Source organism: Drosophila ficusphila, unplaced genomic scaffold, assembly GCF_018152265.1.
Source record: "Drosophila ficusphila isolate 14025-0441.05 unplaced genomic scaffold, ASM1815226v1 contig_412, whole genome shotgun sequence".
Classification (NCBI taxonomy): Eukaryota; Metazoa; Arthropoda; class Insecta; order Diptera; family Drosophilidae; genus Drosophila; species Drosophila ficusphila.
In genome coordinates, this window is record NW_025064326.1 from 4,091,483 (window position 1) to 4,159,015 (window position 67,533).

The 67,533-nt window shown below is 43.1% G+C and overlaps 2 protein-coding genes across 2 annotated transcripts; one reads left to right on the forward strand and one right to left on the reverse strand.

The window, feature by feature from the left end:
• Nucleotides 1-5,189: 5,189 nt before the first annotated feature.
• On the reverse strand, nt 5,190-5,391 carry LOC122320027. Its single transcript, XM_043207969.1, is given in 2 exon segments — nt 5,190-5,348; nt 5,350-5,391. Coding segments are annotated over 2 exon segments (201 nt in total).
• An 8,715-nt stretch (nt 5,392-14,106) lies between these two features.
• LOC108095179 (protein sax-3) lies at nt 14,107-53,679 on the forward strand. Its single transcript, XM_043207976.1, has 14 exons — nt 14,107-14,615; nt 37,773-37,963; nt 39,080-39,182; nt 40,276-40,560; nt 40,708-40,848; nt 42,199-42,330; nt 42,539-43,476; nt 43,550-43,669; nt 43,755-44,163; nt 47,579-47,674; nt 47,773-48,019; nt 48,116-48,279; nt 49,997-50,282; nt 52,532-53,679. The coding sequence occupies exons 1-14, from the start codon at nt 14,354-14,356 to the stop codon at nt 53,580-53,582; spliced, it is 4,425 nt and encodes a 1,474-aa protein (XP_043063911.1). The 5' UTR covers nt 14,107-14,353; the 3' UTR covers nt 53,583-53,679.
• The last annotated feature ends 13,854 nt before the right edge of the window (nt 53,680-67,533 follow it).

Below are 67,533 nucleotides of genomic sequence, written 5' to 3' on the forward strand. Positions count from 1 at the left end.
CTTATGCTAAAAGAACAACAGACTTTCCTTCATTAGTTTTCCTAAAACATACATTCAAACTTAGTATCCAACTTTTGATGACCAGTTTTTTGTTCTGTGGACTATCCCCAACACTCTTTTGCATCCCAACCCATAGATCTGTCAGCACTTGGCGCATCGGAGAGGGCAAAACGGGAATGGAGCAGTGAAAGAGGGCGAAATAGTGGGGTCCACATGACATCTTGGCATTGTCCATTCGCCAACGCCCCATCATTTGTCAATATTAACTTTAATTAGCAAAATTTTCGGTTCTTGTGGCTTCGTTTCGTATTCTGTGCCCCGATTAACTTGACATAGTCAGCAGTGACTGCGCTTCCCTTTTAATATTCTAATGAATCACAATTTGTTTTATTCGATTGGGCACCATTTATTTCATTGCCCAAGTTGTACAGATCGTTTATATTCATTGTCATGTGGAAGTTCGTTTTTTGTGGGTGGGAAAGTTTGTTTTTTATGGGTACCCTCACCGTTGTTAATTGGCTAGCTTGTACTTAAATTACAATAATGAATTGAAGAACTAATATGGAAGTTGCATTAGCATGGAAGTTGTAATCAGTATTGCGATGCTAGTTTAGCGCTAATTGCATTGAAATTAATATATACATTTCCACCTTTTTCCCACACACTCTAGCAAACTAAATAGACATCAACTGATGATTTTTTAATACAACATGGAGAGAAATGCCTTTTACTTGTTGAACAGCGAACCTTTAACGGATTTCCCTGTTCGAATTTTTCGTTCGTTTTTGTGAAAGCAAATCAAATGTGTAACCAAAACAGGAGAAACGGCAGCCGCGGCCGAAGAACGTGCGAAATCTGAAATGAATTGGTAATTTATTATGCAATGTCATGGCTTTCATGTGGGCAAGAGCGAGAATCCGGAGGAGGAAGGAGCTGGAGCCGGAGCTGGAGCTGGTGGGCTAATTAATGACCAAATGGATCTGGTCATGTCAGCGCTTATCGTCGGCGTCCGGTATCGACAACATTTGCCAAATTAATGCAAATCATGCAAACACCAGAAGATCCAACCGCCGACCAGGAGGAAGATGATGGCGATGATGTCGATGATGATGATGATGATAATGATGATGATGCAGTGGGCCCGGCATCAATACCCGCCTAATGAGTCAAGTGCCCGAAAAGGATTTTCGGTGGGTGCGGATGCGGTTTTGTATCTTCGCATCTCCACATCTCTCTGTCTGTCTGTCTGGCCGAGAACCCATGCCAATGTCTAAATCCCCCAAGCCAGATAAATTGTGTTTTGAGGGCATTACTGTGGCAAACGAATGAATCACATGCCTCGGCATCCGCACAACCACACAATAACAATATGTTGACAATAAGTTTGGGGTCAAGACGGGGCCAAGATAAGACGGTACCTGCTTTCCATATCGCAGATGAGTGGACCGCACAATAGCCACCAACAAATACACAATTTCGCCATTTGCCTTTATCAATTCATCCATCATTCATTCAGGCGGTCATTCATTAAGTCACGGCTAAAAGGGCGTGGCCCCCGCTCCAAAAGGTATATATCTCCCGTCGGCATTAATCATGTGACAATTGCGCCGATAGGCGAAGTGAGATGCACCTTTCATCAGAGGATGGGCTTTCGCCGTCTGAATCGTTCTTTAATTGATCGATTCAAGGAACTGCTTTGAATTTGTGTTATTTCGGGACATGAAGGATTTACCTTTGCTTCGAAATTGTTCGCAGTTTCACAGTAAATAACCTTTTTGTGACTTTTTTGCTTGATAAAGCCTTGCTCAAATTTAGGTCATGGAAAAACTTTCTGCAAACCAAATTGCAGCTTGTTCAAGTCACAAGATAAGACAACATGCAACACACTATCTCAGGACAATATAAAACTGCAACCGTAATATATTTTGCGTACCCTGTGATGCCCAGAAAACAACTAAAGCCAAAGCTACCAGAGGCGGACCCACTAGGGAAATAAAAAATTATTCGATTTTAAAGAACTTATTCATTGAAATTGCATCTAAAGTTTTCCACTCGAGGTAGATCGTTATTGTGACCCCTTCTCATGTCAGGTAACTTTGAGTTTCCTGGATGCGCCACTGGTCGCTGCCAAACACAATCCATTCATAAACCCAACACCAGAAGATAATGGCAGGGAAGTGAGGTGCCAGAAAGATTTGCCCTTTTGTGAAAGTGTGAAATATCTGCGAGAGATGCCCAATGAATATCTTTTCGCATTGCGGGTTATTTTCGTCTTTTGTATTTTTGTGTTGCCTGGCTTTCTGGTGAAATGGCCTGACACTTGACGTGGCCGAACATGAGACATCGGGCGAAAAGGGACGGGTTGGGAATCGTTGAGTTACGCGCATCCAATGGCCATAAATAAATGCGAAATGCATTAAATGCCGCGCACACAACGGCCAACAACCAACAACCAACAGCAGGCAACAACAGTCATCAGCCACAACAACGACAATCGGCAACAACTTCAGCGATTCCCGCATCGCACGTCTCAGTAATTAATTAAAGCATTAAGTGCTAATTTTACGACAACTCGATTTGTGCGTTGGCCCCCTTGCAATTCGCAATTTGCATGCTGCCATCTCACCATCGCCATCTCTCGACATCTCGCCATCGGAATTTGGCAGCCGCTGAAAAAAATATTTGAGGAGGAAGCAAAAGTTTCGTCTGCGAGTCGCTGGGAATGGGAGCGTGACTCACGGTAGAAATTGATTGGCATATCGAAAGGATAAATTAGACAGGTGATTAATGGCTATTCCTACTTAACTATTTATAAAATTCAGTAAGCTTAAACTTTAAACTACTGTTTCGGATGATAACAAGTTGGTTTTGAAAGCATTTGTAGGATTTTATTTTATGAATTATGTTATAAGGATTTTTCCCAAAACATATAGTTTGTATTTCATTACAAATCTCACGCTCTCATCCCCAGCAATACCCTGCACTTTGGCTCTTCCCCCTGAGGTTTCCTGGACAGTGTCGACTGTCAAACGTCAAACGTGGAGTCGCCTGTCAGCCAGACAGTCGTCAGATGAAGATGAAGACCAAGATGCGGCTGAAACAAGTTGGCCCATGCCAATGAGACGATCTCCCCAAAGGCAATAATAACACAAACAACAACCAGGACAACAGCAACAAAAAGAAACAACAGCAACAACAACAACTGTTCAACTTTTCAACTGTCGCCAAGATTTTCATCAGAGTCTTGGGTTTTCCACCGCCACTTCCCAATTTTCCCTCTCGACTTGTGCATCCCCAAATCGCTTGCAGTTTGCAGTTCATATTTTCACTAGCCTTTGTTTGCTTTGATGTTATTTTTAAGAAGGGCCATGGACGGGGAAGTCAAGGGGCTGGGACAACATAAAAATGCTCATTTGTTGTTGCTGTCACAAGCGGAGACTCCCTTGTAATTAATCATATGCATTTGCTTTCATTAGCAAGTCAACAAGAAAAGATACTCTTCGGCGCATCTTACAGATGCGTTGATGGCTAATCGAAGAAAAGACCAACTTCGGATATGGGATGTAGGTTAAACAATACTCAACAAAAATATGTGGGAAGGCAAGACTAATTCCCTTTCCAAATTCAATTTTTATGATACAACAACAATTCCTATTAGCCATTACTTAATTTTAAATCATCAAAATCCTGAATCATATCCTTTTGGCCTGAGAAATTCACTTGAGTTATATCTATACAACGTGTAATCTTTTTTCTCGAAGTTTATTTTGGATAGAGACGTCTTTCAATAAAGCATCGTTTTATTTTCGTTCCTTATTTAGCTGCCACAACAAATGCGAGCTGTTAGTCATCGGCTAACACAATGGATTAAGCGTAGAGAGAGGAAATAATGAGCGGAAATTTATCAGTTGGCCCCTAAGCTTTATGCATTTATAGTTGGCCATTAAAGGATTACAAACGCTGAGCGCTTCTCTGGCCAAAGTTCCTCAATCTTCTCGTTTACCATATAGCCCAAGTTGATCTGGGGTATGATTTCCGTGGACTGGAGGGTGGGAAAGATCGGAATCATTTGCTTGAATGATCACCGGTCGGACAAAACCACAAAATCGGAAAAAGATTCCACAAAGGTGCCGTGCCATAAATTTTGCATTTTGCATACGCAATTCAGGTAGAGAAGCCATTATATTTGTAGCACATTTGTTGGCGAAAATGTCTGTAATTACGGCAATGGCCATGGAAACTGTGAAAGGGGGTTGCACTCGCATCCTTGACTGCGTTTCCGATTGTTCAGGATGTTCTGGGACATGAGAGTGTTGGTAAATAATTGGTTATGGCTCTCCGAACGGTGCGAAAAATGCAGGCGATGCCGGAAAAATCCGAAAAACAAACGAAATAAAATACTCCCGACGAGGAAGGGGAAACTCGGGAGTGGTTCGCTTTGATTTCTCAGTAGTTATCTACGCATTTCTATATTCTGACGTCTGTCAGCCGCATTTCATATGGCCATTCAAATAGCGATGTGTGTGCGTGAGAGTTTTGTTCAATTAATGCTTGTAAATTTTGCCTAGAAATCACATAAATCCTGCTCTTGAAATAGAAACTCGCCTGAGTTATGAATTCAATAAATAATAAATGAAATGCATTTTCGATAGCTTCGCTTACCAAGAATAAATATGTTGAAAAATTAAGGTGCAATAAATAATTATATCAAGTTTTGGGGTTTTCGTATAATTTTATTTTTGGGGAAATGTACTGAAATATGAACGCTGAATACTAATATGTTATGGGCTAATATATTTATTAGGAAATCAATGGAAGTTTCTCCGGTGTTTCAATATTTAAATGTGCAATGCTTTTTATGAAGGAAAGTAATGGCTTTTAAATATTTTTAAATATTTTTACATCTTTGTGGTTTTTGCTTAAATAAAATAACAATCCATCACCAGTTGAACTTTGTTCCTTTCCCGTATAACATCATCATCTCGACACTTCCTTCTTCTCAATTCGTCTCAATTGACGGTTGTGCAGTTCCTTATGCAAATGAGGCTGATTTTCATCGCAGATCATTAATATTAATTCCGGATATGCCACACAAAATCTTTGTAAGTATAATTAACCGCAAATGCACTCGAAGCCAGCCAATCCCAAAAACCATCGCACAATCAATTCCCAGTGACATCGACAACGAGCTACTTACTTGGATGCGTTCTACTTAAGCCTGTTTGTGCAACATATAATACTACTATATATACTCGTATGTACGTTCCGCAAGACATTTTTGGCTGCAAAGGAATGTTAATGCCACAAATACAACAAAACATATTCCGAGTCATTAGGAGGAGTCCCCCCGACGTTTAAGGAGGGTTGGCAAACATGGCAGAAGGTGAACATCAATTTTGAAACATTTTCCCCAACGCACGCAGCAGTCCAAATCGATGTCGATGGGCCCGCCCCCACAGGGGAGATACACTGACAGAAAATAAAAATGGGGTAATCTGATTAAATAATCCATAAAAATATACAACTAATCCTTAAGCATTTCTTTGAATGTATCTATGCAATTCGATTGCAGTTTTAAAGATTAAAATTTCTTTGATTAAATTATTGTATTTATTGAAATGTTTTCCTCAGTGTAGCAATACAAATCCAGTCTGTTGCTGATTTGTAGGTGTTGTCGTCTTCATCTCGCCCGTTTAGCTGGTCTTTCCGATTTACGCTGTGGCCACACAATTATGCTCATCAACATCCGTCAGTCGAAGTGGAAGTCGTCGTCTTCTCGTCGGTGGAAAAGTGTTAAGTAATGAGTTAATCTGCAACAAGACTCGCATGATTAAGTGCTCTGGGCCTGTTCGCACTCAGGAGGAGGTGGCTGTTGGATGTCGGGGTCGAAATGGAAGTGGATGTGAATTCCGAATCGGAAAGGAAAGGAGGTGGGCCAGTCAAATGGGAGGTGGTTAAGTGGGTCCTAAAATAGATTCGTTCAGTCCACGCTTTGAATTCTCTGTGGTTCGTAATCCCTCTTAGAGTTGAACTCTTAACTTAAATTAAAATTTGTATTAGAAAGTAAAATAAAGAGTCCCCCAAAAAAATTTTCTTAAATTTAATTGGTTTACAGAGAATATAAATACCTTGCACAGATATTAGTTTTTGTACTTATTAAACTACTTTTTTGTCTTTCCTGCCATTTTAGCCCACTGTGCGATGGGTAAAACTGATAAATTATGATTGGAGCTGTGCAAATCGCCTCGCTCGAATGCCGGGGCGCACATTTGTTGAGCTGCGCTTATTATTTATCACGCAAATTGAGTTAATGTGGCCGAGATTAAGGACTAGCAGCGATCACAGGGCAGCCATTGATCATTCCACCTCCAGACATCGCGGAGACGCTATCTGCGCCGCCTCTCACGGGCCTTATCATTTTGATAAATTACGATATTGATATAATGGGGCCCCAGTATCTATTTGGGTGAGAGTTACCAACCAGGGGGAGGGGGAGGAGGAGGGAGGCGAATGTGGTCAACGGAAAAGTGTGGTGGCAATAGCCCATAACTGTGATTGACATAATTGGGCGCACCATAAACGCACACCGTACACTGAAACTCATAGTTTATGATCGCCACAGACAATGATCAATTACAATGAGCAATCTGAATCATAAATATTGTCAGTTCGACGGCAGCGAAAAAAATGAAATAAAACGAAAAAATAAACAGAAAACAACTCAATGCGTTGATTTCCCTTTGTGCCGAAACTCCAATTAAAATTGTGATTATGATGAAGCACTGTGAAGTCGAAAGAAGAGCAACAAAACGCAATCAAATAAATAAGGGGAAATAAACGAAGAAAAAGTGAACTGCATCCAGACTTAGTTGGAGTATTTTTGAAGAAGGTGAACCCACAGCGAGCCATAAATTATAATTATCGACGAGATTAACTCTTTGCCGCGCCACTTAACTGCGATGACACACGCTCCCCAGACGTCTCGCAAGTGCGACAGAGAGGGGCATAGCGGGGAAGACTGCAACGGGGAGAGAGGTGGATCAGGCGGAAGACGAGTCTTCTGCTGAAAGAAAGCCACCGCAGATAAGCAACAAAGACGACACTAAATCGTGTGCGATAGCAGCAGAAAAGATGGAACACATAAAATGGGGTAGACACAAAAATGACCTATAGTTTATTTATATATACTTTATAATATATAAAATCATACGAGTATATATATTTATATAGTGCAACAAAATCATTACTTTTGTTTGCACTAACTCCAAATAAATTAAGGTAAAATATTTTGGAAATAACTTTAAGAACAATTTTTAATCAAGGGATCAACAACTTTTGTTTGTTATTTTAAGTCACCACTTTACCCCAAGTTGTCATGTCATTACCCCCTTCACAAATACCCTTCACCGATAACTCCTCTCTTACATGACACATACCAATATAAAAAACAAGGAGAGATCTGAAAAAAGGTACCAGAAACAAAAAAAGAGTTATATTGAAATAAAGAACAGAACTTGTATCTCCCTGTGGAACATTCTTTATTTTTTGGCGATAACTTTGACTGGTTCGCCGGCGGCTACTTCAATTGATACTTCGGGCAAACAAAACGCAAGAAGCTCGAAAAATTTATGACCCCCTGCGGTTTTATCGACGCCTCTGCGACAGAACCCCGATTCGGTTCTCCGCTCCTGCGACGATTGAAATGCGAACGAAAGACACGGGAATCCGGCGATGTCACAGCTAAACAAAAACTATAATCGTAATGGGGAGGAAGAGAACATTGTTTTTTGTGTCTTTTAGCTCGAATTTGCCATGGCGATGAGCCGGGATCTGGGATTCTGGGATCTGGGGGAGTCTGTTTCCCAGACCCATTTCATTCAGTACGCATTTCATTCATGGCTGCGATTCGGGATGCTCTCGGGCCAGCAGAAGTATCTGTATCTGTGCATCTGTATCTCTATCTGAGCTCCCTGTGTCTGCCGATCTCGTTGCGTTGGTAATTTTCAATTTTTATAGGCGTCTTGGGTCGCCAACGCTCTTGACCTGCCGCTGGGTGCAAAGATAATGACTGGTTACCCCTTCCCCAACCCACATACGTATACATTCCTCCCCGATTTATGACACACCACAAAAGCTAATGCTTAATTATGGCAAATTGCAAATCGGGGCCGTAAAAAAATTAACACGAATTTCATTTGTGTGTGCATTCCCCGCCCAGTTCCGTTGCACTGTCTCGGCTAAATATTTTAATTAGCTTCGACGATCATTAAACCCGGGCGGGGAAAACTGTGAGAGTTTTACGATCTGCCAGAAGCAACAGCTCCACTCAGTGGTGTGGTGGTGTTCCTGTGTCGAAAGAGTTTGCACAATGGAACGCCCTAAAACGAAAAATCATTAAAATTTAATCATGAACTCACTCGCCTAACTGGAACATAAAGAAGGATCACGGATCAAGTTTGGTAATGAAACTCGAAACACATTCTTTCGGGCCACAAAGAGATTAGTCAACAAACTTTCGAGGTTTACAGCTTTCTGTAAGGTATTTTCGCCTCGAGAGGATTAAGTCCCACGGAGGCATTTAAAATAGTCAGCATAATCAAAAAAAGAGAAAGAACCAATATATTTTCTAGGGGATCTCTCGCTCATTGTTAGGCAATCTACAATTAAACAAATTTTGCTAATTAATTTTTCCTTTCACCTTTATTTAAACATTTTGATTATTCTTTTGTATTAATTTTTGGGATCGTGGGTGTCTTGGATAATAGATTATAAGCTTCAGATCAAGCAACCCTTTTCTGCGATCTGCCCCTGATTCAATCTTCCAAGAAAACTTAGAGATCACAATCATTATTATCATCATAATCATCATCATTATTGATTGTTGGAGCTTCCTGTCTGTGTTTGGGCTACTCAAGTCGATCAATCGCCCGAAACCCATAAGACTCCAATGTCTGAATCTCCTCTTTTTTATAAATTCTCAAATTATCAGTTTATGTCTGCTTTTAGTTTTATGAACCGATCACGTACTAACCATTCAGCCGCGATCATTTCGCCAGCGCCTCTGCGATCGCCAACGGCACTGTTGAAATCTGTCCCTCTTTTTCAGATGGCTACGGTGGGCAGTCGCTAAAAGAAATCACAAAATACAATGTAGCAAAAAAGAAAGCTGTTAATGAAGTTTCACCACTTATATATAGATAATACATCCTCATATTTTTCAATTTACCTTTTAATTCTATAAGTTAAATGTAGTTTTTCAGTGATCACGTTAATTCTATTTCTGCAATTCTTCCTCTGAGCCCCTCACTCATCCCTTTCCCCAATCTTTCTGCGTGCGAATCTTTCGCTGGCTTGGTGATGTGATCCCCTTCTCCGGGTATCTTGAACCCCCTTCCGCCGTCCCTGAACGGTTCCCTTCGTTATTGTTGTTAGCGGAGCCGTTTCGCTTAATTTTCAGCGCATTTTTATCGGCTGCACAGCTAATTAAAAGTGAAAAAGAACGTCGAAAAGGCCAAACTGCGGTTCCCGAGGGTCTTCGTGGCGCTGTTAGTTTGGCAGAAATTTAACAAATTATTTAATGATAGATGGTTCTTAAATTGACCGGCCGTCTGGAGCTTTAACCACGGGTTATTGGAGGGTATTAAGTGATTAGAAATAGCTGGGATCGAACAGGCTTGTTATGGGATTAGCTACATCTAAGGCCCGATGAACTTTTCACTCGTAACTCAATGGTACTCGAACCAATCGAAAAAAAAACGACAACATATGAAAAGGGCAAGCAGAAAAACAAACAAATGACAATTCGAACAATTTCGTAATCCCCAGTGTCGCACAATTGAAATATGTAATTAATTATGCCCATAGGCGGTGGTCGCCTGCTGTTTATTTTCTGCTACCAGAAGACAACAACAACAAAAAAATGGAAACCGAAAAGCAACAAACATTTTTTCGATAGAAATCTACAAAACTATTTGCCACACACTGAAAAAGCGGGGGATTGTTGGGTTTTTGAGGGACCGCCAGCAGCTTCAAAAGCGTCGTTGGCTTTTTGTTTTTGTTGGTGCTCATATTTCGATTTTAATGAATCCACTCTATGATTATCTTGATTACGAAACAGTTCCCCAAACAACAAAGCGCCACACAAATAAACCATTCAAATGGAATACTCACGCCCACTCAAACAAAAAGCTTGAATGCACGACTGAATGCATGAAGAGTTATCGCTATCGCTATCTCTCTCCCCTCTTGCCGTCTCGCTCGGTGGTCTTTATCGGCGGCGAACTACTGAAAATATTAATTAAAAGCCATAAAAGCAACAAAATGTTAATAAGCAGTTATCGTCCCGTGCATTTCCAGTTCCGATTTCAAATGAAAACCAAGCAAATGCAAATTTTACGAAACATTTGCGAATAAATGTGCTCTAATTTCGCATAATACAGGGTAAATGGGGTCGTTAGTTGATAGTTAGCATAGAAGTATTAAAACAAGTTTGATCTTTATAGTATGTATTAAATACATCCATTGTGCGATTTTAACTTTGTATATTTTGTACAAAATTCAGTACTGGTTATCGCAACTAATGTTTCAAATTAAATACTTTGAGAGTCCAGATTAATTACCATTCGCTTGTTTAATTTGTATTTAAACACAAAAACAATCGTTTTTTGTGTGCCATTATGCTGGCCATATCCTTATAACTCCTGCAATTGTTGTTTTGTTTTTTTTGATTTGTTTTATGGCCATTGGAAAGTAGTCATTGATTTTTATTGTTCGAGTTAGTTAAACTTTTATTGACTTTTAATTTCATTTGTTGTATTTAGTTTATGCTAATGGGATTACAGTTTTATGGGAGAGATGTGGCTTTTTCGTTTTGAGTGCCATCTGTGCATATTTTTAGGACCGACTGGATTAGAGTGTCTGTTTAATAAATGATGTGTGAAAGGGATGGATTTACACTTTCAACCCGACACCTTTGAAAGGCGTAATATTTTATATACAACTCGGGAGATTTTTTAATTACAATCATAAGTCATTGTGGAAATCATAGAACGGCACTCTCCTGCCCATAAATTTCACACTCAACTCATTTCCTGCTCATTATCATATATGCAGCAATTGTACAAAACCTCAGACACAATCTCAATGTGTTCTGGGTTGGGTTTTCAGTTTTCGGGGAGACTCAATCGTATTGATGCACTTCGAAAAAAGAACGGGTTAATAAATATTCAAAATAAAATACATTAAAAAGATACCACAGGTTTATATGAATCGAATGGTTATACTGCTTCTACTTCACCATGAAGGAGTAGAGTTATTATCAGTTTTTTCGAGTGTAGAGGATGGCAGAAGCATCCACACTAGCGGCCTGTCCAAAAAACCCACTCAATAGGGGTTTGGCTCTTCGAGTGGGCGTTTGGAGTCTTCGCATTCGGATTCGGGTACGTGCGTGTGTATCTGTATCTTTTTGCGGTGTATCTGAATCTCGGTCCTCAACTCATGTGTTTGTCCATGAGATTTGTGGCCTGGGCGGTTCCCTGTAGATGTTGGGGAAGGTAATCATGCTGTCACAGTCGCTAATTTCAATTATCTTGAGTGTGCACGTATACGTAATTTGTTTACTTTTGAGCGCGGAAATGTCCGGAGAAAAGAAGGCAGCGCATCCTTCCAATAAAGTTAAACACGAACATTAAAGTGCATTTATAAGTTTCGTGATTCCCTTTTTCCTCTCATCTTTTTCGGCTTGGGCTTGACAATCAAAATGTCATTTCATTTCGTTTTGGGAAGCTCGCAAATCCGCAATTGAGACGCAACTTACATGTCATTAACAAGACTTAAAGCGACCGACATGACAGACAAACAGTCAGTCAGTAGATTGAGCGACAGGGAGGGGTGGAGGCGGTGGGAGAGGGACAGAGATAGGGACAAACATGACAAAGGCAATGTCAACATTTCTGCCTAGATAATTCAGAATGCACTGCCGTGTTGCCAAACTTCTGAGCTTGGCCATTGACTGAGGTCATGGACTTACTCAGGCCTTCTTAGGTGTAAATATGTAGTTTATTTAGTAGAGGTTATAAGAGCTATGCTCCAGTGAATAGATCAAAAGAGGTATTACACATTAAAAATTCTGATTAAAGTGATAACTGTCTAAGTTCTCCCATTACTTTTACTAGAGTCCCTTGCTTCTATTTTGTTTTATATATTTTAATACTATTCCCTACTCACGATCCCTGCGCTGTTGCCCAACTTCAGCGGAGTGCTAATGAAGCGTGGCAACCGGGCTCGGATATCTCGCCTTTCAAGCAGAGCAACTCGCCCTGGCTGTAAATTGGCCAATTATCAGCATTTGAAATATGGTTTACCTGCCACAAATTCCCTCTCCGGCTCTACCTGCATTCTTCGCCTCTATAAAAGGTAACCGGGAACAGGGAACAGGGAATCGAGAATTGAGAACCGAGAATCGGAGACTTGAGAAGGCAGCGGGCACACAAATATAGCCAGCGACAAACGCACTTTGACCTTTCTTCCTCGCAAAGACAATGCACATTGTGAGATGCATTTGGAGATGGGGAATCCACACCTGCCCGCTCCGAAATGCACGCACAATTCCTTTATGGAAAAGATACACACCTTTATTTTACACTTCTTTCCTCGTCGAGGAGTCGGCTGGCCAGTGTATCTGTATCTTTTCTGGGCACCGGCATTAATGAACCGACTTCACACTCGACCAAAGTCGGGGGAATCACTCTACCTGGTGGAAAAGTTATTGATTATTTAACAAACGCTGGGAAATTAGGCAGCGATTTATAGAGGAAAGCCCTTTCGGATATGCACTTTGATAAATTAATACAATATCGTCTGGGCTGGCCATTCAATTGATTTCGAAATTCATTAGCGCGCCGGTAACGGAGCAAAGGCGTCCGAAATGTCGAAGATATAGGGACAGTGTCCCAGAACCGGGTCTCCACTTTGATTTCTATTCATCGCATTGTGCAACGGATCGGCTAGAACCGAGTGTCTGGCTTTATTGCAGTTTGGAAATAGATGAGCTAACAGCTGGAGAGTGAGTGCGGCACTCGAGCAGATTAGATAGCAAATGGTCGCCCCTCCGAGGCGTCTTCCACCGGAGGAGGGTTAACAATGGAGCCAAGGGGGCAATCAAATGCAACAAGTAGGGATTATCCAAGCTCGAATGTTTTCGGATTTGGATGGAAACTATCGCAGCTAAGCGGCACAAAGGTTGGCAATTTGTCGACTTGACAACCTGAAAAAGAGTTAAATGATCAAAAACCATAAAAAAGCGTTGGATGGTAAACATTTCGAAGAGAGAAATTGATGTGGCACCGCATTAAAGTCCATTTGAATGTGAATTTCTTGTGTCTTCGTAATAAATCAAACTGTTTATGGCACTAAACAATCAAATAAGCTGGCGGATTATCTGCGTTTGCTTAAGTCACATTTAAATAAATTTAAAATGACTCGCGTTGACATATCAATTATTTTTTTTAACACACAATCTTTTTATGACCCCAAGAAAAAAACAAGGTTTTTAAAGCCATCGTTATCAACATTGCAATGCAAATGTTTGAAAATATCTACGTTCATTCCCATCCATAAATTATATCAAAGGAAATACCCATTTGCTTTTGTCACTTCACATTAAGAAATTAATAACCAAAATGGGCAATTTTTCCTAGAGATAAAAAATTAAGGCGCATATTATTAAACAAGGAATTTTTTGAATTTTTATAACCGTGAATACGGTGAATTGCGTCTTGAATCGTAGCACATTGTAAACGGTAAATGATTCAGCCTTATCAACATGATGATAATGCCATTCGCACCGTTCCAATCCAAAATGTTGCCGAAAGAACCGAGGCTGCAGTAAACAAACCTCGAACGCGCTCCACAGCATGCAACAAGCGGCACAAAGTGGAGTTCGGAACACCCGAGGGCTCGCACGAAGTGGAAGCCGAAGTCGAGCCGAAGTGGCCAGCCGAGTGCAGTCGGCTGTTCTCGGCAGCTGTGTTCCGCAACATGTTCCTAAGCATGTTCCTCAACACTGCCAAGCGTTTCCGCCGGGGCGCCGGTTCAGTTTCACTTCGTTTCTCAGGCGGTTCGCATGTGCCACGGGGGATTCACACGTTCGATCGGTCGGGTTCCGCGTCGTTCCGGGCATCGGACTTAGTGGCGCCGCCATGGACTCAGATTCTAGTGAATAAAGAAAATAACTCGAAATACTGATTTTGTGAGTGCCAAAACAAAGATATAGCGAGAATATACCGCGAAATGAGTGCAAATCTATTTTGAATGGTGTGCAATTAAAGGAAGCCGAACGAGAATACTTGACAAAATGCATTTGTGCGAGATGCGTGGCATACCGCGGCATTTAGCCAGCGAAAGCAAAAGCGAAATTAAGATTAAAAATAAAAATAAAAATAAAAATGAAAATAAAAGCAGCAGCGAGATCAAACGCCGACACAGAAACAATCGAAGCGTTGGGGACCGGCTAAAAATAATCAAAGTCGATCGGAGTCGACGGGCGATATGCATATTCCCACTGATGCTGCTCCTCTCGGGATTAAATGGATTAACACAAGTTGCAGCGCTCAAGGGTAAGTGTCAACAGATGCAACTCCAAGTTGCAGATACAGAGAGTATATGAGAGACCATTTGAAGGGCAATATGACAAACAGTTTCCTCGCGGAGCCAAAATCCTTTGCGGCCGCATATGAGTTCTCCCTCGATGGCCGCACTCCCCATTTATTTATTAGCGTCATTTGTTTCCATTTACGTTTTTTCGTCGACTCCATCTTTTGGCTATTTTTGGTTGCAACACACAACAACAAAGTGAAATTAAGGCACTGCGGTTTATTTATGCCTGCAACGTTCGCTAATGGATTTTAAGGCCGCTTTATAGACAACGCGACATCGACTCTGCTCATAGACCCATTATTCATGCCTCTCTCTCTCTTCTCATTAGAGATGCACATAATGGGCAGGCATTCAGATAGATATAGCTGGATGTTTGGTCTGCTAATGCATCGAAGTCGTTACCGTATTACGGAAATCTTTAGAAGACTTTTGCAGGTTCAAAAAGGTTAGAGAGGTCTTTTAGGTCGGGGATCGCTTTATCTGAGTTCTAAATATCCCTCAAAATGTATCAAAATAATCTCACCAGCCAAAAGCAACCTCCTTTATCATCAAATTACTAAAAAAAAAAGAGAGTTTAGGCCCACTGAACCCACTTAGGGATCACATTTGGGAAAACTAAATGCAATTTCCAGAGAATAGACAGATCGAATTACACAGTGAACCCAAAAACCAAAGTGAACAAAATGCATGTGTGGAAGAGATTTGGATGAGGGTAACCCGAAACAAAAAATGTTGGCCCTAAGGGAGGATATCGGGAGAGATCACTCACCGAAAACCAAAGACCGAACTCAAGATAAATGAGTAATGAGCTTGCAGTTGGTTTCGTTCTCCACGAAAGACTAATCAACCGCGCATAGTTTTCCCCGCTCGAATCCCACAGCTGATTACAAGAAGAAAATCAAACAAAGAATCGAGTTTGTGGCTTTTGCGGTCGAGATGGGGAGTTGGGAAAGAAAACTGAGGCAAAATGGCTTTGTGGCTGGTGGGGTTAAGCAGCGCTTTTGAATTGAGCCCTTTGGCGATTTCATGGCTCGTCAAATCCGCCGATAAAACATATATCTAAATGAGCTTAAGCCGTCACACCCCTGCAACGCTGAGAATGTTGTAATCTAATGCTTATTAAACGCTTTTTAATGCCAAGCCAACGACTCCCAGTCCACCGATATCGGCGGACACACGCAACTCGGATTTGGATTCGGATTCGTACTCGGATTTTTGAATTCGGATTTCGGGACACGCAACCTGAGGCTGTGGCAGGCACTACACTCGTATGGCTGGCCAAGTATCTGTGCCCCAGTCCAAGTGACGTGGCAAGTGTTGCACGCGACGTCGCTCGTTTGATATAATAAATTGTATAAAATTATCTGCACTGGCACACGACAGGATTTCTGCTCCTCACTCAACGGTGGTGTGTGACCAGTTAGCCATCCAACCAGCCAGTCAGCCAGCAGCTTTTGGGTGGTGGGTCAATCGCAGTCGGCTTGAGAATCTGCCGGGGTCATAAAAATTATCGCCCTCGACACAATGTTGCAGGGTTGACAGCCTGGCAACCTTCTAATGCCACTCTGGGGAGCGTTTTTCCAGCTAACTGGACTCACTGCACTTTTTTATTTTTGTGACTTCGGGGGTGGCAGACTTTGTTTCGCCTTTGTCTTGGCAATTTCTGCCAGCATTTTTTGTGGGCCTGCTTGGCTGGCTGACTGGCTTTCGGCGCTTGTGCAATTTTCTCATGTGCATTATGCGAAAATTGGGCTAAGTAGCGGTCTCCGGCTTACTTTCCTTTCCCGGGCGAAAGAAACGGAGTCAAGTGCTGTGGCAGCTCCGTAGCATGTTATTTGTTCAATCACATGATTGCCCTACCAATCGCCCGGCACTCAACGAGATCTCCATTTGCTCCCAGCTGCAGGCTGGATAATGAAGGGGTCTTTCCATCTATCCACGTCTAGCACCGATATGTTTGGCACAGAGTTTGGGGCAGGGATGTGATTGAAAGTCAGTTCGATGTGGGTGGAGGTGTTGCTAGTTTGCTGCCAAAAGGTTGCAAGCCATAAATGTATTCCCAGTATCACTAGCTACCAACAGAACTATAACTCGAATTGTGAAAGTTTTGATACCCCAATTAGCTGCTTAACCAGTCATTGGAATTACGAACTCAACAGCCTGGAAAGTATTTAAGATGTGCTATTTTATCAAGCTTGATAAATAATAAATGCATTTGAATGACCTCCTAAATGTTTTCCACCTGGTACACAATTTTTCTCGAAATACCCAGATGAGCACCCATTCACCTCAAGTTCCCCAGCAAATATAGGCCCACTCCCTGGGGAAAAGCGTTTTACTACTAATTGCAACTAGCCAGGCTGCAGTTCTCCTCGCCGGGGCCATTCGATCTTGAGCAGGCTATTTGCCAACTAAACAATAATTAATTATTTAAAACAACAGTCTTGCAGGCCAGGCCAGAACAGAACAGAGAACACAGAACACAGTAATAGAACAGCAGAAACATCGGGCCGAAAGGCGAGTTGGACATGGTCAGCTGGGCAGTCGGAGCCAAGTTTTGCCTACGCAAAGATTTTTGTTATTTCTGGCTTCCTGGAGATGGCGATGGCGATGGAGATGGAGATCTGGGACCCAGCTTGACAGCCAGCCAGTCAGCCAAACAGCCAAGCAGCCAGCCAGCCAGCCAGGCTGAGTTTGGTCCAATCTGTGTGTGGTTGTTGCCGGCCGTACTTGATATAGCCGTGGGTTTTATGTACATTTTGTTGCCGTTGCACAGCTCTTTGGCTGTGATATTAAAAATAAAGGAAAATTAAGCCTGGCAGCCGCGTAAAATGCAAACTTGCATCCGAAATGTTGCAGTTATGCCAGTTGGCGTTTAAAGCCGTTGCTGTTGGCCACATTTTTGCATGCAATGCAATGCAATGCAGTGCGCCTGGAAAATGGTTATTTCGCTATTTCGTTTTTTTGAGAAGGCGTTACTGGATTTTCCGAAAAGTTTTTCTGCAGCCCGTTTATATTCGTTCGTGGTGGTTAGCTCGGAGCAAATCTGAGCTGAGCTGAGCTTGGTGAGAAAAAGGTTTGCAAATTGCATTGGAAATGCAATGTGTGCCGGGAGGAGGAAGCGGAGAACCGCGGGAGAAATGGAGAAAGGAGCCAAAGGAGGGTGTGACCGGAGGAGGATATGCAATTCTCGAGAGGTCAATCAACATGGAAATTTGATTCACAAGTTATGGGAAAAGCAGCGAGAAAAGCGCCAGCATAAAGACTTAGTTTTCGGTGTATAGATTTGTAACTCAATTGTTTTTCCAATTTAATATTTGGAAGATAGTTTAACTAACCGTTCTTAATCTGCCGGAAAAACCGTTTACAGTTAGGCAAAATGAGTTAACTGGGAAGATCAACAAGTTTCCCTCTGCTAATACGTATTTAATTACACAAATCTGAAATTTCCGGCTGGCCCCAAAAGAGGTTTGTCTTTGTCTTTGTCATTTATCCTTAAGCAAGTCGTCGGCTGAGATTTGCATATTTGCACTTGATGATGTTGCTGCTGCAAGTTGCTAGTTGCAAGTTGCTGCTGTGGCAGACATGGCCGCCAGCCATCGCCATTTGGGTTTCGTTTTGGGCCTGCATTTGCGTCTGAGTTTGAGTTTAAGTTTCAGCTGCCTACGCGCGGCGAGGAAATTATGAAAAATCTTCAAAGAATCGCCTTGAGTCATCGTTTGCAGTCAGTTGCCACAACGTTGGCGTTTCGGATTTTCCACTCGGCGGCGGCGAGTTGGGCGAAAAAGTTTTTATAATTTGTTAACAAGCCCCAAAGAGATCGGCGCCGCTGAGTCCGCAGACTGGAGTCGGAGTCCGCAATCCGGAGACCGAAGTCCCGGCAATTATGACAAGTTGACAAACGGCTTAATCTCAATCGGCGACTTGCTGTGCGATCCTCGAATCACAGAAGATGCGCGGCATTTAAATCAATAAAGCCGAGACTCTCAAGTCTCGACTCTCGATTCGATTGTCCATCGTCGTCGATCGGCGGACGTTTATCGCATTGGGGATATCTAATATCAGAAAGACATCAGGACTGCGACTGCGACTGCGACTTAAACTGGGAACTCCAAGTCCAAGAGCCGTGTTTAAAGTCTTGCCAGCGAGTGCGACACATGCAAATTGGCCAATGTTGCTAAACAAGTTTCGCGGTTGTTGCATTTGCGGCTTGTACTCACCTGCGTACGACGACAACACAAACAACACAAACAACAACAACAGAAAAGACAACGACAACGACAACAAACATGCAAAAATTGGATTGCTGACTCTGCGTGCAAATAAGGCAACAACAACCAAAGCAAGTTGGCTATAAAAAGGCGCTGCCGTTGCAGACAATCAGCCATAAATCTAAATGACTGTCAACCCAGGCGAAACCTACAATGGAGTCTTGTTCTTGCAGCAGCAACATGTTGCCAACTGGCAGCGGAACCCCCTTCCCCCTTCACCATCCCCTTTCCAGTCACTCCCCACTTCACCGCTTACTCACACTCATTTGCTGCCATCGGCGGTCGCTGATAAGACACTAAAATATGCTAAAAAGCTAAAATAAACTTGATATTGATATTGCGGTGGCATTGCCAGTGCCATAAAGCAAAAAAGCATTTAGTTAGGGATCATACCCGCGAAGGCATTCGGACGATGGACATCTTAAGTGGGATGGAGGGCCCTAAACCATTAAGAATGTCGTTGCCATAAAAAGTGGGAAAATATGCAAGAAAGTCGTTGGAGTTATAAGACGGCAATTGACAAAGACACCATTTCTTACAAACAAAGATATTTTTTCTAAAATAATAGTTAAGTAGATCTATTAAGACTTCCCACTTAAAATTCCAGTCTGCCTTTCAATACAAATTATCCAAAACTATCCCCTAAATCAGATTAAACATATCAAATATTCAACAACTTCATTTCACTCCTCGATCCATAAACCCCTCCAACAAATTACGGATAAATTTCGAGCGTCTTGTCTTGGGTAACCAAAGACTGGCCACTAAAGTTAAACACTTTTAATTCAGGTATCGCCGCATCGAATTGTGTTTTATAATTCCTTTTTTTGTTCTCCGCAGTCAGGTGAAAAAAATAAGCAGAGAGTGGGCTGCAACCTGCCCACGTCCGTCTGGAGATTTGGTAGCCTTTGCCATTCAGCGAGTTTGTCATAAAATTAATTTGGTTTTTAGTTGGTTAGTTGATGACGAGGACGGTCCACCGGGTGAGCAACCTGCTCGGTGGCTTAGGACTTTACTGGTTTTCCCTCTTGATTCGCCTTTGGTTTTTCTTCGTTTTTTCCGAGTTAATTTATTGCGCTTTTGCGACGACGGCAAATGGGGAAATGCGATATGCCAATCACTCGAGAGTGCGGCGACACTTTTCCCAATCCCCCTCCCATTTCCCGCCCCTCCTGCATTTCCCTGCGTGTGTCTCCTCTCTTCGGGGCATGCATTTAAGATAAGGCCTCACTTGTCGCCTTTCGGTATTCCGACTTCGGTCCGGGCCGATTCTTCTTTGTTTTTTAGCATTATTTACATTTTGAAGACTCTCGAAAGACATCAGGCGACCTGCATTCTGTCTCTTGGGATCGTCTCGAATTACAGAGCTCTTCCGACATTTGTGTGTGGAATTGTTTACGGTTTGGTAAACGCCGGAGAACTTGGTAAACATTGCAATCAGAACTTAGAACTGGGTTAGACGGGCGTGGCCGGGGGGTAAATATTTAATTGGCTGACGCACCTTGTGGGAAATCGAGAATTCGGCTCTGCACCATATTTCTGGGAAATATCTGCTAAAACAAAACCAGGGCCAAGTTAGCCAGAATTCATTTCCCCCTCGATTATTAACGCCTCAAGGGAGCGCAGGAATCTGGCTTTGGAAAAATTAATTAAAATTACGGCGGCAATTAATCAAGTAAAGGAGGGACATTGGAAGGGGTAGAGGGGATGGAACTGTAAGATAAAGGAATTTGCATAGACGTTCGGAGATCGGCGATCTTAAAGTGATCGCCCGACAGCTGAGTGATCTTTCTTTATCTGAGATTGATGCGCATCGCGTGCAGGGCAAAACATCCAGCCGCAGATCCGCGGAGACGAGACTATATCTCGATCGCTGGGCAGCCGCAGCATGATCATTAATAAACCGCTGTGAGCTGTCAATAGGCATCAACGTCCAGCGAGCTGCGATCTGCAATCCACGATCCGCCATCTCGGGAAGACTTTTGGGGGGAAAAGAGGAGGTATCCCCGGCAACCGGCTGAAATCAACACGAGGATCAGCGGCGAGGATTGACTGACAGTGTTTGGCACTCGGATTGGCTGCGATTCGGTTCCTGTGACAATTGCCAATTGCCTCGCCGGGTGATAACTTCATTTGATCGATCTCAACGGAAATCGTTGCGGGGGCCTCCCCAGATACCGAGACCTCCAGGTCCCCAGATCCCCAGCTTCCCAGCAGAAACGCAGCTTATAAACATTATTGCATCGCATTGTGTAAACATTCTCAGGCTCTGCAAAGTCATAATAATAATTGCCCGACAGCAGACACCCAAACATGTCGTTGTCTTATAAACAAAAATTCAATAATGCATAACAAAGAGTAAAAACCCAGGAGGAGAACATGAACATGGGAAAGAAAGGTGGAGGGCAGAGCCTTTGGGGTTGCGACTCTGCCTTCTGCAACATAAAATAATGACGATGAAAATGTTGCACATGCCGGCCTGCCAGGATGAGTCGGCTGACAATGATGAGGCATGATGACAGACCAACAAATCGAAGGTTTTGCAGGCTGCAGGCCAAAGTTGCCACCGCTGTTGGTTGTTGTTGCTGCTGTTGATGTTGATGTTGCTGCTGTCGCTTTTGGAATCGACAGCAATCGTCATCGTTACCACAACACAGTGGAGCACACTGTAAAACATCCGCACAAAAGAGCAGAGCACATGGAACGGCGGTGAACAGCAGCAATTGCAACTTAGTGAGGGTAAAAAACGCTGCCCATTGAAATGATGGGAGAATTTGCGACTGTGGAATGTGTGATAATCATGTTTATGCGTGGCATTTAAATCAGGATACCAAATATCACAGAAAACAATATAAATATTAAATTTAAAATAAAATGGCATCTGTTTCGTTGTTCCCTTTCAATTTAATGCCCATAAAACAGGCAATCCAATCTGTTCCCACATCACCAGCAAAGCCTACTCATCTCGCACTTTATCTCCATGCCATTCGTTTTTATTAGCAAATCCTTTATCAGCCAACGCATAACGCATAAACCTCATTGCAATATCCCCCTGATCCCTCGAACCGGCATCAATTTTCTGTCTGTCTGCCCCACACACAAGCACGAAAAAAAGCGAAAATCTGCCGTCGGGCAGAAATTAATTTTTCATAATTTTTTTGCGCCCTTTTCTGCTGTTGTTGTTATCGCAACTTGTTCGCCAACCGACCCCCGCTGACCCCTCCGCCACTGGCTGACTTTGGCCATGTTTTGTGAAAATATCCCGAGTCTTTCGGGCGGGTCAAGGTTGAGTGGGCAAAGGGGGCGCCGCTTTTTGTGTTATTATTAAAGTTGATTGTCAAATGCGGCCCTTAAGTGATTTTTATAGGGCTTTAATTGGGCGAGGAAAGGAGGACGACCAACCAACGACTGGTCGGTCGGCTTGCCTTTTTTGAAGCTGGCCCGAAGGGACAACGACTGGGAAAAGGCATGCGGCTTAATTACTCACAGTAGCCAGAAGGCAGGAAAATATCTTTTCCATTTTTTTCCAGCGAAGGAATTGCGATGGGGAGTATCTCATTCAAGGTGCAAACTTGCGCGCGACATTTTGTGTTGCTGCAGCTTTTGCTGTCGATGTTGCTGTTGCTGTTGGCCAACTGTTGACAGCATGACGTGACAACATGCAATGCAAATCGTGTGACACGATGCCCCAAAGGGTTAATGTATAAATTAAATTTTTGCACTCACAAGGCCAGATACCTGCGTATCTCTATTAGCCCGCCAGATACAGATACAGATACAATTCGCTTACAAGACAGGTCAAGTCTTCGCTTGGCTGGCGAACAATGCGTAGGGGAAACAATAACAAGAATTGCCAATAAAGAAGTTGCCTTAACTTGGCTTAGCGAATTTTCACGCTCTCCCACACACACACACACATATTCGTATAAGGGAAAGACTTGGAAAAGCAATAAGTAACAGAAACAAAGACCAGACGTAAAAGTTGTATAATTTCGCATTGGCAGGTCTAATCCCACCAGGTAGAAGAAACCCACACACAGAACGCACACCTAAATCCCCCCGAAAAGTATTTATGATTATATATATTTTTTGTTATTCCCTCGCCTTCGCCAAAACCAGCTGCTTTTGATGTTTTTTTCTTTTGCAACAAATTAAATTCGGTTGGGCAAAGTTTTGGCAATAAAATTTAACAATTCCCCCTCTACAATTTTTATGATTATCTCTGCCTTTCTCGAGGACTCTGCAACAATTTCCATTTACAATTTCGTTTAATGCGAGACCAAGAAGTTGCCTAATTGTGGCGGGAAAATCTATTCCAGAGCCCGCTCGCTCGGAAAATGGCCGCAGAAGCAAGGTCAAAGGCAATTCGAGCCGCTCCGAAGGAGTGGAAATCTGTTTTCTTTGGATACTGCGTAGGTAGAGAATTCCGATGGTGCAGCAGCATCACAGCTCAAAGAAAGAAAAGAAAACCGAGTCGAGCTGAGCCAAGTCAAACAATGGTGGAAAAACAAGAAACGCATTCCCCGCATGAGCAAGTCATAAATTTTCCCCGAAAAAAGAGGAAAAACAATAAAACCGAACCCAACAAAAGGAGAACACGAATCGAAGCAGCATTGAAAAGCAAATAGTCCGGGAAAACGAGGCTGAAAAGGTTCTCCGCGGCGACAGAATCAGAAGAGTAGAAGAGTAGGTAGGCGACTTCGACTTCGGGTTCGATGGATAGATAACTGCACTCGTGGGCTGGCCAAGTATCCAAAGTATCTTAAGTAGGTTTCGGCCCAGGTAGAGCAATGCAGGTGTCATTCGGCCGCAGGGACAATCGGGGCACAGTATTTACTCGGAGATTGGCTGGAAAAGTGGAAAAAGAAAACCATATGCCGGGGAAATTGGAAAGGAAACTGTATTAGGATAAGATATTCGAGGATCTCTGGATGGATGGAACCCATGCTGGCAGGGTCTATAGATCTTTTGTGGAGATGCATTCTTTGTATTGGCAACTGAAAAACCTGTATTCCTACCCAAGCAAGTGTTGAAAATAAATGTAAATGAAAATGGTTTGCATGCTACATTTACTAGTAAACCTCTCTGATCATCACATACTTCCTTTATCCAAGTTAATATCCCCTACCTATTCGAAAGCGGAGTTCAGCCGGATGGCTGATATAAACTTTGTATCCAGGCACTTAAGCGATCGCTAAACGAACGCATTCGACCAGCCCCGAATCGCATTAATTCGCATGCTCGCAAAGAGATACTTCCTCCTCGAAAGCCCAAACTCAAAGCCGAAACCCCCAGACTGCAGACTCCACTTAGCCAAAGCGATCATTCAAATTTCAGTCTTTAGTCAAATTACAGACTCTTTGGGATTTGGAGCTCGCGTTTGTTCCTTAGCTCTCGCATCCGTATCTGTGCAATTTTGAGCTACAAATTTGGCGCCCACACAGATACACACACAAATAGCCGAAAATGGCAGCTAATTGGAAGTAAATCGAGTTAAACTTTCTTTCGCTAAGCCGCAACAAACAGACGAACGAAAAAAAAACTAAACGCCGCGAATTGCACGCATGAGGCCCGAGGCATTTTGAGATACATGGTATCTTGTGTTGTGTATCTCATAGTTTGCATACTTAATTAGCCAACTTTGGCTCCGGAGTTGCCGTTGAACCGTTGCCGCCGTTCTTGTCGGTCTTTGATCATTGATCAGCTCTGGGGAGCCAAGGCTAACGAACCAAATGTATCTCGTGGAACGTTCTCACATTAGTCACGCGTTTAACATATTTTCGTTTCGTTTCGAGGTCCGTTTTAAATTTAATATATTTCGTACCTGCGGAAAAGGCGCGCGGAGTGCTGGCGAACTAACGTATGCAAATATTTTAAGCTGCAAATCCAGCGTGCGTAACCAGGGAGAGACAGCGAAATTATGCACTTCAAGAAAATTCCAGCAAAAGAGGGAAGATTGTCACCAAATCGGAAATACATTAGCCAACTTGCAATGACTTCTTTTGAAACTGTTTGGGATTGCTTAAACCAATGATCATTCTTTTGGTTGGATGCTTACTTGTTGTATACTTCTCCTTTAAATTCTATAATTTTTCCCAGTGTTTAGATGGAGCTCCAGACTCCAGACCCATCTGCATATGCTAAACACTGGGTCCAGCATTGTCTCTCCTCCGAATCCTCGACGCTTCTCCCCTTCGCGAGCACTTTTCTTGTATCTGATTTGCGACAGTCAAGTCAAGTCAAGTCGCGCTATCTGCTGCTTTACCCCTTTACCCCACTTTCCCCCTTTCCTGCTCCTGCTGAATATGGTAAAGAAGCTTTGGTAAAATGCTAGCGAATTAGGAACGCGGAATGCGATCGATACGTGCAACAGGGAGCAGGCAGCAACATGTTGCACATGCCGCAATGTTGCTGCTTCTGCTGCTGCTGCGTTTTACCTGTGGTCATCGTCGTCGTCATCCTCATCCAGCAACAGCAACTCGATTCGTTTCCCATATTGCTAATGTGAGGAGCTCGGCTCGAAAGTCGTGCTCTCGGCCACTTGGGCAGCTGGCCTGGCTTGCAACTTGGAACTTGCAACTCGGACTCCTTGGCCATGCCAAATGGAGTCTCCCAATGGCAATTAAGGAGCCCAAAACGTTCTGTGTTTTGCTGCCTGTCCGAGGCATGTCTCTTATTGTTGCTGTTGTTGCTGCTGCTGTTGGCCGTTGCCAATGTTGCTGCTCGCAATTCTTAACGGTAATTATGTTGTTCGTTTTGGCAGGCCGCATTTTGCGTAGCCCTCTGAAATGGATTGAAATTCCCCCAAGTCGCGGTTCTTGTGTTAAATTGGATTAATTTGACAGTAAAATGCAAATGAGCCAAATGCCAAATGCGCAATGCGAATTAAACTTTTAGGCTGCCACAGGAACTTTGGACATGTTGCTGGCAACAAATTATGTTGCTCCTGCCGACGCTGCTCCTGCTTTGCTGTTGCTGTTGCTGCTCCTCGAAAAGCCATTTTTCTTGCTGCCTTTTAAAATAATCAACATGTTTTTGGGGGCCGCAACTGCAGGAGGAGGCACATGTTGCTGCTGTGCAACAAGCAAAGTGCAGCAATAATTTTTAAATTGAATTTTTTTACTTCTTGCTGCTGCTCGCCGCCAAAGTGAGGCAAAAGCAAACAAATCTGCCCAAAGAGCAGACAAGTTTTCTCGGTGGTTTCTGCTTTTTTTATTTGTCTTCCTGGCTTCTAGTTGCTGGGGGGCAAGTTTTTTTGCCGCGGCTGCCCTTTGGCAACATGCATCACCGAAGTCGGCGTCGTTTTTCATATTTCTGCACTCACATGAGTCGCAGCTTTACTCATTTTTTTTTTCTTTTTCTTGTTATTTTTAATTCATTTTTCTTCCTTTTTTTTGTAAAGCCGGAGATTGCTTAATCGATTTGCCATGACTCGGGCGCCAGCAGCACTGATAAATTGTTTTGCCATGTGTTTATTAATTATAGCGAAAATGGAATGTCAGAACTTGGAGGGAGAACTCTCGAGGGGGAGAACGCTCTAAGAACTCTATCAGTGGCTCCTCCAGGTGGTCCCCATGTTGGATCCCGAAAAAAAGAGGCAGACAACAAGTTTGTTCGCTGCTCATTTTGGTCATTTACAAATGGAAATTGCATTGATTTGATGTTGCTGCCGGGGGTTGTATCGCTAGTTGCTGCTGCTGTTGCTGTTGCTGCAGCAACATCGCCGATGATCCGTCGACTATCCACTTTGATGATATATTGCCGCCCAAGTAACATTCTTTTCCCCCTCGACTGGCCATATTTGATGCCCAGTTACAAGTTACATGACGTTGTCGTTGTCTCCGTCTCCGTGCCTCATGTTGCCTCTGTTGTTGTCTCTGCGATGTTGCTGCTTGCTGCTTACTGCTTATAGTTGCTGCTGCAGCGAGTTGGGTTTTTTGTTTGCATTTATTAGCATTTTGCCCTTTGCTTGCTGCTGTCGCCTGTCAGATGTTGCTGTTGCTCCCGTGTGTGGCAACATTTTCAATTCAATTATATTTCATGTTCATGTTGCATCGATTTACATTATAATTCGTGTCTGTGGCGGAAGTCATTTGTGAGAAAGAAAAAATTGCAGCACAAACTGGCAATCAGAGCAGAGAGCGGGCCTAAGATGCAGGGGCAAAGCCTTTTAGATATGGGGGATATATGCTGCCCATTAAATCCTCTTTATTCCATTCCGAAATCATCCACGCTGTTTAGATTATGAGAGCCCACATCTTAATCAAGCTCTCATTCTTGGAAGATTTCCCTGCCCACCACAATATCACTCATTAGACTCGATAGATTTCTGTAACGAATAGTCTCATAATTTTTTGATTAGTCAGGCCGGAGTAAGTAGCATTTTCCAGCATCGTTTCCCCTTCGTGCGCATTTCCCAGCCAATCGCGAAGTGTCGCTTTCATTAAGCGCATCGAATTTCCCCTCGCGATGACAGCTGCTCCAAAAATATTCAACAAAAATACACCGAAAAAAGCTGGAAATATTTCAGCAAGTCAAATAAATATTTCATCTCTGTTTATTTAAAAAGAAAAACTTCTTCGACACCTTTGACTTTGGCATATGGCCAGTCAATCACTTGATTTGCCCCATCAATCAATCAATTAGAGCAGTTTCTTTGGGGGAAAACTAAGTTAAAGTGCGTTAAAGTCTTGGCCTGGCATTCAGCGCCGGACTCTTAATGTTTATCGTAATAAGCTGAGCAAACAGTTGCTCCCGAGACTAATGAGGGACCAGAGTGGGAGTGATGGGCTGGCAGACCTTCATGATCTAATGTTATGACAGCTCATCAAGTGTCAGCGCAGAATGGCGTCGGCGGAAAAGGAGAGATGCCTTCTTTGCCCGCTCTCTAATGACATTTACTTTTAACGCTTATTAAATGTTGTGTGTGCGAAAGAAGCTTAAATCAGTTTGCCAGGGGCAAGGGCTCGGGACTGGACATTAGTTGAGGATAATAAGGGTTCGTTTTAATGGCTTTCTGCGCCCCAAAAGCCGCTCAAGGGTGGAAGAGTTTTTGGTTTCTGTTGGCCAACTGGTTGGAATTTCTTCAAGTATTCTGTTGTGCATATACAATTTTTGAAGTCTTGGGGTTTTTCTAAAATATTAACCTGTAATTATTGGTAACTTCCTTATAACATTATCTTTCCTTGGTGCTTGTAAGCAATTAGCTAAGTACTACTAAATCCTTTGAACCAATTTCCAATGCGTCTCTCTTTTTTACACCCCGATCTCCCCTCAAAGTATCTCGTTTCATTTAAAAAGTATCTTCCTCCTGCATCATTTTGTATCTCCCTCCACTTTAATAACAGCAATTTGTATCATCATCAAGTCTGCTCTCTTGACTCCAATAATAACACTTAGAATCTGTTGATTCGCTTCTGCTTATTTTATTTCGTTGGTGTTTTCCTCGCTTTTTGTGGTCTCCTCGCTGTTTTCTCTTTCAATGCGATTTCATGGCTCTTGATTAGCGTTGTTTCGTTTTCGTTTTGTGGTTTTGTGTCTCCTAAGCTGCTGGTACTCGAGTTTTCGGACAATGGGCCAGTGCCAAAAAGCCTATTAGCTTTTTGATTTCCTTTCTTCACGGCTTGCGGCTCCGACTCGGAGGTTCAGTGAACGATTCTTGTCCGCTCGGCCCGCCTTATAATTATGCGCTTTTGGCAATTAAACGACAGTGGCCCCGCCTCCTGTACTTCTTTTCCACCAGCTCGGCGGAATGACTGGCTCCAAATATGGCTAGTGTCATAATTCTTGTCAAAAGCCAACCCCCAAGCGACTGAAGTCCGCAGACGACGACAGAAAAAAGCGGCGAGGGGCAAAAAACTGCATAAACATTGCTGATTGAAATCAACTTTGGCATGAAATCAATCATCGCAAGAGACGGCAACCCTTCTTTCTTCTCCTGCTGCTATATATATTTTTTGTTGTATATATATTTTAGTTCAAGTCTCGCCGTTGTCCTGCCTTTTGCTTATCCGACTTGAAAATCTTGCCCAGGGCCGATGAGGCTGTTTATTATTTCGCTCTCCGTTGAATGGCTAAATGGATACCCTTAAAAATAAATGGAATTGCGAAATATAGTATTTCATTCGATCGATTATTTAATACATTAGAAATTAATCTAATAAAGTTGTCGCACAACAAGACATTAGTTTATTGCCTCTAAAAATACTTTCTTTTGTTCACTACAAAACCATTCAGTTGGAAATCACAGCACACAATCCATTTAAAATTTCCACACTCCTACAAAGGGCATTTCCACTTCGACTCCATCCATCCACATTGTTATCCTCCATCTTTCCCAATCCCCTTGGTCAGTGTTGAGTTTCGCGCTTCGAGTGGCCCTGGATTCCTTCGTCTGGCTGCAGGACATGCAACATGTGACATTGAGAGCTCCAGTCCGCTTTTATTAGTGGCCACTCAAGTCGGAAGGTCGGAACGGAACCCTCGCTCGGATCACTTTGTTTTATTTATGATCATAGTCGGACGGTCGTTTATGCTGCCGTTTTTCAGCTCATTTATTCATATTTACATTTAACATGCGTTTTTCTCTAACGAAGTCGGCGTAAATCGATATTCAATAAACGACATCTGTGAGCATTTTTTCCGACTCGCATTCAGTGCGTTTTTGTGTTGCTCCAAGTCGACCCTTACCCTGCTCGATAATGATCTCTTTGTTGGCTTCAAAGGCAGGAGGATGGCGGACGGAGAACTGAGGTCTGAGCACTGAGGATGGAGGATTGAGTATTGAGAGGCAGGCAGCTGGCTATCCGAACTCGGATCCGGGGGTTATAACATAGATGCATATCTGTCAGGGATGTCAAAACGACAAAACATAATTTATGCTGCACATGCGACAGTCCGTCCCATAAACGAGGTTTATGTGCAATTGTTTTATGGGCCTGGTTTGAGTCTGGTTTTCAGTTTTCAGTTTTAGTTTCGTGGGCTACCGTTTCTCTCGCTCTCAAGATTTCCCCGAAATCGCCAGGGCTTCCTCATTTTCCATGCGCCACATGATTCACTAATAAATTTTCTTTCTTTCCTCTCTTTCTAGGTAAGCGAAAATCAAAAAAAATCCAAACGATCTGGCGGAGAGATCTTTCTGGCCTACGAATACCATTATCAAAAAATGTGGAGCATTGCGGAGCGTTTTTGGAAACTGTGTCGCAGTCATAAATCAGACAAGCCATTGACACATTTTCTAGAGCTTTAAAGCATTTGGTTGCCTCGGTTGTATTTTTTAACAGTTCCAACATCTATCAAAAATAATTAATAGAAAACTTGTCGAAATGTCAATGGGCATGACAAATGTAATTAATTTGGAGCCACAAGAAAAATTGACAAATTATGAACTTTGGCGCTTTTACATCATCGAAACGAATTTTATTCTGGTTTTTGATCCGGTTTCGGGTTTCTTTTGCCGCACAATGCGAACTGTGAAATTGTTCAAATCGGCTTATGAAATAGGCAAATTAAAATCTAAATAAAATACAATTAAGAGATTAGGCCGAATGATTAATTGGATTTGGGCTGAAACTTTTTCCCTCCGCGCTGCCATTTTTCCATCTATTATTTAGTTGTCACAATACATACTCTATTTAAGTTGAGCGTAAGGCATATTGGTTTCGATATGAAACGAAACTTTGGCAGGTGATAATGACAGACTTGACGGGATTATTTTTAATTTTTTCGAGGGTGGGATGACTTGCAGTTTTCTGGGGTTGCATTAAATATAAGTGAGGGTTCGAAACATGAAAACATATTTTGAGAAGTGAGGGAGTGGCCATTTATCCGCTTATTTCTTATTAAAGTGAACTCCAAAATTTGTTTAGAAACAGATGTGGAAAGAAAATACATAAGTAATTAAAACCAGCAAACATTTGATCATCAATTATATAAAATTAATTAAGAAGAATCCACTTAAATGTGTTACTAATACTGTAAAGCCTGAGTTACATCTTCCATTCAAAATTAGATTGTCTTTACCATCTGTAGAGTACCTAAAACCCCACTTCCTACCATTCTCACCTTCATTATGCACAGTATTCACCATACATCATCTCTATCACTTCATCTTTTGACAAATGATCTCGCATTATAATGCAGATTTCGGGTTAGCATAGCTCTTAGCTGACTTCATAAAAGACTTTATGAGTTGGATAAGCTCGAGCTGGATTTTTGGTTACATCATAACTTGGGCAAAGGTTCTCTTGGCCAATGCAATTTCTCAATAAAGCGAACGGCTGCCCACTCAGACCCTTTTCCATCCGCATAAATGGAGCCAAAAAGGAAGGCGAGATAGAAAACAAAGATATAAACTATAAAAGAGTTGATAAAAAAGCTGTGTAAAAAATATGACATTGATAGTCCCCTCTTTTCCCAGGCATGTGAGTCCCTTTTTTGCGTGCACCTCTCATATATATTTATGACTGGGGACTGGATTGTAAATATGCTGGTGGAACCTTTAAAAGGATTTCAGTGTTTTTTCATTTATGAAATTATTGATAAGAGCCGAGGCGAACTGGCGACGTTTTTGTGCCGGCTTCCTTTTAGCAGAAATGCATATTTCGCTGCTGATAAGCGAAGTGAGTGAGAGGAAACTTGGATCCCAAATTCCCTTTGGCGGAAAGTGGTTTTCCTCCTGCCCCTCCTCCTCCTCCTCCTCCTCCCAAAAAAAAACCCACACATACACATGAGACCTGAATGTCGAATTTAATTAACAGCGCAAAAGTCGCACAAAAATGGAGCAGAGAACGCCAGCCAGAAAACCCCTTCAGACAATGGAAAAGTTGTTCTAGCGAAAAGGGGAATCGGGGTCGGTGGTCTGGGAATTTCGTACCCTGTGGCGCCAAATTAACAATATGCGTACAATGTGCGAAAAAAAATCTCCAGAGCCAAGACCAAATCCAAGATGGAAGAGACAGAAAGACCGACTGTCTGAGTCTGGAGCATTTTCCCTGGCACCTTCGGGCGATTTGGCTCATTAGCGACTCCGCCAGACTCGAGTTGGCGTGCTCTGGCATAAATTTGACATTGAAAATGCGAGATGAAAATGCTCCAGACTAGACAAACGGCTCCAGGAACTGTGGTTTAGATGGGGAATTGAAAAAAAACGATCTGCACAGTGAATTAAAAATGGTTTCTTAAAAAATGTACAGCTTTGAAAATATTTAAGAATTATTTTATACTCACAAACTCAATGGCATTTTTTCTTGAATCTTTCATATTATTTATATGATCATGTAAACCTTTTAGAGTGCAGTTTTCTAGTATTTATCCCACTGTGCTCGCCTTTTTTCAAGAGTTCCCAGCAGGGAAGGCGCCTGCGGTTTCCATCCTCTTGTTTTGCCTAATCAAATGCTCCGCCCAACGGGATTGACTCCAGATGGGAAGGGACACAAAGGTTCTTGAGGGTTCATCTGGGCCCTCGGATATAGCAATATGTTTCTCTTCTATTAATATGCGTGTATACCCCAAACAACATTTTGAATAATTTATTTGATTTTTTGATTTCTTGTGCATTTTTTGCTGTCGCCGTAATAACGAAAACAATAAAAGCCAAAGTCATCGAAGGGGGAAGGGGGTGAAGAAGGGATACCGTATGAGTTTCCCGGAGCTTGTTGAAAATCCTCACATTATGGACCATAATCCCTGTTGGTTTATTGCGGTTTTTATTGCTGCCCTCGGGTTCCATTTTGGGCAAATATTTGGCTGCTCTTCTGGCTGTCGGTGCTGGATTTCTTTGCCACCCGAAATCTCCTTTCTGCGAGTGTTCTTGGCCCGTTGTGCATATTACATAAATGTGATAATGATTTATGCTGGCAGAAGTCGGCTTTCGAGAACCAGCGAACCATTCTCCTTTCTTTTCCGTGAGTTGGCCCACATCCGCCGTGTTGGTAGGTAAATACCAGCATTTAAATAATTGGCAACCGGGCGGCTTCCGCTCCAGGATGTTGTTGTTCTGAATCCCCTTAGCCTTATTTCCCCCTCTTGTTTTTCCTCCCGACCGTCTAAGCAAACAGAAAACAACAATAACCAGAAGGCGAAGATGCAGAAGAGCAAACACAAGGCGCGCAAATACAAAAGCAAACAAATAAAAACAAAAAACAATGCGTAAAAAATTTCCTGAAACACTGCCTTGTGAAAATAATACTAAATGTGCCGACTTGGAAATTCTCTAGATTTCGTTAAAGAAAATTAATATCTGGCAGTAAGTCAAACCCATCCTTCAATTGAAGTGTAGAAGTTGAACCTGACTTTAGTAAATTTCTTTCCTTTATGCAAAAAAGCGTGTGTTAAATTATAATCCTCTTTGCTTATTTGGCTTTACAAAAAACAAGTCGGCAAACAGAAATCAGAAGCACTCACATGCGGAAATATACGAACACCAACTCTTGTTCCCCATTTACTTGCACAAAAGCTTAAGTGGCAAAAGTTGTGCAAAAGGCTTACGAACTCCTCAAGCTTTTAGAAGCCCCAACGAAAAGGATACCCCATTCCGTTTGGGTTGCCCGGCGAGTTGCATGCCCATTAAAAATTAAACATTTCAGCATAAATAAATAAATGGTAGCAAAAAGTTGAAGCAGCAACAACACAGCCAACCTCCATCAGCTGGCGGCAAATCAAAAACTTTGCTTTTGCTATTGTTGTTGCCTGAGAAGTCGCGTTGCACTAAAAGCTTATAAATTATTGTTCAGTTTGTTGCTGAGCCAATGCAAAAACAATAAAGAAACGACAACAATATTGGAAAAGAAAGGTACACCGAAAAAATTGAAGTCATTTGAAATTTCTATTGAACAGCAGACAGATTCTCACATTTAAGTTTTCTCTTACCACTTGCAAATTTCTTGATAAAAATTAAGCCAAAAAAATATATTTCTTAATCATTACTCAAAGTGAAAAAACAATCCACTATTTTTATTTTTGGTGTATATACGGGACAGCGAACAACGAAATCAAAATGGCACTAAAACAGGAACAAGTCTAGCTGTAGCTCAGTTAATTTTTTAACAGACCCTCCTCGCCTGACGTCACAGTTCGCATCAAGGACTTTCCAACCTGTCGCTTTTTCCCATTTTTAAAATGTGCTAAAATAGAAATGGAAAGAGAAAAAACGAAAATGGTTGCAGTACTCAAGCTGCCACGGTTTGACATTCTGTGATTTGTGAGACCAGCAGCGAAAAAAAAACTTTTACTTTCGGCAGAGGGATAAATAAAGTTCAGAGAATCAAACAATTTAAATAATAGAAATTTTAAATTTCAAGGAGATAAAAATGCATATAAATAAAGCTGTTTAAGGATCTATTTTTGGCTTTTAAAATAAACTTTATTAACTACTTAAAACAGTAGTACAAGCTTAAATGTACGCTCGTCTTCAATTACCTAACACATGTACAAATGTAGCTAAGATGATGGTTTTCCGGCAGGCTGCTCCCAACAACTTCACCTGTTTTCTGGCCACCTCGCCTCCCTAATTTTGCGGCTATTCCCTGTTTGATTAAAAGTCTGTCTTGTGGGCGAAAAAGAGGATGGGAAATGGCTGGCCAGGTTATTTGCATATGCATTTTGAGCAGCTGCCTGTATACACGTTTAATGTTGCCGTCAGTTGGGAAAGTTGTGATTTTTGTTGTCATCTTGTGTGTGTGTGTTTGCGTTTATGTTGTTGACATGCTAATAATGATGCATATTGGCATAAGATGCTTGAGAACCCCCGGAGTCTGGAGTCTCTTTTAGCACCTACTGGCCGAAAGTCAAACAACGGGGCAACAGCAAATTAGCAGAAATGCAACAGCATCAAACAGCAGCTCAAGATGTAGTTGCAGTTGTAAATGCTTCTTGTGTTTTGATACCCTGCAGGAGGGGGATATTATTTCTATTAACAATGTTTCTTTATAATAGCTTTTGACTCATAAGAGCAGATTTGAGTTAGGTACACCTTGAAGGCTTGAAGATATCAACAAGATTTTTGGGATGCACTCTCCTAAAACCTTAATCTACCCACCTTCCAAATTTGATCAAGATACAAAAAGATTTCTTGCGAAATCAAGGGCCGTGAACTAAGTAAATCTCAGTCGAGTGATAGCTACTCATGTCCTCATGTTGCTCCCGGGCTACACAATTTCTTTTATGCTTATGTTGGACAAACAGACAAAAACGGCAGCAAACAAAAACAACATCGGGGAGAACAACAACATAAGCTAAGATAACATACTATACTCCCCAGCAGCCAGGCGATTTCTTAACAGCGACTATACGAAATGCATTTCCTGTTATTATTGTTGGTGTTTGCGGCAGCAGCCCGCAAAACTCCCCAACACGTTAGTGGCGCATTATGCGTTCTCCAGACCCCCTATCGCTGTCTCTCTCTCTCTCTCTCCCCCGGACTACCTATCTCTTTCTACGGCAGGGCGACTGTCTCTTTCTGGCCCCCAAATGCGAACGCGATTGTTTGCTTAGGTGCATGCTTGCATGATTTCATCGCCGGCAGCACTTTTTGCCTCTGTTCCTGTTGCTGTTGCTGTTTATTTACCCAAAACTTCTTTTACATTTCTCTCCGGAGTTCTTTGCTCACGGTGTATGCATGCATAAATTTCCATGCCACCCACACAAACACACACACTTTCACCCGCACACACACACACACCAAACAAATGGAGAGCATATATGCCAAATGAGCGTAATTAAGTGCCGAGGAGAAATGGGAAAATGTGCGGTGCAAGCTGGGAAATTGAAGCGAATTTGGTTGCACAGATTTTTGGGAAATATTTAAAACACATTTTAACGGGTGAAATTAAATAATAATATTAAAATCAACTAAATAACGAAATGAATAAATGAAGAATGTATTAGAATCAAATCACCTTACTTAGCGTCATATAACCAGAGTGGATAATTCAAACTGCATCCCACTTATAGTTCTTTAGGGCTGTCAAAGTTTTTCTGCTGCCATTTTTTCTCGGTTTTCACATTTTTACATATTGTTATGAAAAACTTCAACTCTTTATTTAACAACTGCCGCAGAGTTTGTGCGTGTGGAAAATTCCTGCTGGAAAGCTTATACATTTTACCTGATTTTTCCTTTTGGCTTTTTCTTCTGGCTAGCTTATCGAAGCACTGTCTCCCTTTCGCTTTGCTCTTCTGTGTGGTTTCGTTTGCTTTCGGTGGGATAACAAAAAATAATGAAATATTTATTCACCAGCAGCAGATTTTTGCTTAATTAAATATTTCGTTTGTCGGCAAAGATTCTTCTGGCAGGTGTTTTCAGCGGAGAAAGCAAAAAACATGTGGACTGTGCGGTGCGTTTTTAATAAGCAGTGGCAGTGCGTTGGCATGACAGAACTATTCGGGTATATTTCATCATTTAAATTAGCACACACAGGAGTGTAGCCATGGCAACACGGGTTCAGGGAAACAAAGGGCCAGGCACAATGCCTTCGGACATGGCCAAAATCAGACAATGGCTCAAAGCTCACTACCCCCTTTGTTCCGCCCCCTTTGCAAATACAACAAAAGGCTGCTGTTCTGGTGGCAATCACAAGAGTAGCAACAACTACAACGAGAGCAACATCAAAAGGCAAGTACAACAGTACAACAGTACAACAGCAATTGACAAATGTCCAAGGTGCAGTCCTTCTATTTCCCCTTCTTTTTTGCCGAAACACATTTGACAAATGCCATCGTTCATCTGCTGCTGGCTCGAAATAGAAATAGAAATCACTGGATGCTGATTCAGTGATTTCTCAGGGTGATAACGGTGTCACGATGGTCTTCGATTTGCATATTGGCGCTGCCGAAGGTTCAAAGGTCACGCCTCGGGTGTCGAATTGCGAGCAGATCTTGTTACTTTTGAAGGGCTTAATGAAATAGGAGATGGAATAGGATTAGAACAGAAAGGTTTTCGGTTTAGGTAGGGAAGTACATTAGATATTCATTTTGTTGAGTTGAAATGTTCACCAATATACCCACATGCTACCCTCGAAATTCGGACTCCCTGCATCCTGTGATTTATTCCCGATTTTGCAACAGTGATACCCGACCATCTCTATTCGTATTTGCTCTGGTTTTCCCGCACCTCTGCTGCGCTGCAAGCTCTCATTACTATCCGCTTTCAATAAATCTGGAAAACTTAATTTCCGGCTGAATGATGTTACCAACCAAAGGCATTCCACCTCTGTCCAGGGATTTACATCGCCCTTCTGGCTTCTTTCTCCCCGCCCCTCCCCTCACTTTTCCGCAAACACACACATTTTTCACCTTTAAGCGCTTTTCGTAATTACATTTCAGCTGTTTCCCAACTGTTCGTTCGGTCGGTGCCAACTGTATTCTGCGCTGCTTTTAATAAAGTTTATCTAGCGATGTCCTTTGTCTCATCCTTATCGACATGCACAAATTTATGTTTAGTCGGTGGGTCCTTTGTGCGCGAGGCCGTGGGCGGGCAAATATTTTCATGAAGTTAATTGAATTCGAGAGGAGCGCAGCAGCCTCAAGTGAAATTTCGTTGCTGCTTAACGTAACTTAATTTCAGCCTGGATTTCCCTACCAAGGGGGTCCCGCCAGTCCGCTTAATGGCCTCTTAATTGCCGCTGCATTAAGTGACAAAACTTGTTTAGCCGTCAAAGATGAGTTTCTTTCGGGGGAAGTCCCCAGAGATGATCTCTGCAATGTTGTGTTCGTGGGTTGGGAAGATCCTTAACCTCCGCTCAAAATGAAATACAACACGCACTCAAGTGGCCTCCGCAGTTTAGGGTTACACATCTCCCACAAAAAAGGAACAAAAGAAATAATACAATCCTCGCCTTTTTTCCGTTCCAGGTGAAAATCCACGAATCATCGAGCATCCCATGGACACGACGGTGCCAAAAAATGATCCATTCACGTTTAATTGCCAGGCCGAGGGCAATCCAACACCAACCATCCAGTGGTTTAAGGACGGCCGCGAACTGAAGACGGATACGGGTTCGCATCGCATAATGCTGCCCGCCGGTGGTTTATTCTTTCTCAAGGTACACATCATAACCAATCAACTCATTTCGAATCGGCTCTATCATTATCATGGCTTTTACAGCTGTCGATGAGGAGGAGGAACGAAGGGGTTGTACCTTTATTTGGGTTCTCAGGCTGAGTTTTCTACTCTACTCCTTTTGGCCTCATGTGAAACGCAACATTTGTGCATAAGCAACTCTTCTGTTCCTCGTCTTCCTTTTTTTTTCGGCGTGCCCATATTATTTTATGGGCTTCCGTCTGGTTGCATTTTAGTTGATAGGGAAAACAACCTGATGAACAAACAAAAGATGTCGTTCGTTGGGGTTAGAGCCCCAAGTTACAACCCCTATATCATTTCGTGCGTGCACATTGCGCAATTTCAGCTAACGAGACTCCTCGAAATCCCCAAACTCGTCGGTCGTCTGTCTGTCGCTCCCATCAGACATTGCAATTTCCTCGGACTCTGTTTATATTAAATTCCTACTCTTTTTTCCCCTTTTCGCCCAGTTATTTTCATTAAATGCAACAAATTCACTGCGTTGTTATTGTTTTTCCGCAGATTATTAATGGCTCAGTGGGTCTTAAATTTCGGTTAAGTTTAAATTCAAATATTAAAAAAACAAATGCGCAAAAGCAGCGTGGATGTATTATCTAGTGCCGACAGCCAGACACTCTCGAATGATTCCACACAAATTTTCAAGTTGAGCCTCGCGGCAAAGCTCAAGTTCAACAATTTACTTTTATTATTGTCCATAACAATTTCTCCAGCAATTTGTAATTTTTTTTTGGGGTAAGTCCAACCTCATCCGAAGGGAGATTCGGTTTGTTGCCAATTAAAATTGAAGTGGCCGAGTGATTAAGGCCCAACAGACTCGACTCAACTCGTGGGGAGGATGCTACCCCTTGGGCAGAATGTATTTTTTAATTAAATTAAATTGCGTATACGCAGACTGGACAACATCGAGCAGAAGAGAGGGACAATGGGCCACGGCACGTTTCACTTTTATTTGATTTCGGATGAGCGGATCTGAGACTTTTTGATCTGACACGTGACCCGGCCTAAGCTGCCCCAAAACTACTTAAATCTCCTAACCCGGTCGTCTAATAATCTCTGTTTTCCCCTGGTTTTCCCGCAGGTCATCCACTCACGGAGGGAGAGCGATGCGGGCACTTACTGGTGCCAGGCCAAAAACGAGTTTGGTGTGGCCCGCTCCCGGAATGCAACGTTGCAAGTGGCATGTAAGTAAAAATGCGCCAATTTCGGTTACACTAATCGCTTGAATATTTGATCAGCGCGTAACTGAAAACATCACTTCACCATGTTTTATTTTAATTGATGGGTGCTTCATAGTTAAAGTAATTCCCATAATTTTGGTTAAACAAGAGCGGTTTTATTCAATTTAATTTTTGTAATTTTATTACTAGTTTACCAGTTACTTTTAAACTGCAATGCCAGAAAAATAAACCTCGCAAACGACATTGATTGATCGGGCTTTAAATCCAGGCAAAATGTTCGCCTAATTGGGGGTTGCATTTCATGAAATTTACCCCAAAACGGGCAGCTGCATTTCGGTTCCCCCTCAACAGAGTTCTTGATTTCCGCACCGTGCTTTCTAATTAACAAAATAAAACGAGGAGAAATGGCAAGCATCTTTGTGCCGCGTAATCGATAGCCAGCTCATGAGAGCCGGAAAAGATTTGCGGCGGCCGGCATTAATTAATCCGGCAAACCATAAAAGGATTCCGATTTCAGCCGCGCTTTAAGCCATAAAAACTTGACCATTTGCCGGCACGCTATCCCACTTACGCCGAGTTGGCCAGGAGAAGCCATCGCCATCGCCATCGCTGGTGTGTTTTATCCGAGTGCCTTTGGCGTTCAGTGGAGCGCATTATGCGTTTATTGGAGTGCATTTTGCATTTCGCATTTTACATTTTGTACACTCCAACCGTTTTTGCATTTTCGCCCGATAAAAAAGCGGGCGAAGAAGACGCGCGGGCGAATAAATAAAAATAAGCATTGCAAATGCCAAAGCTTATTAATATTTCCGTTGGCTGTTTGCGAGCGAGAGTTGTCCGTCCGTCCGTCCGTCCGCTCAAAGCCGTAAACCTGAAGCCCGGGCATCATTACCAAGCTTTTATTGGCATATTGAGGTGGAGACGAAGGTGGGAAGGTCCTCGGTCCTCTGGCTTATAAAATATGGACGACTATGGCTATGGCTACATGGCTGCAGCCGGGCAAAGTGGACGTTGCCAGTTCACCTGACAGTTATTAATATTGAATCAATCAAAGCTCTTACTCACCGTCCGTCCTTTTCCCCACCACCGTTCTCAGTTCTCCGCGACGAATTTCGCTTGGAGCCGGCCAATACCCGCGTGGCCCAAGGCGAAGTGGCCCTGATGGAGTGCGGCGCCCCCCGAGGATCTCCGGAGCCGCAGATCTCGTGGCGCAAGAATGGACAGACCCTCAATCTGGCCAACAACAAGCGGATCCGCATCGTCGACGGCGGCAACCTGGCCATCCAAGAGGCCCGGCAATCGGATGATGGAAGGTACCAGTGTGTGGTGAAGAATGTGGTCGGCACCAGGGAGTCAGCCACTGCCTTCCTGAAGGTTCATGGTGAGTAAATGTTTGTATTTGAAATACCTGAGAAACAAACCAGCAAAGGTAGCACTTTCATTTGAATAGTGGAGTTGGTTCTTTAATTTATCCTATCAATGTTATCTCCACTTAAACTTACTCTCCTGACATTTCTTTACTTTGCAGTTCGCCCCTTCCTCATCCGAGGACCCCAGAATCAGACGGCTGTCGTGGGCAGCTCGGTGGTCTTCCAGTGCCGCATCGGAGGCGATCCCCTGCCCGACGTCCTGTGGCGACGCACTGCCTCCGGCGGCAATATGCCACTGCGTAAGTTTTCTTGGCTTCATTCAGCTTCAATTAACCGGAAATGCTCGGGCAGCCATGTTGCCAGTGGCCCTCTTACTGGGCCAGTTACTCACACATACCCAGGCCGCAATTTCAAATGAAATTAAAGCTTTTTTGTTTACCCATTGCTCAAGTAGAGTCGAGGGTTTGTTTCACACACACACACACTGTGGTGAAAGCACAAAAAAAATAGTAGAAAACAAAAAGTTAGTTTATGCGGTTGCTTTGGCCTGTGGCTTTTCGTGTTGCCAATTGGCAGTGTTTACGGAATGCACTGTAAAAATATTCAACCAATTTGGTTTATTTGCAACAAGTTAGCTTTTCGTTTAAATTAAAATTCAATTAAAGCAGATGAATTCTGTGAACACTTTATTTACAAGAAATATATTTCAAATGAAACTACTTTTTTTGCCAGTGCCAAAAACACCTCTATGACAACACTGCTCCCCTCCAATTTCGTTTGCTGTTGTTAGTTTGGGTTCACGGTCTGGGTGGTGCGGTTTCGACCCAGGGTAGCCACCCCCACCCCCTCACCCCCTGAGACAACCCTCGGACACGCCCCCTTTAGCCCTAGCTGGGCAAACACAACTGTAACTTTTAATTCCGTTAATTGCCAATCTCTGTTGGCAGCAATCAACAATTTTGCTTGCACAACACTCGACTGTTGCAATGTTGTCCTTCAGACGGAGTCAGTTGCCAACCCGAAGGGCAGTGCAACTAACCCCTCGTGGGGGGGAAAAACCCTCCCCCCACCCCCGTTCATCCCCTCTGGAGTTTTCTCCAGCTAGTTTACGCTTCTTTAAAGACCTCAAAGAAAATAGTAACTGAAAAGATTCCGAGCAGGGGACACGGCAGCTCCTCGGTTGTTGTCCTAAACTTTTGTTAAGCAAACAATTGGCACAGTGGCGAGAAACAGAGAAGGTGAGCTGACTGCACCCACATTTAAAACCCATTTCGCAGTCAACCGACCAAAAAGAAAGCAGAGCCAGACTCGTCCCCCGAAAACCTTTGTCTTTCCCTCTGTTTATTGTACGGGAAAAACCACAAAAGGTGCTTCTCCCGGGAGGAACAGAGGGCTTCTAGTCAGTCGTATCTTGTCTTGGCTTACTTTGCTGCGGTTATTTGGTTCTCCGGCAGCGGAGAATGCGACTTGGCCATTTTTCCGCCACTTGAACTACTAACGAAGTAGAAGCAGAGGTAGTGGCAACAGAGGCAGGGAGACAGACAGCCGGAAAGTTTGTTTTTCTTTCGAATGGCTCTGGGCCGGAGCCCCCCAGCCTCCCACACACACATGAGATTCATTTCCCCGATTTTCTCCATTTCCTTCGACAGGTCGTGTGCACGTACTTGAGGACCGCAGTCTGAAGCTGGACGACGTCACTCTGGAGGACATGGGCGAGTACAGTTGCGAGGCGGACAATGCGGTGGGCGGCATCACGGCCACGGGCATCCTCACCGTTCACGGTAAGTTAATTGCCAGCAAGAAGCGGCAGAAGCTCGAAAAGTGCACTCTAAAAAACGTTGGGCGCCATATATTTGATTTTGGAATATTGCAGTTGTAATACTAAGTTATTTACTGCTTCAAAAATATTTCTAAAATATTATCTATTTATTTCCTTTAAAAAACTCCTTTTTCTCTGAGTGCTCAAATCCCCGTTCTTTCCTGTTTTAGCACCCCCTAAATTTGTGATACGCCCCAAAAATCAACTGGTGGAGATCGGTGATGAAGTGCTGTTCGAGTGCCAGGCCAACGGGCATCCCCGACCCACCCTCTACTGGTCGGTGGAGGGCAACAGCTCCCTGCTGCTCCCCGGCTACCGGGACGGGCGCATGGAGGTGACCCTCACGCCCGAGGGTCGCTCGGTGCTCTCGATAGCTCGCTTCGCTCGCGAGGATTCCGGCAAGGTGGTCACCTGCAATGCTTTGAATGCCGTGGGCAGTGTGAGCAGTCGCACGGTGGTCAGCGTGGACACGCAGTTCGAGTTGCCGCCGCCGATTATCGAACAGGGTCCGGTGAACCAGACTCTGCCCGTTAAATCCATTGTGGTGCTGCCTTGTCGAACGCTGGGAACTCCGGTGCCCCAGATTTCGTGGTACTTAGATGGGATTCCCATCGACGTGCAGGAGCACGAACGCAGGAATCTTTCGGAGTCGGGAGCTCTGACCATCTCGGATCTGCAGCGGCACGAGGACGAGGGCCTCTACACCTGCGTGGCCAGCAATCGCAACGGGAAGTCCTCGTGGAGTGGCTACCTTCGCTTGGACACCCCGACCAATCCGAACATAAAGTTCTTCCGGGCTGCGGAGCTCTCCACCTACCCGGGACCGCCGGGCAAACCACAAACCGTGGAGAAGGGCGAGAACTCCGTGACGCTCTCGTGGACGAGGAGCAACAAGGTGGGTGGCTCCAGCCTGGTGGGCTACGTAATCGAGATGTTCGGCAAGAACGAGACCGACGGCTGGGTGCCCGTGGGCAGCCGGGTGCAGAACACAACGTTTACCCAAACCGGATTGCTGCCGGGTGTGAATTACTTCTTCCTAATTCGGGCCGAGAACTCGCACGGCTTATCGCTGCCCAGTCCGATGTCGGAACCCATTACGGTGGGAACGGTGAGTTCCGAAAACAATACTTTTTGCTTCAAGCTTCTCCTTTATTAACGCTTAATTATTAAAACCCTTGCAGAGGTACTTCAACAGTGGTCTGGACCTGAGCGAGGCTCGTGCCAGTCTGCTGTCCGGGGATGTTGTGGAGCTGAGCAACGCCAGTGTGGTGGACTCCACCAGCATGAAGCTCACCTGGCAGGTATGTAATCGAGAACTCTTTTGACTGCCCTTCCCCTTCTATAACCATCGTCACCTCATTCGGTTTCCCCTTTTTCTGCATGCAGATCATCAACGGCAAATACGTCGAGGGCTTCTATGTCTATGCGAGACAGTTGCCAAATCCAATAGTCAACAATCCCTCGCCCGTGTCGGCCAACTCGAATCCGCTGCTGGGCTCCGCATCCGCCTCGGCATCCGCATCCGCATTGATTTCAACGAAGCCAAATATTGCCGCTGCCGGCAAACGTGATGGGGAGACCAACCAGAACCAGAACGGAGGAGCAGGAGCACCGTCCTCCTCCCAGCTGAGCACCAAGTACCGCATGCTGACGATTCTGAATGGAGGAGGTGCCTCATCCTGCACCATCACCGGTCTCGTCCAGTACACGCTGTATGAATTTTTCATCGTGCCCTTCTACAAGTCCGTCGAGGGCAAGCCGTCGAATTCGCGCATCGCCCGCACCCTCGAAGATGGTGAGTCGAGTAATTTTTAAGGGATACAAAGGGAGGGTTCTTTGGCAGAGCTATTAGCTCCTTTGATATGGGATATTTGAATGGGGGAACAAGAACAGTAAAACTGGTTAGGGTGGTTTATGCAGGGAGAATTTCGCGATTAGCAATATAACTCAGTTTTCAAAAATGGTTGAACTTCAGTCAATTATTTTGTCCAACTATTTGATTGAAATTGATTTACTTATCGACTTTAATCAACTCTTTATAATTTATTTTTAATTTACAGTTCAGTTTTTCGTAGATTGCTATCTTTGCAGTCGGCTTTAGTAAATTCAATTTCCAGCTTTTTGGATTGTTTTTTCATACTGTCACTCAGGATTTGCCTCCGATTGTCTGCACTGTTTTCCCGGGACTTTCCCCGCCCGATCTAATGAAGCATGTGCATCGAATCCAGCGCAATCCAGCAAACCGTAAAAATACCTTTACAGGAAACTACCCCCGTGAGTCTGAGCCAGGAGGAAATCCTCCAACCCCAAGGTCTCCGAACACCATGTGACAAATGCAGAAGGCGGGTTACCAAGCACTTTTTGCATTGCAACAATAACCCAAATTCAATAAAAGGATATGAGCGATGGAGGGAAAGGGAGGCAGCCTTTATCCTTGACGGACATCAGCTGCGCTCAATGCGGGTCACATAATCGCAAATTATTTTTACCAGAATCGCACAACCCAAAAAAAAGGGCGTAGGCAGCTCGGTAGGTTTATTGGTTACATTTTTTTTTAGGAGGCCATGTTGTATGGGGGAATAATGGAAAGTATGTCAATCACTGAGCGCCGACAAAAAGCAAATCATGCGTACGTAAATGCCAAACAATGTTAGATATCCGAGCAAGGTAGGGATGTCGAATCCACGTGGAAAACAATTGCTCAAGGGGTGGAGCTCTGCTCTTCCAGTTGGGGAATCAAAAAGAGTCTCGAATCAAATGCGGTTTGTGTGCGGAATACTTGATGTCGGCGATTTACATGTGCCATATCCAAGGGGGTACTTTTGGTTTGGCTCAAAGGATTCTCTGCAGTTTATCCAGCGGATTAGGATACCCAGAAATAACACCATTGACAGTTGGGGAATATGTCAGATAAGATTGTTTCAAGCGCCAGCGAACTTGGTGGCCAAGAAAAATGCAAACTCAACGGGCAAAGGAAACTTTCCAGACAGGTTTATCACTTCATTTCATCGCCAGCAAAGCTGTGCAGATATAAAAACTTCCGACGGCACCGAAAGTGCAACGAAAAGTGAACGATTCTCAAAGAGGAGAAAAATTAAAGGGAAAATAATTAAAAAAAACAAAAGCCAGGCAGGCAAAGGCAATGTGGCAACGAGAAACACAAGGAGACCTCCAACAGTGCCGCAAATAAGTCAACAAACAGCAGCAACCGCAGCAATATAAAATGCACAAACGCCGCGCAGCAGAGCCAAATCTCTCTGAAAATCCTGAGCCACCTGCTCCAAGGACTCAACTCCCCTTTCTCCCCGCTGTCATCAAATCAAAACTCATTTCGCATGCATCACATTTTCGCTCGAGCGTTTCGTCTGAGTCTCGCCGAGGACAACAAAAACGGGAGCTCAGCCCAAAGAAATTGCCAACGCAATTGTGTAAAGATAAACAACAATTATTGCTGCTATATGAAGCACTCTGCAGCTGCATCTGTAGCCAGTATTTCCCGGCCTTTCACAGTGGGCCACAAAAATGTGCAGTTGCCGTGCTGGCAATGCAAATTTTATGCGCGTTTGCTTAGCCGGGTTTAAAGGGCGGGGTCTCCTTTTTCCCGCCCGCAACAGGAAACATTTTTACTCGCGTCGGAAGTCGGCAAATAAAGGTGTGCTCCACTGGGTAAACATTAGAGGGTAGCAAAAGGAGGTTAAAATTAAACTTTAGACAGGGGTTTGGGAACTACAGAATGCTCTACATTTCAATTGTTATAGAAACTGTTTAATTTGTAATATATTTTACCAAATTTCAAGGATGATTATCATTGGCAATATTCTATGTTATTTTTTAAGGAGTTTCCTCAGCTGGAGAAAATTATTTTACTTTGAGTTCCTATAAATTTTCCCCTTGCTGTCTTAGAAAGCGACACATAAATCGCAAATAAGGAGCGGTCACTTAGCCATCAGTCACATGCAACCCAACCTGAGTCACATTTGCACCATCGAATTAACCCCCGAAAACCAGATGAGTCACTTTTTCGCAAAGACCATCGAATAGCTCCACTCTCGACTTGAACATTTAGATAAGCTGCCTTCGGTTGCAGCTGCAATTCGGAGCGATCAGAGTGGCAATTTGGAGTTTTTCAATTGCCTGCCAGTGTCTGAGACAATTGTCGAATCTCGTGTGCCGGGGGTCATTTATGCCACACAATGGCAGCTACGTGTTAAGCATCGCGGTGCCTCATCAGCGGAAGAAAGGCGAAATGGCAGAAAGCACCAGGAAGAAAGCAAAGTAGGGGTACAGAATGAAAATAAAACACCCGCATAGACAAAAGCACGACAAGCACTTTAGCATGTCGCAATGTCCCCGGGGAAAGGGGGAAAATTCAGCGAGCTGGGTAACAACAAAGCCAAAAAAAGACAGAAGACAGAAGAACAACTGCACTCCACTTCACACTCCGCTAGACGTTGCCTATTTAGAGATTTCCCTCTTTCTCCGCTTTGTTTTCCCGGTCTCCCACTTTTGTCTCGTTGAGAATTTTGCACGTGTGTGTTTATTTAAAGAAATTGCTTCGCTCAGCCGCACACACAAAAAGATACAAAAACGCAGGAGAAAGAAGAAAGGGGTGGGAGAAAGTCTGCAGGGGATGTGGGATGTACACGGGGAAATGTTCAATCTAAATCATAAAATATTTACGAATCAAGTATACTGATTGTAAATTAAAACCAGGTTCCCTTTACAAATTCAAGCATTAATTAAAATTTTGGTAAATTCATTATGCTTATATTATTTGTCTGCTGAAAGTTTTTGCCAGTGTAACCACTTGTAAAAGCGACAGCAGGAAATAAATAAACAAATGAAGATGAGCTGTATGTGTGTGAAGTGAGCTGCAACTGGGAGAAAGGAAAGGATTCGTTTGCTGCCTTTCAACTGCTTCCTTTTTTGCACGCACTCGATGTGCAGGCAGGATGTGTCTGGGAAGTGCAATGGTCGGGAAACCCTTGAAGCCAGAACACCCGGAACTAGTTGTGCAGCCACTTCCACTCTCCCACCGGAACCCGATCCCACACACTAAATGCTAATTAATTACGGCCACCAAATCTCATTAGAGCGGACGTCAGCTGGGTGACATCACGCACCACAATCAAAAAGCCATTTAACTCTGCTCCTCAATCTCCGGCCAAGCTCCAATTTAAATCTAACCCGAAATGCGTTTTCCGTTCCAGTTCCCAATGAGGCGCCATATGGAATGGAGGCTCTGCTGCTTAATTCCTCGGCGGTGTTCCTGAAATGGAAGGCACCGGAACTTAAGGATCGGCATGGTAAGTAACCGAGTTGAGCCATAAAGCAGTGGCAAAATAATTTCAAAAGGCATAAAAAAGTTAATGTAATATATGTTTTACTATTCATATACTTTCAGGCATTCTCCTGAACTATCACGTTATAGTGCGAGGCATTGACACTGCTCATAATTTCTCACGAATCCTGACAAATGTGACCATCGATGCTGCTTCGCCCACTTTGGTCTTGGCCAACCTCACCGAAGGCGTCATGTACACGGTGGGCGTGGCAGCCGGAAATAATGCCGGAGTCGGTCCGTATTGCGTCCCAGCCACTTTGCGTTTGGATCCCATCACCAAGCGGCTCGATCCGTTCATCAATCAGCGGTAAGTTGGACTTTAAGACCTTTAAGACTTGTCTATTTTTGGTTCCCTCGGAGTGTATGAATACATTCTATTTATAATTTCGGTTTGGTGTTTCAGCTATCCCATCAATCAGGACCATGTTAACGATGTGCTGACACAGCCCTGGTTCATAATACTCCTGGGCGCCATCCTGGCCATCCTTATGCTGTCCTTCGGCGCAATGGTCTTCGTGAAGCGCAAGCACATGATGATGAAGCAGTCGGCACTGAATACCATGCGTGGTGAGTACATTAAAAACTATTCTCATTTGGCGCCCAAAAAGGGACATTGGATTAGGAAAACCCGTTGGTCGCCAAATATGTTTAAAACTTATTGAAGCCGTAAAGATTGCTTTTGATTGGAAGATAATAATATTTAGAATGAAATATTTAGGAACCAAATTTATTTTGTGTGTAAAGATTTTATTATTTTACTATCCATATGCATGCGCCGCTTTTAAAATCCAACTCTGGCCCTCGAGCTCTGCATCCGTTGCGAGCTGCTAGTTTTGGCTTCCTTCCTCGCCAGACACGCCACACACACATTTGCATATATAAATAACGCTAATTCTCCATTGTTGGACACAATAAAAACAACTGGAGCAGGGAACGCGGATCGGGGCGCAGATAAAAAGGAAAAACCAAAATAGGTGCGAATAAATATTTTAGCAGGCCGCGCAGGGAAGCCCAGGAGCAGGCACATCGGCACACTGGCATGCCACACATAATAGAAATTAACATTTTGCACGTGACGCCAACTTCCCCTAGTTCACTAGTCCGACTTCCCTCGACCCTTGACCCCTCGTCCCCTGGAATTCCCGGACTCAACCCCAAATGGCTGCCATTGCAATTATGCATTTAGTTTTGTGTGCATTATTAACCAACAAGTTGTGTGCGCTGGTCAGCCGGCCAACAGGAAGAAGCGCTTTATATAGTGTATATAGGGATAGATATAGGCATAGGACGATGGGGGTTGAGGGCTGCTCTTGTGGTCTAATTGAAATTAGCAGCATTACGAGGTGAGCGGAAAAGGAAAGCGGGAAATGGTAGCCTGTTGACTGGGGAATTGGGCATTTCAGCTTAGAGGGCCTCGCTAAACGGTTGTCAAGAGGCCCTGGGAAATGGTTTAGATTTGTGCGCTGGCCAGCTTTAAGTGGGGAATAAAGTGGGTTGAATAAGTTTGTGATAATATCAAAACGAAGAGCTTTAGTATTTAAAGCTGGCAGTGGTAGTGGCTGTGGCAGTGGAGCAACGCATTTGGCTGTCAGAACTCAGCACTCAACAATGGCGTAGACAAGCCAAAGCCAAAAAATCCAAATGGTCGGAAAAAGAGCGAAAAAAATTGCATATTCATGGGCGCCATTTACCATAAACTAAGCTGCAGAGAGGGAGATCAGAATATTCACCTGCAGCTGAACTGAACCGAACCGAGAACCGAACTGAAAAAAGACAAAAATATGGCAGAGCGGCAGACTGGAGGTGGCGGGCTATAAAACACTCGCTTGATGCGCAGTTATAACCCGGGGACAGTTTAATTGGTTGCATTTTTTATGCGGCCCCCGTGCTGCAGTTGTTGTGTTTTGTGAGCGGGCAATGCGAGTGGAAAATTGACAATAATTTATTTGATTTTGTAGCTGGCAGTCGGGGGATAATATTATTTTAATGCTTTCGATTTATAGCAGGGGGCTTTAAAGTTTCAGGAGGAATGGCACTTGTTTTGGTGGATTGACATTTTAAATTATTTTAAAGGTAAAGGTAGAAGTTTTTTCCTAAATACCCCCTTCAAATTCCCTTTGATATAATCCCATCGAAATCCTTGACGGGAACACCCAATTGTCTAGGCGTTTCTTTTGTGTGTTTTTGTTTAATTTGGGAAAAGCAATTTATTCGGCTCACAATTTGTTGCACCACATTTAATTGCTCTGACTGACGGTCCCCTCCCCTCTCCTCTCACCTGCAGGCAATCACACGGGCGACGTGCACAAAATGCCGAGTCTATCGACTCGCAATGGAAATGGTTACTGGCTGGATTCGGCCAACGGCGGAATGGTGTGGCGACCCTCGCCCGGCGGCGACTCGCTCGAGATGCAAAAGGACCACATCGCCGACTATGCACCGGTCTGTGGTGCCCCCGGCTCCCCGGCCGGCGGTGGTGCCGGTTCCGGTGGGTCAGGCGGTGCGGGCAGCGGTGCCAGCGGCGGCGATGACATTCACGGAGGACACGGCAGCGAACGCAATCAGCAGCGGTAAGTTTCTCTACGAAAAAAAAAACCAATCCAACAATAAAAAGGGGAAGATAGGGTTTATTAAATATATCAACGAAATAGGAATGCTCTTTAGGGAATAATAAACCAAATAATAACACCAGCAAATTAAACCAGTAAAATCCTTATCATAAACCTTGTCCAATTAAGAAACTCTATAAACCAAGAACACCCGAAATCCGAAAATTCTCCTACAAAGATAGAGTGTTCGACAACCTGGCCGCGCAAAGCGACGACAATAAAAATTCACCAAACTGTGAAATTGCATTTTTCTGCCGCGGCGACTACCAAAAAAAGGAGCATCCGCAATAAAAATGGGATAAAAAACACACCGAAAAAACTCACTTTTTGGAAGAGTTTTTCTTTCATTCTCCCCCGGGCCAATGGGAAAATCAAGTTAGGAATAGAAATGTTGGCCACGCTATTTATGTTGATTTTTCGCCAAAGCCCAGTTCAGTTCGCACCGAAAAAATAGCAATGTAATTATTAAGACCTCTGAGCCTCGACTTTAAAAACAGCTTTAAATGATCGAAAAAAAGTGGCAGAAGGTTTCAGGGCTGAAATAAAATATGCCATGCATAATTTGGCCACGAATTTGCAATTAGTTTTGCGGTAGATTGCAAATCAAAGTTGAATCCGTGTAGTAGGCATTTTAACCGGGGGCGATCTAATTTATTTGTCTGGCCTCTGGCAAATGCAGAAAATTTACCAAATGGGGCAGTGAAAATATTGTTTCGGCTTGAAAATGTTTTCCACAATGTTCCTGGCACAAAATTGTAATTGTTATTTATTTGCGGCTGATTCTGAACTGGCCGCAAATTAAGCAAATAATATTTCGAGTGGTGAAAATATGACTGCATGTTTTCGATTTAAGGAAATTTAAAAATTTTAATTTAGGCTTCAAGAAAAAATAAGGAGCACTATTTCATAAACACAGAGTTATTAAAAAATCATTCAGTTGAATGCCTCTTGAAGGGTAATCCCTTTAGTATTGCTGGAATTCAACCAAAAAATTTGATGAAATCTACTTAATGAAAAAAATATATATTTATTTTTGTGCCAACCCAGCTGCTGTCCAACAAATGGCAATTAAATGCCAATCAGGCATCAAAAGCCAAAGAGTCACACTAAAAATAAAGGGGTGAAGCATCGGGAAAGCAAAATAAAAATGTTTAATTTAAAAATTCAGTGCCTGTTCAAGCGACTACTGTAAATAAATACGCAGCCCAGATAATTATAATTATTTTTGCACACTTAATTAGCCATTAAAACGCAAATTGAAAATGGGTTTCACCTTCTCGCCAGGAGTGTGCAGTGCAGCACGAATATTAATAATAACTGCAACAAAATAATAACCATAACAATAAAAGTAATCACACAATAATGAGTGTCATATGTGCCGGGGAAAATTCGTTTATTTGCTGACCAAAGCGGAAAATACTCTGCGAAAAAGGAAGGAAAACTATTATAAAGAGATTCCACAGCTTGAAATTCTGTTCTCGAATAGCTTTATGATAATTAATTCGTTTAATAATTTTAAATGTTTTTTGCCCCGTTGAGCCAGACATTTGACAAGCTCATTACTATTCCGTGAACAGGACCAACTTTCATTCCACGGCGCCACTCATTAAGGGCATTAAAAGCCTTCTATGTGGAGTGGCCGGGCTTTATCCCCTTCGCCATGGCAACTCAACTCCATCAATGCGCCATATATTTTTACAAGCTTTTCAGACTTTTAAAATCGTTTTTTCGCCTTTTTGGGCTGCGATGGCCCCCGCCAGGTTAATCCGCTTTCCGTATTCCAGTATTTAAATGCGAAAATAATGCTAGAAATGTGAGAATGAGGGGGTCGACTGGTGGCATGGCGATTGGGATTGGGGATGTTCTGTGGGGATCCCCGGCATTTCAGCCTTTGTTTAAGCCGGTAATATATTTAATGGATGTAAGGATAACCGTCTCTAGCGTTATTTTGCCACCTGATCTTTGGCGAGTGTGTGTGTTTGGGAAATCCCAACTAAACTCGAGTGTTTTCCGCTCGGAAAAGCACGCAGCAGCCGCAGTCGGTAACGAAAATGCAAATTTCCGCCGCGCCATAAATTGCGCAAATTTATAACCGAAGTGGGCGGGTTTTTCGGAGCCACTGGGTCAGAGCAATATTGTAATAAACAAGCCAAGTTATAACCGAGTGCTTTTTGTTTCAACTCTGTTTGCTTTTATCTCTCTGCTTGCAGGTACGTGGGCGAGTACTCCAACATCCCGACCGACTATGCGGAAGTGTCCAGTTTTGGGAAGGCGCCCAGCGAGTACGGGCGGCACGGCAACTCCTCCCCCGCCCCCTATGCCACCTCCTCGATTCTGAGCCCCCACCAGCAGCAGCTCCAGCAGCAGCAGCAGCAGCAGCAGCCGCGTTATCAACAGCGACCAGTTCCCGGCTACGGCCTCCAGCGCCCCATGCACCCGCACTACCAGCAGCAACAGCAGCAACATCAGCAGCATCAGCAGCAGCAACATCAGCAGCAGCAGCAACACCAGCAACATCAGCAACTGCCCCCGAGCAACATCTATCAGCAGATGTCCACCACCAGCGAGATATATCCGAGCAACACGGGAGCCCCGCGCTCCGTCTACTCCGAGCAGTATTACTACCCCAAGGACAAGCAGCGGCACATCCACATCACCGAGAACAAGCTGAGCAACTGTCACACCTACGAGGCGGCTCCCGGGGGCAAGCAGTCCTCGCCGATCACCGCGCAGTTCGCCAGCGTGCGGCGGCAGCAGTTGCCGCCGAACTGCAGCATCGGAAGGGACAGTGCCCGCTTCAAGGTGCTCAACACGGACCAGGGCAAGAACCAGCAGACCCAGCAGAACCTCCTGGATCTGGACGGATCCTCGCTGTGCTACAACGGGCTGGCGGACTCCGGCTGCGGCGGCTCCCCCTCCCCGATGGCCATGCTGATGTCGCACGAGGACGAGCACGCACTGTACCACACGGCGGACGGCGACCTGGACGACATGGAGCGCCTCTACGTGAAGGTGGACGAGCAGCAGCCGCCGCAGCAGCAGGCGCAGCTCATCCCGCTGGTGCCCCAGCACCCCTCGGAGGGCCACCTGCAGTCGTGGCGCAACCAGAGCACCCGGGGCAGTCGCAAGAACGGAGTTCCGGAGTCCAGCAAGGAGCCCAATGAGCTCATCTACGCGCCGGGCAGCGTGGCCAGCGAAAGGAGTTTGTTGAGCAACTCGGGCAGCGGCACCAGCAGCCAGCCGGCTGGCCACAATGTCTGACCCCTGCCCGCTGGTTCCACCCTGGGCCAGCCCTCTTCCAAGTCCCAATCGCAATCCCAATCCCAGAGTGAGCTGCAGTCGCAGGAGCAGCTCTACGCCCGCGAGGTGAGGGAACTGCTCGCCTGGTGCGAGCGCTTCAACAACGGAGGAGTGGAGAACTTCGAGTAGAAGGGGAATGGATTTGGTGGGGGATGAGCTGAGGGAAAGGATTAAGGTAAAGGGATTAAACGGTTACTGATTAAAAAGCTAGGAAGGAATGCAAGAGAAAGCAAGGGAACTGTGTTGATTACAAGTGTTTAGAGTTACGAAAATATATCTCCAAAATGAAATGAATTATATTTCCAGCATTTAAACCACTATGAAATGAAACATCGATATAAATTTGTTAACTTATTTTTTTTATAATTGAACATTCAGTTTAAACCCACGAACAACCATTATGAAGATTGTTCCCTTGCTGCATTTGTCACAAACTGAAAAGGTGACCAAGACTGAGGATTACTTTTAGTTCGATTAGTATTACAAGGTTTCGTTTCTATGATGAAGAAAGGCCGAGCTCCGCGAATTTGGAGCAGTCGGCACTATGCTAGTGATAGACATATTACCCTTTTCTCCTACTCTCCTACTCTATCCATCTCTAACTCGCGCTAAATCTCCGACAAGGAAACCGCTTTCGTTACGCCGTAGACTAAGGTTAGCTATAGCAAAGATCACTGTAAATTAACAAAAAAAAAGTATGATAAGTTCCTCCAAGTATGCAGACGATGAGAGCCAAGTCGCTGCGATAGCTTTAGGATATAGACACCCGATTAGATAGTTCGATGGGGCATCATTATGTTTGTTACTTAAGGGGTTCGACTTAGGCTTAGCGTCCAGACAGATATCGATTCGGCACCCATGAATGTTTATCCAGTAAGTGTACATACTGTAACGCACTAGCTGTAGTTAATCATACGTACGTATATATAAATCTAACATATAAATATCATATGAATAATGCAACCTAATTATGCAAATGTGAACACAAATGAGTAGACATAACAAATAATATTTAAACATAAAGGGTTACCGACAAGTGAATAAATTGTGCATATAGTAATTTAAACTGTAATAATTGTAGCAGCCCACACAGCCACAGCCCATTATTTAGTTGTTGTTTAACTACCCATATACCTACATACATACTTACTTACTATATATAATCCATGGTAGTAATAGGAACCGCATTAAAAATACCACCAAGGCATATATGAAAAAATCCTTCAATTCCGGGCCAGGAAAAGCAAAAAAATCACTTTTGTTCCCTTCCTTGGTTCGCACTTATGAACTGCGCGCAAAGGCAGGCAATTTAGTATAGATATATCCATCGATTTGTGCCGATATCTCGGTTGAGAACCTTCAGTAAACACGAGTTCATTTAGCATGTTGTTTAGCGCACCCAAAAAATTATGGAAATTAAGGGCGTTTGTATGTGTGTCTATGCGTAATTGTAATTATTGATATTGAATACGTATTTACAATGTAGCAATTACAAAAGCGAAAATAAAAAATGCCATAATTATGAAATTAAAACCAACAAAACGTGAGCGAAAGCTGTTGTTTACTTTTTGCATTCTGTTGACTTTGCGTTGGGTAAATATTCAACAAATGAATTGATGGAAATTGTTTGGTTAAGTGTATATACAGTGTTTTTAATCACTGGTAATTATAGCTTTGATAAACACAAAAGTAGTTTAACTATGGGATATCGTTTTTAGGCAACCAAAAGGCTACAGAATCCGCTTCTGCCTTCGGTTCGCTAATTGAAAAGTCACAACTTGCCACCTGTGACTGTCCCCTCCCTCCATCGTTATCCCTTTCCGAAAATTTCCACCAATTTCCTATGCAAGTGCGACCCATCCTTTTTATGGCGCGACTAATTTCAGCAGGCAACGCGCTTTTAATTAGCTGCAAACTCCAGGATCCAAATTATGCATGACTCCCTGTGCAACAGTGTGGGTGTTGTGCGTTTGTGTGTGTGTGGCGACCACGCCCATTTTAACTACAAAATAATTACGTGCTAGGCAATTAATGGCCCAAAGGGGTTAGAGTTACAAAAATACTGTAATTTTTTGCCGCTCGCAGCTTCCACGTGCGCCATGTGGCAACATCCGGAGGCCATTTGTTGCAAATCGACAACCATTTCCGGTGCACGAAACTCCGGACGGAGGCTAAGTGGGGAAAGCGGAACAACATTTGTGAGTTGCGGTTTTTTAATGTGAAAAAGAAGCCATCACGTTGCCTAATGGTAATTTAATCAGCTGCAGGAGAAGGAAAAATAAATTAAAGAAGAAAAGTAGGAATTCAAATGGCAATTAAAAAGAAATTGGATCCTGTAATAATTACAAAAATATGTCAGAACAATTAAAATAAAATTTAAATAGAAAGGTGGAGCACTAAAGAACGCTTCTATTATGAAAATAATCTCTTAATGATTAAATGGATAACATTTCCTACAACATCCTGTAATCTGCTCTTCACATGTCGAAGTTTGAGTAAACACACACATTTCTGAATCTAGCAAATCGAAATCCTGTCCAATAAATGTATTATCATTTAATAGCCTAAGTAGCAATACACAAAGTCATTGTTTATCTTGTCCTCGAAGCAAAGCAAATCAGCCAGTCAGCCGGCATCCTCTTAAAGGACTCACATCCTCGAATTCGGACAGAGAGAAGGGACTTTCGGTGGGGAAACAGATGCGTTCGGCTTCAACTTGTCACCTAACGTTTAACGATAAATTTGCTGACAGCGACAACGGATAATTAGTTTCACTAACGAGAAAACTTCCACTGGCCCGAAAGTCCCTCCCACATGGCACATGATTGGAGCCAGAGCCCTAATGCAACATGTTAACCCAAGGACCAAGCAGCCAGGACAACGACTGACTCGCTCCGCTGAGTTGAGTTGAGTTCAGTTGAGTCGAGTCGAGTTGATTCCACTGAAGCGACGATGTAGCAACAGGATGGACCATCCGGCGTAACGATTCCCATGCTTCAGTGCATCGTTCTCCTTGAGCTAATAAAATGATTATGTGTTATTTTTATGCTGACAGCACAGGGGAACTGGGAGGGGCGAGTTGGGGAAAGGACTTCCAGGGACGGAGTCCTGCCAGCAATTGCCCATGATTGTTTACATATTAATCGCAACTTTTAATGGGCAGTGAAACCATTTTGTTCGAGCGTTTACGTAATTGAAGTGGCTTACGTTAAGCTCAAGGGAATATTTAAAGGGTAATATGCAGTGATGGGTAATGTAAATGTGTATGGAAAACATGTGAACACAATTTATACATACTTTACAGACTTTTAGCATATAAAAGAATATGAAGTAAGTTAATATTTTGTAGCAATATTCGAAAGACTTGTGTATCTTCTAGAAGGAACTTTAATGGGCTACAAATGCAAAGATTAATTAAACGATGCTCTTTGAAAATACTCCATTCAATCCACTTTACTGCGCGTCACCGTAAACTCAATGGCAACTTGAGAACTGTTTAACTAAATTAACAATTCCGGGCATGGAAACTTTTTCAAGTTCCCCTCCCCTCTGAAAATCCCCCATTGAGTTGAAATTTTTTATTGTTAGGTGAAAGGCAAACAACAAACAAATAAACAAACGAACAAACGCACGACAGACGGAGGACAACAACGGAAGCTGGCAAACAAGCGGAAGGCTCTTCTGGCACTCAACTAATGGCAGCATAATGCGTTTATTGTGGGGACGCAGCGGCAGCTGGGGGATGGGAACCAGCTGGGGAATCCCCCAAAGAAGTGATAACCCAGCGCAAATGTCAACGCAAAAGTCAATCAATGCATTGATGCTGCCCAGATGAGTGGCTGCGGGGTCAAAGGGGGGCGGGACTCCGTCCCCAGGGGGTGGCTGCTTCCCCTGTAGGCGTGGCAGACACAGCCAGACAGTTACAGTGAAAACAAAATAAATAAATTACATATTAGATGGCACTATACAATAAGGAATTTCTACTTGAGAAGTAAAGTTAATTGATTCGGGACAGTATTCGAAATTTATCCAAATGTATGCACAATAATCAAATTCAAATTTATTTCGTTTATGTTTTTTGTTTTTTGTGTAATGGGTGTGAGTTCTGCTGTATTTGGTTGTACTAAAGTACGCACTTTTCAATGGACCAAACACAGACGAAAGTCAGACAGAGCACATTCAAAATCAATTCAATTGAAAAACATTTTCTCCTCCCGTTTTTTCCTTCCTTTCTCTTCCTTTTTTGGAGGGTTGACTTTTCCCTCTGTTTTTTGGTTTTCTTTTTTCTTTTTTGCTGTGGATAGTCTGCGATGTCATCGCCGCTTTTTTGTGAGCTGAAAAATCACTTTGAGAGCTCACAAAGTTCGACCAAAATTGTGTTCATTTTCGTTTTCGGGTGGAAATGAATGATTTCCGCGATGCATTCAAAACGTTAATGAGACGTAATGTGATGGCCGTGACGGGAATGAATACCGCTTCTCAGTGGGCCACTCGTGGATCGCCTTCGCCTTCGTTGGCTGTGCTGTCTCATCAAGTTGGACAATTAATTGCCAGCGACGCCCCCGTCGACAATCGTCGTCGTTTGTCAAAAACTTTGTTGCATACTTAGTGGCAGCCAGATACTATAGTATTTGCCACGGCCCAGAGCCCAGAGATTGCCACATCATCATGCAAATGCCTCGACAGTTTTCAGATACTTATAGCTCATTAGGCATAGCGTCCTGGCATCGGGCCCAAAGTATTCGCCCAGTCATGCCACGCCCACATAATGACTAAGACTGACTGACAAATTTTCACAGCTCAACGCTTATTAAGCCTGGCTGAAAAGTTCAATTAGCTTGGGGGTATTGAGTTTCAAGGGAAGGAAGGTGGAAACGATCTAAAATCACTCGAGAAAAAACATAAAAATCAAGAGCCATTACAATGATTATTATATATAATTGGTTAAGAGACAATATTGTAATTGAAGGTATTATTTCTATACAAAATGTATCTACACAATGGCTCCCCAAGAGCTCCATTTAACTTCAAAGAATCTTTTGGACACCAACTATCTTTTGTGGAGTTCAATTAATTACCCCCACCACCCCAAACGAAAATGTTTTGTCAGAATTTGGAAAATCTTTTTCGGACAGGCAGCAGAACATTTGTCACACGCTCGCTTTCACCAGCTCCATCATCATCTTGATTTGGCCGTCCATTCATCCATCCGTTCGTTACCCTTATCCTTATTCTTATGCCCGACTCCTTATCCCGATCCTTATGGTGATGTGATGCTGGTGCCGGAGGGGGTCCTTGAGCTCCCCAATATTAATTGCGCAGCTTCGGAGGACCGACGAAGACGGATAAGACGGCGATGGGTCGTCTGGGGGTCAGGTCAAGTCGAGACCAGCACAAAGGACACGCTGACTGGACTGACCCGTGTCCTTCCCCTGCGTTTGACTTTTGATGAATGGCCAAGAATTCGGCATGACATGAATGAGCATTTTAAATAAATTAGTTGTATTCGAGACGCATTTCTTTTGGCCTGATTGAGTCGTTTGATTAGCTGGCCATAAATCAAAGGAAACATTCGAAAAATGTGCCGGATTAGATGGGCTATTATTGCTTTTTTAAAAAAGAAGTAAAGTATAGGAGGTGTCTTTTATTTTAAAGCTGCTCCCAAAATAAACCACATAAATACACTTGAACCGTAATCCCCCTCAAGATTTATGTCTAGGCGTTATTAATTAAGACGATAAACCTGCACAAAAATTGTTATAAGTTAATTAAGCTAAATGAAAAGCTCTTAAGCATCGAGCTCCAGACGCCGCCGTTCAAGGTGAAGATTGAGCATAAAAGTGCCAGAGATAAATTTGATACGAGCAGAATACCCAGACCAGGCGAAAGGAGAAGACAAATGTCTGGCAATTTGGCTAAATGGCAAACTTGGCCAAGTAAAACATGCACGGGAGCATAATCAAGACAATAATAATGTCATGTGTGTATTTTTGGAGCGCCAGAAACTTCTACGCAAACTTTGGACTGGGCCCTGGTTTGCCGACTGTCTGGGACTCATCTTCCAGAAATCCACATCCCTCCGATTTTCCTTTTGCTCGACTGACTGACAACGTGTGTTAATTATGGCCATCTGTGCGAGGAGCCTCGACTCAACTCAAGTCGAGCAGAGTAGAGTTTTCGTTTCGTTTCGGTTCGTTCTGTGCCCAAATCGCATTAGGGAAATTACCCCGAATGGCGAATACCTGGGCAGACATAAATAGTTCTGTTGTTTTGGCCATTGTCTGTCTGGGAGCCGCTTAAAGGCTTTCCCAGCTTACGGCCACAAGGCATGGGTCTAGCTTCAGTTTTTGGCTAATTAAGCGTTGAAATTGGCATTCTCTTGTTAAGGGAATCAATGGAATCTTTCCCCCAAGTCAATCATGCCTGGAACATAAACCATCTACACGTAAGAAAATAAATACATGTGTATAACATTTACTTTGCTAGAAGTACAAAAAAATATGAAATCATTCAAGTCGGATTCTGGACTTAGAGTAAGATTGTAAATATTTTATGCATTGAACTCGATAGCAAATCCTTAACCGTTTTAGTTGATTTGACGGGCTAACAGTACAGACACTCAATGAAAAGCCAGGGCTATAATTAAATTGATGTACGCACGGTCACGCCTGCGGCATAATTGACTTGTCTTGACCTCAAAGTCCTGACCAAGCATCCAACAAACCAGGCCCGAACACTCTGCCCAAGTTGCGGGGATAGAAATTCATTTTGGCCCCTCCACTAATTGCTATTGACAGTTATGGTTAGGCAGCAAACAACAGGATGATTAAAAATTTAATGATTCTGAGTGAAGAATTCTGGGCAAAGGGATAGGACTTCTCCTGAGGCTAACCGCAATCCATCAGTTTGTACTTCGACCCACTTCTGGGAAAAATCAAAGATTTTGGGCAGACCAAAAATAAAAACTGCCAGCAGGCATTTTCCCTCGGCCCTCGTCGTAGTTTTGTTTAATTTCCTCATCTTCCGGCAACTATGGAAATTTGTTGTTCAACTTGTTGCTAAATACACAAATTTAATTTGATTACAAAGTTCCAGAAACAACATTACTAGGCGTTTTGTGTGCGAAGTTCACCGAAATTGAAAATATCTCAAGGTGTTGGGTAAGTGCAGCCGCAGGCTATTCAAAATCTCAAGCTGCCAGATGCTCGAGTGCTCTTCGCAGCTTAATGAAAAGTGAAATGATATTTGGAAAGCTAAATATTCCACCAGTGTAAAATATTTCAAATTTTGTCTGCTAAACGTAGCCTAAAATGAGATTTTGAATACCCTTTGAAAAGGAAACAAAGATTGGGTGCTTAAGTTAAAGAAATTGGTTTGTCATGTAAAAAAAATCCATTTAGTTCTGTGAAAAAATCAAAAACTAAAACAAGTTATTTGAAATAAAGCGTATTCCGTCCTCTCAATTTTTTTTTATCAAACTGCCAACGTTTGTGTGCTGTATCCATTGCTGATGTTGTAATTCGAGCTTAGTGTAATGGAATTTTTAAGCGAATGTCACCGAAATGCACAAAGTACAATGAGACAACAAGCTGCTCAAGTATGCAAAGACTTTTACCCTCAACACACGCAGACATACAGGACACCTTACAGCTTATTACATTGCCCTTCCCCTTCAAGGACTCCCCGCCGAACTTGCAACGTGGGGAGCTGGAAAAAAATGAAACTTATTTTCGTAGACAAGAGCGAATCTTGTGTTTATTTGCGCTTATATGCACATCGTCCATCATCTATCATCAGGAGGAGTGCGGGCGAAATGGCCCCACTTTCCTTTTCCCATTTCCTGGGCTGCCATTATTATGATTGTTATTAACTTAAATAGAAAATACTTGACTGTTTCATAAATCTCACCCACTCGGTTGGCCCGCTGAGAGGAGCCTGAAGTCTGAAGCCCGAAGTTGGGGTCTCGCTGCGTGGAGTAGATTTATGTTGCCCTTGCTGCTTTGTCGTGTGGTGATGAGTTCCCTTTTGATTTATTGGGGAGCGGGAAACTCGTACAAAGGAAGTTGAGTTAACCCGCCCAGTGGCGTACCTAGGGTTACTGGCGCCCGGGGCAAAGCGAAAAATTTGCGCCCCCCTACCTCTCTGTCCAATGAACGTGACAGATTATTGTTTTTCAAATTAATAACATTTAAAATATTTTGAGTATTTGAAGGTTTATTAAGAAAAAGGTTTGAAAATTTAAAAAATTTTTTTTAAAATTTTTTTTAAGTTTTATTTTCTAAAGACCAATATGTTCAGAATGTTGTGTAAAAATTTTTAGTCAGAGTCAAACTAACGGAGTTACAGCGTTTTAAACGACCGAATTTGGACGTATTTTAACGTATAAAAATACTTTGAATCGTTTTTCCCGAAAACGTTATTTTGAAAGTCGGTGAACATTAGAACTCAAAATCTACCGAACCGATCTTTTTCAATTTTAACACAAAGGCTCCACATAAATATACAGGTTATCAGGAAAAGTTTTTTTTTAATTTTTAATTTTTTACTATTTTTAAAAAATAAATGATCAGCGATTTTTAAAGCTAAAATCGCACTTTTCACTTTCACGTGCTCCCAAAAATAGACAAAAAATAAATTTTAAAAAAACTCTTCCTGATTACCTCGGGAAATTCATTATCTTTACGACGCATATCACATTTTATTTTTATGATGATCCGTTAACGCCCTATGATGTTTACCGCAAAACAACTTTTTCTTTGGGCGCTTCGGAAGATTAACCACCACAGGCTTATTTCTAAATATTTTTTAATAATTTTTTTCTAACACTCTTTAAAAGTTGAACAATAAAATGTAATTAAGCTCAAAAAATCGTCTTTTTGACTTCCAAGTGCTATAATCATATAGGTAGATAAGAAAAAATATATATAAATAATGGAAAAAAAATTATAACGTCGTTGTTTTTAATCCCACGAGCAAAATAAGGATTTTTTTAATAACCCGTGAATTGAGAAAAAAAATCATTAAAATCTGACAACGTTGTTATATAGCTGCCATAGGAAAGATCGAAAAATCTAAGTAGAAATTATGGAAACTAAATTATAACATCGTCGTTTTTCTTGAAATACGAATTAAAAAATAGTCGAAAATTTGGAAAATTTATAGAAAAATCGTCATAGCTTCGATGATGTTTAGCGTTTATGCATTTTTATCGGCATATTTGATGACTGCAAGGGTATATAAGCTTCGGCTTGCCGAAGCTAGCTTCCTTCTTGTTATTATTATTTTGTTAGATGAACATGATTTTTCGAAACATACAGTGTAATTCAAATACGATTTTGCGCCCCTTAGATTTGGCGCCCGGGGCACTTGCCCCTTTCGCCCCCCTAGATCCGCCACTGAACCCGCCCAGAAAAAAAGTAACATCTGCTGGGATATTATTTAAATCATAAACCAAGAAGTAAGTTATGGAATAATAAAGAATATATATTGTTCGTGATGTGAATACTCACTCTCGTTTTTTGGTTACCTCTTTTGTAACCGAACAACTAACTTATTCAACTGATTAAACATCCCTGAACTGCTTGTATGCTCCTTGAACCACGACCGCAGAATTCAATTAAAGCGTTTTGCGTTTCACCTCAAGAATTAGGCAAACTAATTGGCCGCAGTCTCTGGGAGCGAAAGAAAAGCAGCCTTTTCCAGCAGCGTTCGCCGGCTTTTCCCGAGAAGACTGCGTCTGAAGGCGCTGAAAACTTTTAATAAATCCGCAAATTACTTTATAAGCAACTCGTTTTCGGGCTGCTTATTTTGTTTGCTCGGCTCGGCTGACTCGGTGGGATGACAATGAGCGCGATAAGAACTTGGCATAAACAAGCCCAAAGCCGTATAAACTGCAGAGGAGCGGAAGGCCGGCTGGAATTAAGCCAGATGGCCGGCGGATGAAAGGAAATGCGTCCAGTCGGGATATAGCCACCCAACCAGCCATCCAGCCAAAGTCAGCCATTCACACAACACGTTGACTGCCGCGTTGGCAATTTTTATTTAGCCTTTGTAAGTTAATTTGTGCACTATTGTCCTGCAGGACCCGCCGAATGAAACGTTTGCCTTTTGCACTTTGCTCCTCGGCTTCTTTATTTTCCCTTTTTACTTTTTTTTTTTGTTTAATGTAATTCAATTTCAATGAAATTTAATCGTCCGAACATGGTAGTGACCAGGCACCCTCCCTTTTGTCCTTATTTGCGTCATTTTGTGGTGGTTAATTTCAGTGCAACGCTTTACTATTCAATTATGTTGCCGCTTGTCGCCTCATTCGCGGACTTTTTTATGCACTCTTGTTTATGATGAGAGCAGTTCCCTTCGAAACTTCCTGCCATACTGCCATCCTGGCCCATTGTCCTGCTAATGCCGGCCTCTCCTGTTTGTCATCCCGTGTCGCCGAGTTGCTGTTGTGCTTTTTTCATTGTTATGAAAAATTAAATGGGCATAAATCATGCTAATGGCGCATTCAAAATTTATTACGCTTTAAAGCCCGCCGAGCACACACAATCCGCCATCAACTTTTTTATGTATTTGCAATTATTTCTGCACGGGGTGGAATTGGTTCCGAAGTCTAGTATTGAATGGATTTGGGTTTTAGCGCGGCGTGGGTTAGTACGGTTGATCTCGTCTCAATTTCAATTAGATGATTGTTAGAATGTGAGTATATTTTTATGGGGTATTTATTCTGACTGGATGATGTCAGCAGGGCTGCAAGAAAAGGGAATCTACAATCATTTTTGGAACAGATGAAAGAGGATATATATTAAGTGGGTTTGGGCTCTTAAATCGGATTGGAATAATCACTTAATGCATTTCTGTGTGCTGAAACTAATTACTGCAAAAATAAATAATTAAAAGTGTATTGTTAAAACTAAATTACCTGAAAGCCATTAACATTTCCACTTTACAAATCTCCGAGAATTTCCCAGTGATTAACCCACCGGCAGCTGAATGCATTTGCCCACTTCACCGCCGTAACTAACTTGGCAATCTAAAATTTCATTCGCCACGCAGCTGGTAACAATGTTCCCCGCTTAATCTGCCCCATAAAAGTGGGGGCATTCGGGGGTTAAGGGGTTGGGTGGTTGGGGGGTTGAGGGGGCAGAGGGCGGACCACCCACATAATGCAAATTGCTATTATAATTTGCACAGCAGCGGCGTCATTCATCAGCCTTAGTGGGTGTGGAAGTTAGACAAATTTCCCAGGGATTATCTGGAAGGATGCTCTGGCTGCATTTTGTTGCTGCCACGCCGCCGTTGCAACATTCTCTTGCAGCTCAACGCGTTGGCGCTTCATTCCATTTATTATAACAAGTTTTTTGGACTCTTTTGCCGCGTTGTGGGGGTTACTTTCATTGCCAAAAATATATATTTCAAGTGGGTTCAACTGCAGAGCGCATTCTATTTGGTTTTAGGATTTTTCGTCCCGAAAACGCACGAGTTTGTTGCAAACTGTTTCGCACACAAACACACACACACACACACACACACTGGACCACGCAGACACATTGGCACTGCAGATACAGATACATTTTGGCCATTGCAGTTTGCAGTTCACAGATTCGGATGCGAACTATACTCGACCTCCCGCAGAGGAGTTTTCATTTGGGTTTTAGCCCTGAATCACACCAAGGAAAGTTTTTTTTTTCCAGCTTAAAAGGGAATATCGAAACAGAGAGAAAAACTCGAACTATGAAATTAAATAAACTGAATTTTTAAGATACCTACTGAAATTGTTCAAAGGAAAATTGAGAATAAATATGTAGTAGTAAATAAAACAAAATCATTTTGATCAAACATTTTAACGATACTTTCTGTTAGATAATAAAATGCATTCAAATATTTTTAAATAAATATTAAATATTTGTTCGCATACAACCACCGCAACCGCAATCACTCTTGGTTGATTTTTCTTGCATTTCGTGGCTTTTCTTTTGTTTTTCCTGACCATCCCCCTTGGCTGCCGTTTTGGCCTTTTTCCGCCTTTCATTGGTCCACCTAGTGTGTTGTTTACATGTTCATTCGCGGGATTTTTCACTTGAAATTGGAAAGTCGACGTCGGCACAAAGAGTTAAGTCCTTGCATGTTGCGAAAGGGAATCCCGAGGGGAAATGGAATCGCTTATTGTTCTGACCCACACATTGTTGCCCCAAATGAAGGATTTTTTCCCTGGCAGCCTCTCTCTTTTGCGGTTGTCTTTGCATTAAGCTTGTTATGGCTTTAATTTAGAGGCATCCTTGGCGAGAATCGCATCAACGCAGCTGGAGATCGTTAAATAATTCATGTCAGGCCGCACCGAAATCGGAAAACGGAGGGAAAAGCCGGCGAGAAACGAACCGAAGCAATGAAAGCCAAATTAAGCAGTGGAAAACGTTTAGCCAGGATGCCAGGATGCTGGGATGGGGGGATAATCGCAGGAGGGAGTTGGATAGCCAAGAGCCAGACTCTCGCAGGATATTCCCAGCTGGGCGCCTCTGGAGCGCCTGATTTACGTTGCAATAATTTTCATCTCATTTTCATTACTTTTTCGGGCTTATCCTGGCAGCCCTTCCGCTTCTTTTTCTCCAGGATTCGGGGCGAGTCCTTGCCTTTTGCATAAGGCTAAAAGGTGAGAAGCCCGCTTGGCCTGCAGGTCGCTCCGCTCTCTTTGCCAGGGTGGCCACTTGAGCCCGGCTATTTATCATTCCCCAGGAGCTTATACATAAGTTTCAGCCTGTCCATAGGCTTCTGCATTCCGGAGTCCTCGGTTGCCGGGGAAATCCCCCACTCCCGCTGCCAGCAGCTGTGAAGTTTCCATGGTGTCGCTTTTTTCTTCGGCAAGTGCCATCAAAAGTTGTGAACAAGTTGCAGGTTTGAAACAACAACGGCAGCAGGAATAAAAGGGATCAACAAGGTACTCAACACCAGCCGGGGAAATTGGAATGGCAACGAGTGTGGCACTTCACAGTGGTGACAGATTTACATCAATTATTGAACAGGTGCGAGGTAACAGGTTGCTTTGCTGGCAAAAAAAAAGGAATTCCAAGTGAATTGGGTAAACCTTCAAGAGCATTGACAACTATTTCCCCACAAAAACTAAGCATTCGACTTCGATTTGTGTGCTTCGAAAGAGGCAGATTGACAAGTTTGTCAAAGTCAAGCTTTAGAAAACTCAATTTATTGTTCCTTATATAACAAGATTTTTTTAAACTATTTTTACAAATTTACTTTCCTTTTTTTTCACAGAATTTCTCAGCCAACTCTCGCTGTAAACTTTTTCCCTGGAATGCTTAACTTTTTGATTTGCGTAAAATTTGTTTGTGCCTTCTCCAAGTCCTCACATCCGCTTCATTAAGTACTAAGACCTCACAGAATGCTCACCCAACAACAAAACGATTTATCCCAGGAAAAAGGATTTGCAAATTCAAGAACGAGAGCCGGCTCCTTTTGCAGGCAACTCAACTCAACTCAATTAGTTGCACGCATCCATTAGATATTCCAGGCACAAAACAAAAGAGTAAAGCGATTGCAAAGCCATCGAATAGCCGAAGGCTCAGGGATCCTAAAAGAAGGGAATTTGGGGACCAAGGTCCCAAGGAAGGGAGGGGGATTATTTTTTGGCCGTGCAGGAGGTCAGACCACAAACAAAGATGTCACGCAGTGCGTTGCCCAAAGGGATTTGGCCATTGGTACGCCCAAAATATAATATATGACATTTTGTTATGAATACCAATGCGAGATGCTGGAGGGTCGAAGTGGGGCCGACTTAAAAGTTTATGCCAAGGAACGCTTTGCATAGACCAGAGATATATTTATTGGCAAGGGGATGCGGCAAGGAGATTGTACTTGATGGTGGTCCACACCCACTAAATATTATTTAATGGGATATATGGAA

What these genes read in the sequence shown, in the direction of transcription:
- LOC108095179 (XM_043207976.1), top strand. Translation starts at nt 14,354, where the DNA reads ATGCATTTGTGCGAGATGCGTGGCATACCGCGGCATTTAGCCAGCGAA. An exon ending in GGGCATCCTCACCGTTCACG is followed by an intron (nt 42,331 to 42,538) that starts GTAAGTTAATTG and finishes TTCCTGTTTTAG; the next exon opens with CACCCCCTAAATTTGTGATA. An exon ending in GGCACTGAATACCATGCGTG is followed by an intron (nt 48,280 to 49,996) that starts GTGAGTACATTA and finishes TCTCACCTGCAG; the next exon opens with GCAATCACACGGGCGACGTG.